At 38.4% G+C, this 60,948-nt stretch overlaps 2 protein-coding genes across 8 annotated transcripts; one reads left to right on the top strand and one right to left on the bottom strand.

Annotated features, from left to right (window-relative positions):
- Positions 1 to 6,095: 6,095 nt before the first annotated feature.
- SPART (spartin) lies at positions 6,096 to 35,622 on the bottom strand. Of its 7 annotated transcripts, none has more exons than XM_070463147.1 (10): positions 35,454 to 35,622; positions 25,505 to 26,316; positions 21,960 to 22,157; positions 19,511 to 19,666; positions 19,020 to 19,058; positions 16,844 to 16,967; positions 16,124 to 16,318; positions 14,785 to 14,943; positions 14,617 to 14,707; positions 6,096 to 7,627 (listed from the first exon to the last, which is right to left on the bottom strand). In XM_070463147.1, exons 2-10 carry the CDS (start codon positions 26,312 to 26,314, stop codon positions 7,354 to 7,356), a joined length of 2,046 nt encoding a protein of 681 aa, XP_070319248.1. In that variant the 5' UTR covers positions 26,315 to 26,316; positions 35,454 to 35,622; the 3' UTR covers positions 6,096 to 7,353. The 7 variants fall into 7 exon arrangements, with proteins under 7 accessions (XP_070319248.1, XP_070319249.1, XP_070319247.1 ...); XM_070463148.1 differs by having other exon boundaries at positions 35,482 to 35,622; XM_070463146.1 differs by lacking the exon at positions 35,454 to 35,622 and adding an exon at positions 35,130 to 35,348.
- A 17,066-nt stretch (positions 35,623 to 52,688) lies between these two features.
- Positions 52,689 to 54,289, top strand: LOC139033692 (heterogeneous nuclear ribonucleoprotein A1-like). Its single transcript, XM_070463144.1, has one exon. The coding sequence runs from the start codon at positions 52,752 to 52,754 to the stop codon at positions 53,712 to 53,714; it is 963 nt and encodes a 320-aa protein (XP_070319245.1). The 5' UTR covers positions 52,689 to 52,751; the 3' UTR covers positions 53,715 to 54,289.
- Positions 54,290 to 60,948: the final 6,659 nt, after the last annotated feature.

Raw genomic sequence — 60,948 nt, 5'->3', positions numbered from 1 at the left:
GAGAGTTGCTATTTGTTTTTTAGATAAAATAAAGTTGGCATGTCTGTGTGCTGTTACGGATGAGCCAATGGAGCAGCGAAAACAGATGGTGCAGGAAAGAGAGAAGACGATCAATTGTTGAAGTTCCATCCTGGAGGTGAGGGTAGACTGGATCTGCTGCACAGGTGGTGGGATTAACCTTAAATAAGAGGAACACAGAACATGCAGAGGAACAGAAGGGAGGTAAAACGATGTGCAAAGATGCAGGTAGGTGGGTAGCTTTCTCGGTAGAAACACTTGTAAATTCTCTTCTGATTATCTCTTTTTGAAAGAGGAAAGTAAGCTCATTCGCTGAGAGAATGGAGAGAGAGGTGACAAGATTTGAGGAGAGGGAAGTGTGAAAGAATCACCTAAACAGATGTATCATGGTCATCACTTGTGCATGTATTTCTTTTATAATGTTGAGTAATAACAAATTCATTTTGAAAAGTCCTTTAATATCATCCCATTGCCTTCAGGATAAAAGGGCTTTCCTCACTGCTCAGTTGGTAAAGAATCCACTTGCAGTGTGGGAGACCTGGGTTCAATTTCTGGGTCGGGAAGATCCGCTGGAGAAGGGATAGGCTATCCACTCCAGTATTCCGGCCTGGAGAATTCCACGGGGTCGCAAAGAGTTTGGACGCAACTTTCACTTCACTTCACTTCTTCAGGATAAATAAAAATACACCAGTATCAAATTAAAGATTATTCTTCCTCTTCTTCATAAACCTTAATCTCATCTCCTGCCACATTCTCATCACAATCTATGTTCCATCTTCATCAGTTAGAGTTCTCAAAAGACATATTTAATCCTCCCCATGGCAGACTGCATTTTCCAAAGATGACTCCAAGAATCTATCTCATCTTACATGACCTTGTGCAATGTGACCTTGACAAGTAGATTTTCTCCATCCTTTCAAATCTATGATTGTTTTGACCAATAGAATACATTGGAAATGACACTGTCAGTTTCAGGAGTAGCCCTTAACTAGCCTGGCAGTTTCTGTCCTTGTGCCTTTTAGAATGCTTGCTTTTGGGTACAGCCTCTTGAAACCCAGGTGCCATGTTATGAGAAGCAAAAGCTCTGTAGAGCCATGAGCAGGCACTTCTGATGGGCCATCCCAGCTGGGCTCCCAACCAACACCCAGGATGAGATGCCAGCCATGTGAGTGAATCTTCTGGGAATGTCCAACCCCACTGAACCTACAGATGACTGAGTGCCAGACTACATCTGACTGCAATGACACAAGAGACCCCAATTAGGAACATCCCAGATGAAGAGAGTCAATCCACAGGCTTGTGAGAGAGAGATTATTTAGGCCCCTAGATCACAGAGTGATTGGCTGTGCAACAGCAGATAACCAGAGCAGTTGAGCACTGACCAGGGAGACAGCAGTCATCATAGTAATGGCGGTAGCAGTAGATAGGTGATTTAGGATAAAGTCACGGTTATGCTGCTCTCTGGCTATGTGATCTTGGCAAGCGACTTAAATTCCTGAACTTCATTTTTCCATAAATAGTGATAATAATAGTCACCTCTGCTGACACAGTTCCTGGCCTTAGTTGATGCTGAAGAAGGCATAAATGTTTCCACCTTCCATCTTAGGCTTTAGCTCGGCCCACTGAGGAAAGAACTTTCTCGCCTGTCATTTTACCTTTTCTCTTTATATCCACAAACCAGCTCTTCCCTGTGAGAAGAGCTGTTGGTAATACAACTTGTTGGGCGTACATTTCACCAGTGGCCAAAGTTATTGCATTGTGTGTGTACCTGTGAGCATGACCTGTTTTGTCTGTAAATAGCTGGACGAGGAAATTCCAGCCAGCCTCGACAGTGCAAATACTCAGTAAGTGTACCCAACAGTCTGCACCCGTGGAGCCGGTTTCATTAAGGATATAGAAAGGGAGGCAGAGGAAGCTACTTCAGCCTTGGGATAAAGTAGTGTTCTCCAATCAAGCTCTAACAGAGCATTGGGCATTATGAAAAGTAGCATTATAGTCGTCATATGGCTGTTAATCCATTTTGTTTGCAGCTTCCCCAATAGAAGAAGAGAGCAGCATGAGCAGGTTTAAGAGCCAAAGCCCACCCCCATAACCCTAATAAGCTCCTACTGTCCTCCAGCGTTCAGTTCAAGACTTCCCCTTCCCTCATGCAGGTTGTGTTAGGCTGCCCTTACCTGAGGTGCCATTTCTCCTTATGCAAAATTTACATTGTCATGTTCATATTTTAATTTGACACTTCCTCCCAATAGTCAGTGAATCTCTTTAGAAAAGGGAAAAGAAAGGTCCTCCATTCAAAGTGTTGACATATGGTAGGATCTCAATCAAGTGTAACAAATTAACATATACATTACACATTTTAAGGACATATGGATGCCTGTGTGTTAGGTGTGCCATGTGTGTGTGCAACACTCGCCTGCCCCTCCCCCATTCTTCCAACACAAATAGTCAAAACCTAGATAAGGATTTTAAGGTTATACCTCAACTTTAGCAGTTAAGGTATAAAAGTTATTACTCAAATTATGTAGAAAACTTTGTGATAACTATTTATTTAAATAAATATTTATTATTGATATAATTAAATATTAATATATTGTAACAAATATATTAATATCAGATATTATCTATGTAACAATGTTACCAATATTTATTAATAAATATCAAATATTTCCTTGATAAATATATATTTTATATATTTATTTATATATAATTTTTTATTTATCAAGGAAATAATTAATTGATTTCACATAACAAAGGTTCTTCTAATTGAAGAATGAACATTTTGAACTCATAAGTTGATAAATAATTATAAAATAACAGGTTTGGCATTCCAAAAATCAATTTTTAAAGCCTTGATATTAAATTATTATTAATGCTGCCAAAAAGCGACACCAAAATTTGGGCACTATTATCCCAAATATGTAATGTACTACAGATATCTTAGTACAATGAACAGTAAGTATATAGGAGTCACACATAAAAATATTTACTTATATACCTTCATCATCAGTATTGAGTTTGGTTTCCAGTTCTGCAATCCTGTATCTTTTTTCAAACACTGAGAGTTGCACTATATCCCTATTACTGAACACATTTAGTTAATTATGATTCAATTAAAAATAACATGAAAAGAATAACACATGGTAACTCACTACTTCAGAAACACCATACTATGAAACATCACTCACTAATGGTCTGGTTGAGAATAAGGAATCAAGAAAAAAATGCAGGCTTCTGATAACATGGGTCCAGAAGGACACTCAAATGCACTAAAGCTCAAAGCTCTCCATATAACCACTTAACACCCTTTATTCTTAAAAGTTGACCCCATGAAGTCTGACAGTTTTTGGTTATCTGGTTTCTCAAAGCCCAACAAATGAGCTGCAAATTACTATAGAAAGGAATAGCTAGGACAACAGGTAACAACTGGCAACCTGATACAAACAGAAAAAAAGAAGCACTGAAAAAAAAAATACATAACACTACAGAGATAATCAATTTAGGACATCAATAAGCATAGTAGTTTTCAAAATACACAGAATCATTTATTCAATACATATTTTTGAATGCCTATTATGTTAGAGGCATTGTGATAAGTGCTGAAGATATACCCAGTAAGAACAGCAATATGCAGCAGCCAACTTCCACTGAATGTTTATCACAAGCCAATGCTAAGTGAGTTACAAACATTTCATTTAGTTCTGGTAACAACCACATAATGTGTAAGATAAACATTTCTACTGCAGTCTTAGATTTGAGAAAACTGCAGCTTGAGAGGTTCATTAACTTCCCCAAGATCATGTAGTTGCTGAGTGAAGAGTGCTGGGATTTGAACTTATGCAGGATTCCTCTAAAGTACTGGTACCTATACTCTAATGTTTCAGGGACTACAGAACTTGTCCTCAGAGGGCTTACAGCTTATTATCAGACCAAGAAATGACTGAGCAACTAAAAGAGTGTGGTTGGAGCTGTTAACAGAAGCAAGCAAAGGAAGCTATAAAGACCACTGCTTCCACACAGGCGAGTCTACCCTTCTGTGGCCTACTGGTGGGGACAGGGGAACCTTAAAAAACAAAACAAAACAAAAACTACTTAAAATGTTCTGAAGTTTTAGTAAGAATACTTACATGGTGTTTTTTAATAAGTATATATTTAGAAGGGGCTTCATTTTTACAAAATGTCACCAATTCTTAAGTGCTCCTAAAGGGATGAAACAGCAGTATAATAACTGAACAAAATGTCTGGCAATTGAAACAGAAAACCTGAACTTACTGGAACATCAAAAGCACACACACATTTTAGTATTAGAACATATGCACACAGTACACTCCATCTGACTTGATCCTGAAGGCAGTTCAAAACCTGCTTCTTTGTAACACCAAATGTATGAGGTCAATCAATCTATACTGTTTTCAGATGTCACCAGCTCTCCCCGGGTATCAGTGACCCTGCAGCTGTCACATCGGCCGCAGGGCCTTCGACCTTGAGCCTTGGACCACCCCCCCAGATTCTGGCCTTCGCGTTGGCGGCGAGGCTGTGACCCCCACACCCGGACGGGAGCGCGCGCCGGCCCCCAACTCACTTCAGGTGCATTTCTTCCGGTAACTCCAATTTAAGGCGGTCGCTGCTCACACCGTCGAAGTTGTCGCCTCTTTCTTCCAACACAGCGTCAGTCCAGAGGCCACCCACGCCCCTCCCTCACACAGCTGACAACACTAGGCCTGAGGGGACACTCAGAAGCCGGGTGAGGGGAGGCTCTCACAGGCTTGGTCGGGGGAAGGCCTCACGGTCGCGGCCAGGCTCCTCCCCGTGACGCCACAGGGCGGCGCCCGCCCGGCTGGGCTTCCCAGTGCTGTTCACAGGTGTTGAGAGGGCCAATGCTGGAAGTTTCCAATTGAATTGTTTAAACAGAACGTGAGGTAGTGTGGTACGTTAGACGGATAGGGTGTTTAGTGTCCAAAAGAACCGTCCTGAGTTGTGGGCCAAAGATAATTGGCAGCATTTTGAGGCATCAATTCAGTTAAATGCAACTGAGGGCTTATTTTGTACAAAGTTATGTGTAAGATACCAAGTACGTTCACTGCCTTCAAAGAATCTACAGCTTAACTGAAAAGTGCAAAAGAACTCTCCTCACAGCATGTCAGTAGTCACATGGTACGGCAAATTTTGTACTCCTAACTTCCGTGCCCAGCCTGAGGCAGGTTGTGGGGAGCAAGGTGCTGGTCGCCTCTCACTCACTCACCAGTGTCTGTTCTGTTTTGGTGGCTCCCCTTCTTCGTCCTCAGCCACTGTTCTTAGTTCTCTCATAGACTGGGAAGGTGGGGATGAGAGTGAGCTGGATGGTAGAGAGATAGTCACATATTCTCCCAAGTCTGATTCACACATAAATCATAGCTTTTGCAATGTAAAAAGCTAAGAACTGATGGATTTATTCTCTAGTTTGTCTATAGAAATTCTTGCTCCTTTGGGTCAGGAGGGTCAGGAATCCTCTCTGCCTCTAATGCTGCTTCCAGCATCACTACATGCTTCCATCTTCATGTAAAAACCCACTCCTTTGATATGCCATCTTGGGTGTGACACATCTACTTTTCCCCTTGCTTCACCCAGACTTACTAGTCACAACCTGTCTACTGACTCTGACTAAAAGGTAAGCTTTCCACTGTAAGTCTTTCTTCACCCTTCAGTTTGCAACTCTCAGCACTTTAATTTCCACCCCACTTCCATAGTTACAGACTGAATCCTGTCATCAGTGTGGCTTTAGTTCAAAAGCCTTAATTTAAAAACTGCTGTTGATCTGAAACGGCAACCCACAAACAAGTGAACAGAGTAGAATGAAGTGAACGGGACAACTAGGTTCCTGTTGACAATCCAGCTTTGCTGACCTCTGCTCTAAAGTAATTTTTTAAACTTCAGGCTCCATAATTGTCATTCCATTTCTTAAATAAGGCAGAGACTGACTGAAAGCTATTTACTAATTCAACTTTATTTCCATTTCAAATAGAACATTATCCTTGGCCCTAGGAAAAGGCTCCAATTCTGTGTTCCTGAAATACAAGCCCATGAATACATTTGAGGCCACGTAAATCAAAGACAGTTTATTCACAAAGTGCACTCTAGTTTCAAATAAAGTCTAATAAAGTAAATAGCAATTGGAGGTTCATAAATATCAGAATGGACTATAGTATGAAAACAAATGCCAATCTTTTAAAATCAAGAAACAAAAATAAAATGCCATTAGCTATTTTAATTACATGTTTGTAGCTTACAGGTCTGTGAATATCCTATCTTCTGCCAAAGTGGACACCGTTATGCCATCCATGATGGATAAATGCTTAAATCCTGAATTATCTGAACTATTAATAAAACCTTTCTAATAATTTAATTCATTGGCTTTTTAGTATATACAATTTTAATGACTGAATCCCAAAATAAAAATTATTTACCATTCATTAACTCAACTGTTTATATTTTAGTTTTCACTAAATTTTAGCCTTTGGGAAAAACTTACAATGAAGTGATTACATTTTTGTCCAATTAAGCTGATAATAATCACTTTAAATTGTTACAATACCAACCACAGTCCCAAATTTCCTAGGTTCCTAATAGATCAGTAACAGTATAAATCTAGAAGACTTAATTCTAGAAGACTTAAAAATCTGTTTGTATTCTTTTAAAATAAAAAACTGTCCCATTTTCTAACAAAGAGATAAGCTACCAAATTATTTTATAGAAACTCATTTTAATTTTCATGATTAGTCTATTCCTTGTTTTGAAAAAGTCATTTAAATGTTATGCAAGAATTCTTTTCATTTAGGATCACAGTTTTTGTTTAGCTTACATACTGACAATTCTGACAAGCACCCTAAAAAAAATCCACAATTAGTGCAAAAAGAGGAAACAACATTTTAAGTCATTCCTTCCCAGTACACATGACTTAGAACTAAGGTTACGAAGTGCCAATTTTATGTATATGTGAATATAATAATTTCCTACTTCACTTTCTGAAAGACAGCAAATACAAAAATAGATTACCATTAGGTTTAATGAAGTTTATAGCACATCTATTATCAGTCTTAACTGCAAAAATATTTTAGCCACATTTAGAAAAAAATAAATTCACAGAGAATGTTAACTATATTTCTAAAGATCAGATGCAAGAATACTGATTCTTTTCCGCAGAAGTAGAATACATGACATAAAGCTTGTGAAATAGTCACTTTCTAGGAATGAATACACTTTAAAAATCCTGGTTAACCTGTGAGGATTACCACATTAGCCTATTTAACAAAACTGCATCCGTCTGTAAGGCTTTGGTATAGGCAATGCACAGCACTTCCATCACTTATCTTTCTTCTTTGCCCCGTTCTTCTCTGGTCCCTCTTTCTGCTCATCTTTCTCCCCTTTTATGTCTGCACTTGCTCCTCCTCCTTGATTTTCCCCCTTAGAATTATCAATGATTTTATAGTCCTCAAGCAGTGTGTGTCCTGTTTGTTTTGCAGTTTTCTTCACCATTGCTTTGATGCCAATGTTGTCAATATTATAGGCAGTTACACCAACATTGATGGCAGAATCTACTGCGTTGTGCGTAGCTTCTCCCGCAGTATGCCCATATCTTTAAAAGAAAGATTAGAGAAAGCAGAACAAAATTACAAACATAAATCAAAGTCTTCTGAATTAGTGTTAAATAGGTCACGTGATTAGTATGTTATCCTTGGAAGCAAAATCAAAGATTAAGTTTCAATTTAATTAATAATGTAAAACACAGTAAAGAATAAAATCACACTGTGCCAACACTGTATTTTCTCCTTCAGTAAAAATATTATGAAAATAAACTGAGGCTGAGATTAATGCAATGAAGGCTGTTTATGCTGAAGAACAGAATGTAAATTTTAATAAAGGTTGTTGATCAGTCATCATTTCCTTTATCTCTTTCTGGAAATGTTAGAGAATTTTAACTGAAACAACTATAGGTCACTATAAATGGTTTTGAGTTCTAACTTAAGTTAGAACTTAACTCTAGTTAAGCCTTTCAAACTACTGGAATCTGAGATTGTCTCTAAACACAGATTTTACAACTTTCTCTCTCACTCCACTCTACCCCACTGCAGACTCACTGGCCTTCCTGCTGTTCTTTGAACCCACCAAGCACGCATGTAGTGGCCCTATGACCTTGGTACTAGCTGGTATCCACGCAGACTACTCTCACCCCAGGTATCCACATGGCTAACTGCCTCACCTTCTTCAAGTCAGCTATAATTCTCTTAGCATTTAACCTATTTTAATTGCCTCATCCCACAGCCAATCAATCCTCCCTTAACAGCTCTTTCTTCTTTAACTTAATGACTATTTCTACTATAGAACTGACTCACTGGAAAAGACCCTAATGCTGCGAAAGTTTGAAGGTTGGAGAAGGGGATGACAGAGAATGAAATGGCTGGATGGCATCACCGACTCGATGAACAGCAGTTTGAGCAAGCTCTGGGAGTTGGTGATGGACAGGGAAGCCTGGCGTGCTATAGTGACAGAGTCAGACATGACTGAGCGACTGAACTGACAACTACAGAACAACTTTCTAAATACCAAAACAAAAACACCCACTGTTTTTGTTTTGCTTGTTTATCTCACTAGAATATAAACCCCATTATAAAAGGATCTCTTTGCTTTGTTCATTAATGTATCTTAAGTACTTAGAACAGTGCCTAATACCTAGTATTTCTTGAATGAATAAAATAAGTAAGCCCTGCCTGAGCCTTCTAAGAGTTTCCTGGATTCTCAAGTAGAGCAAAGGACTTGGGAAATTGTAAAACATCACACAAAGCAGTTATTCCTGACCATAATCAATACAACTGATGGTGTTTAATACCATTTCCATAAGAAAATACAACTTGAGGTGTTATATACAAGGACACTAAACCTTATTCTACTTTCTGTTTTACCCTTTACCTTTTTCTAAGTACCAGGCTTTAAAATCTTTTCCTGTCCATAGGTTTCCCCAAATAGAGGACTGCTTAAACAACAAATAAGAACAAAAAGGCAAATTTTTACAGTCTTTTTTCCAGAACATACTGAAGTTTCCTAGATGCTTTATGACCAGTATCTGGACATTTTTTCTTACACAGGATCAGACCTCCAAATTAACAAGTCCTCTATTACTTTTAGCCTGGCCTTCTGTGGTTTGTGATCCTACTGGTTTATTCATGTTTTTTTGTTTTTTGTTTTCAACTTCAGTGCTAGAAATATGCAAAATCTTATAATGCTTCTGAGTGATATTTCATTCAGAATGTTAATCAGAACCAGAGCACAGCAGAGCCTACAATCTGTCAAACCTTATGTCTACACCACTCTTGATTGGGGCTTTCGCAACATTTACCCAATGGAAAAGCTCCTGACTGCTTTCTGCCAGTCCCTGCTGCTTTGCAACCCCTCAGAATTCCACAGAATTGCTGATGTTGCAAAAGACATGGGGCCTTCTCACAGTCAATTAAGCCCCAGTCACAAATGCAGTGATCACATGGCAATGGCTCAGGCTCTATGAGAAGAAAAGGGCGGAGGCAGTTTCAGCACTGGAAGGGTGCCCAAAACTCCTGGTTGAGCAGGTCCCTCTCAGGGCTCCTCTCTCCAGACCTGGGTTAACTACAGTGAAGTGATATGATGACTGAAGAATGTGGCCATAAACTGGGAGTCATAAAATTAAGATTCTAATACCAAATGGGCCAACAATTAGCCATGTGACCCAGGTGAAGTCCCCACCTCTTTGTACCTCATAAAATTTCCTCTCCTTTATCTTATGAGATGTGTTATGTGATAGCACTTTGAAAATTCCATAGGACTAAAGATATTTTTAAAGACCCTACAGAATAGTTTTTCAGAAGTTGTGTTTATTTTTTAAATATCTCCTCACTCATCACATCTGCTTCCCAACATGTCCAGGAAGCCAGGATTCCTGGCAGACATCCCTTTCTCCTCTCTTGTCTTGATAAATAACTCTTCAGTTCTTCTCTTTATTCAGACCCTACACTCCTAGAAAGACTATTTCTGGCAAAAAAAAAAAAAAAAAAAAGCTTATTTTTTATTCTTCCTTTTAAAAAAGTTAACTATAATTAGCTAATTGAATTACATCTTATATACTGAATACTACCAATTTAAGAACAATAAAAAATGAATATAAAGAATGCTCTAAATAAGTCAATGGGATTTAGATGTCAATTTGAATGAGACTTTTCAGGAATTTCTCCAGTGCATTCAGTAACGTATAGCAAAATAACACCTGGCAGTGATTCCAGATTTCACTCATAGCAAAATTTCATCACAATTTTCTAATAAATCTGCCTAAAATTCAATTTACATGCAACCTTCAAAGTTATTCTTAGAAATGTTAACCTTAAATATTTAAAACAGAAATAGCTTCTTAATAGTTTTCAAACACAGATGGGTTACAAGCAACCTTACAGGTGAAGCTAAGGAGTTTAAACTTTATCTTGAAATCAGTAGGAACGGTATGACCAAATTTTATTTCAGAAGGATCTATCACAGGTTGCATTGTGAACTGTAAGGGTTTAAGACTGAGGAACCAGTTAGGAAACAAGTTTTGAGCTGGATGAAAAATGATGAAAATCTATTCTAAGGTAATGGTAATGAGGCTGGAGCTAAAGGGATCAATTAAAAAAAAAAGACTTGTGAACTGAATAGCTGCAGTGGTATGCAGCTGGGATGTATGAGTCTGTAGATTAAAAGTTAAGAGGAAATATAGATCTAAGAGTTGCTGAGATATAGGTGATAATTGTGGCCACAGGTGTGTGTGTGTGTATATATATATACATGATATCCACAAAGGGCAGAAAAGGGAGTACAGAGTAAAACCATAGACAGAACCAATATTTAAGGAATGAGTGTGGAAGACAACCACCCTAAGAAGCATCTGTAAGACAAAACTGAAAGGTGGGAAATGACAGTACTGTTAGGAGATGTGTAGACAGCTGACCCACCAGTCTCAGTAAGTATTAAATCTTGGATAAAGATCAATCAGGAAGAAAGGCTACAGTAAGCATGTGATTTGACTTTATCTACACACACACACAAAAACCTGTGGAAAAATCTTAAGATGTAAGAAAGACATGTCTTTCAACCTACAGGTAACTCAAAATGTAAGGCTAACATGGCACACATCAAAATCTGAAGCCAAAGTGATAGAATTAATGATGGGTCAAAATCAACAAAGTGCAATTAAGCCAAAATAAATGTAAAGTTTTTATTTAGGTACAAATATCAACTGTCTAAAAATAAGGCAAAGGTTCAGATTGTAAAGCAATTATAATTCAGTTAAGAAAAACAAGTTTGATATGGGTCAATAAAGTAACAGCTACTATAAAGACATACCCTTTGTCTTCTATTCCGTATTTATTACATGCTAAATATGACCAAAACAAGGGAGACAACCCCACTGTATTCAATCTGGTTGCAATACCTCTAGAATATTAGATTCAACTCTGGGTTCCATATTTTGAGAACAACATTCACAAAGCAAAGATCTGGAAACCATACTATATATGGAATTGTTAAACTGGGAGTATTTAGTAGAAAAGAAAAAATAAGCGAAAGACATAATGATCATATTTAAATATGTCTACAGTTACCATACTGAAAAGACAAGACTGATCCCATACAACTCCTGAGTAGATGTGATATAGAGTTTTATGGATAATATGACATCTACTAAAGAGGATACCCTCAAACAGATTTGAATTTGCCCCTTCACCCAGTGAAAATTTAAGGGGAACTTTAATTAAAATTTACTAAATAAACCAGTTAAATACTATACCTTAAAAGAATTAATTTGTTACAGAAAAATATTTTTACTAAGCTTATTCTTCACACATATATGTTCTAAGATAAAATATTACTGAGGGGGAAACAAAAATGCACCTAACTTACTAAAGTTACATTATTTTCTTTTAAACAATTTAGAGTGGAAAAAGGAACTTAAAGGTGAAAGTTAGAAGCTATGAAGAAGAGTGATGAATTATTTAATAGATACTATACTGCAATTAGGTATAGTAGGTTTAAAGTTACTCAATTGCTTTTTCCTTATTCCTGTAGGTCTTCTTGCTCCTAAATCTAAATTATAATAAAAGTAGTAATATAACTGACAAAAATAAAGTCTTAACAAATCTTTCTTATACATTTACCTCAAAAAATTAGTAGGAGTGTAATTAATTATATAGGTCATTAGGTAAGTCATTCATAATGAATGAACACAGTCCTGAATCAGAATCAAAACCATAAAAGGCATGGAGAATATACTTATCTAATACAACCTGCCTTTAAATATACCTAAATTTAAAAAAAAAATTATTTGTATTTGCTTATAATACAAGAAACCAGATATGGAAATTTATGTAACATATTTTTCTCCTAAGGCATAGTGCAAATAATTAAGGCAGATTTGAAACAACTACTTGGGAGAGTAATTTCTCATAGGCAATAAGAATACACATGTTCAAAAAATAGTAAGTTTTCTTCATAATACCATCATCAGTTGGATTAGAGTAGAAAAATACAAATGTTCCATCTATCAAATAGCTTTCATAGTGGAAATAAGTTTAAATTCATAAATGTAAACAAATATAAATTTATGTCAATTATGGAGAACTAAACTAAATGGAAGAACTAGATTTTCCAATTCTTCAGTGGTAAATATCACTGAATTATTACTGGTTTAATACCTGCAGTTTCTTCTCCTAAGAGGCAATTTCTACTTCTGGTCAAGAGTATTCATAAATGAAAAAACAGTATTACTTGGACAAACCTGTTATTTCCCACTGTCCCTCCCGTCTTTCCAAGTTTCTAATTAAGTTACTGCCAACACTAAGGTATCCTGATAACTGGAAATACAAATCTAATTAACTAAATCTTCACCTGCTTCTTTTCTGAAAAAAAGAACTGAATCTTTGGAAGAAAGGATAAAACTAGCAATATACACCATAACAGAAATAAATTAGCTCCAAACCACAGTAAAAATACTCTAATATCACATTAAGTTCTCCTCACTAAGGACAATAAATACAAAATTTACACTAAAACCTTGTACTTCCTAGTTAGGTGAATTTCAAACTTTTTAAAAGACTCAACTTAATTTAAGTACTTAAGTCCTTTTTTGTTTTTTAAGAGTAGGAAATGGACAAATCCAATAAAGCACTTCCTACTTACTCATGTGACCACCTATTTAGCCATGCTAGCACATAATAATCTAAAAATCATCCACTTTTGGTCTAAAAAACACTACTTTCTCCTGCACTTGCAAAAAAAAAAGAAGCCATTTTTCTAATGATGACTAATCCATCAAAGTAACCTAAAAGTTGCATAACAAGAAGAGTATTAGATTAGAGGTCAATGCCAAGAGTAGCAAGAAGTCAGCTGGGAGACTTGGGTTTTACATTTCCATCAAAATTCAGATCTACTCTGCATCTGGTTTTCCAAGTCCTCTGGTAAAACTGATACTCCTTGATGATATGCCATGTTGCTTTTACTCAAAGGTATGTTTGCCCCAGACTGAGCAGACCAAACCAACTTAGGCTGGAAATTAAGTTAGTAATTTAGTAGTTAGCTAATTTACTATGATGGGAGGGAGTCTAAACATACCAATGTAGTGCTGGAAAAGAATTCCAGATACTAAACTCACACAGATATCCCATTAAGGAGAGCGGTGGCCTGGCACTGTTTCCTGACACTGCATGACAAAGACCTGGCTTACATCTCAGCTCTACCACTTACTAGAGTGCAATTCTTAATTAAGTATTTAATGCTCTATGCTTTTGGTTTCTTCATCTATAGAATGGAGATAACAGCATTAAAAATTAAACACGACATATGGAAAGCACTGAACACAATGTCTGATGCATAAGCATGAACTCAAATGCTGTCAGTGAGTAAATAATTAACACATATAACCAAGAGCTGAGAACATGATTAATTTTTTCTTCTAAATAAACATTAACTATTAAGATCCAAACAAACTCACAGTTAAAAAAAGCAACTCAAGTCCTTCATACTAAATTTGAGTTTAGACTTCCAGTACTTATAAAGACAGAATAAAGAGCTAAAATCCTATTTTTAAGTCTCATCTTTAATACCACTTATCAGATGAGCTTGAATAAATCATTCAGTTCTATGGTTGCCCATTTCTTAAAGGCATGTCTATACCATCTGTCTGTTCTAATACATATGCACAGTGGTACATTCAAATAAGATGTGAAAATTGAATATTCTTCATATATAGAAGGGCTAGTACTAGCAAAGTATACTACCTTAAATATAATTCAAGTTTTCCCCACCAAAATCACAGATAAACATCACTCATCAAGAACATGAAGGCATACAGAAACTCCAGGCATTAAAAATAACATGAATCTATTCTTTCCATTAACGATGGGCAAATATAACAAAATCAGTAATACGAGGCAAAGTCACAGTAATACTATTGATTTCTAGAATCTTTATTCTTCTCCCTATTTAGAAATAGCAAGTAAAAAAAAAAACTGTTTTATCAGATATTCAATAAAAAATAGCTATACAATCATTTTAATTGTCTAAAATTCAACTTACTTGTATCTGACAGTTTGTACAGTTTCTGCTGAAACATTGTTAACAATGCATTTAGCTGCACATTCCAATCCTTGCCAGACAGTTGAGAATCCTGAAAATACATTTAAAAGTAAGTAAAACCAACCCTTGGGAAACAGACCTTCCTAAGTTTTCAGAGTTTTATGTTACCTTGAACACTACTTGCTGCTACAACCATAGCACCATCCAGGGTAGACTTTCCATTTCGGTCTTTCTTAAGAGATTCTGGAACAAGTTTGCTTCCGTGCTTCTTGACGTGTGGAGCTAATTCCTTTCCAACACAGTTTGCCACAGTACAAACTCCGTCAACTAGTATAACCATTTAAAAGAAAAAAAACTTAGAAAAACATGTATTTTCCCCTTGATTTTACCATTTTCAAAAGCAAAATTCTTTCATGAGTATCTAAAGTTGTTTCATTGTATAATGTTACCATTCCTATTTAAAAAAGCATGAAAACAAGGCTGGTTATTTTTTTTAAACAAAGGCTATTGTTTGGTTTAAGGATGTGTTTGCAGAGTTTCAGTTCAGTTCAGTTCAGTCGCTCAGTCGTGTCCGACTCTTTGCGATCCCATGAATCGCAGCACGCCAGGCCTCCCTGTCCATCACCAACTCCCGGAGTTTACTCAAACTCATGCCCATCGAGTCAGTGATGCCATCCAGCCATCTCATCCTCTGTCGTCCCCTTCTCCTCCTGCCCCCAATCCCTCCCAGCATCAGGGTCTTTTCCAATGAGTCAACTCTTCACATGAGGTGGCCAAAGTATTGGAGTTTCAGCTTCAGCATCAGTCCTTCCAGTGAACACCCAGGACTGATCTCCTTTAGGATGGACTGGTTGGATCTCCTTGCAGTCCAAGGGACTCTCAAGAGTCTTCTCCAACTACTGCGTCTTAAATATAATGTTTCATCACTTTGCTTAGAAGAGAATCATTCACCTTTTCTATTTGCAATGCAAGATTGGTAGATCCAACTATCATGTTTTCCAGCTAAGCGAATTTGTACTTTTTCTCCCTATCAGCAAATACTCAACTGAAATAGTAATAAAGTATTTAAGTGTATATAAAAGTAAACACACCAAAAACATGATTCAAATGCAATGACTTGTCCTTGAAAGCATGTGTCATACTCCAGGATGGTAAATACACTTGGCAAATACATTCCCTTTCAAAGGCACAGATGTTCCCCTCTCCAACCCATCAAAATAACCTTTAACCAGTGCTTCTCAAACTTTAACAAGCAAGTGGATCACTGAGACATCTTGTGAACTGGAAGTACCCAATCAGCAGGTGTGTCAGTGCCTGACATACTTCTAAAGCTTTCAGGTCGGTGCTGCTGGTCTACAGATCCCACCACAAGTAGCAACGCAAAACTGCTTTGTCCGAATTCTTTACCCTCAAAGTTAAACCATCTAAATGAGGTTAGATTAATCTGGACTAAAAGAAGATTTTTAATTTAAGTAAGAAGTAGTAAAGGAATCTAAAGTCACTTTACCCAGAAACTGACTGACTTTGGCTGCTCCTCCAGTCGCCTGCTTTGCCATATAAAGTCCCTTGGTCACAGCTGGACTAACTTCCACAGGCTTTTCTTCTGGTTGAATCCGTTCTCGGAGTTTAGATGCTCCTTTCTGGATGGCTTTGCCAGTAAACTCAGCACCTTTGACCAAACCCCAACTCACCCAGGAAGCACCTTTTAAAGGGAAAAATAACTGGATAAAATTAGGACTGAATATCTGGGTTCGATACCTGGGTTGGGAAGATCACCTGGAGAAGGAAAATGCTACCCACTCCAGTATTCTGGCCTGGAGAATTCCATGGACTGTATAGTCCAGGGGGTCGCAAATAGTTGGACACAACTGAGTGACTTGCACTTTCATACTATACATTTAATACCTATACCAAGATTAACGGGGGATTTCCAAGGGGAAAGGAAAATAACTGATTTTACGTTCAGAGTTATTCTGAAAGCTTGGGGTTTCTTGAAGCTTTTCACTACCAATTCTCCCAAGAGTAAAAAAAGAGAAAAATAAACCAAGAAGAACTTACAACAATATGACAATGTGTAACATTCGAAGAGATCAGTTCTATTTTTAAGTATTTATAAATGGATCATTTAAAACCAGAACATAAAATAGTATCTTTCCAAGTATTCTCTAATGGGACCCACCCAAAAGCTTCACATCATAAGTGAAAAAAGTTACCATTACTCTAATACCTGACAAAATGTTGTGAGCCACTTTCTCACTCCACTCAGGTAACTCCTTTGCTCTTTCTTCTGAAACTGGCTCACAGGGTACAATGTGACTCAGATTAACTTCTTCACTTGAAGTACCTTTGGTCTAAATGGTAAAAAGATTTCAAGAAGTGAAAACAATAAAAACTAAGATGAGAGAAAACCATAAGCATTTTGTAATAAAATACTAATCCAATAAATACTAATGAATGAAAGTATTTCCAGCCAACCTAATTATTAGTACACTTTAGTACATAAAACACAATACCCATAACCACCATGAAGCTGAAAATTGTTCTGGTCTTATGTTAGGTCCCACTGGTAAGTAAGATTTAAATACCAACATACCTCCAATACAGCATTTATCAGATTATATGTAAATTGACTTTTTTCTTTCCTTGACTAGACTGAGTTCTTTCAGAGGGCTAAATACCCATACGCATACAGTCCTCGGTAAGGTTAAAAGATGTGTTAAATAACTCAATCAGTAAAGAAGAATGCATCCAAATGAACTGGTTTTGACAGACGTCAAGTAAAAGCAAATAAAAATACATAAATACAGAATCTGCCATTCCATTTTAATGGAAACAGGAAACACAGAAATACTTGCTAATTCAATGGCTAGGGCCAACACTCAAAATTTCAAAGCTAAATTTATTTTTTCATTCTAAATACTTAGCAGTAGGCTAATTCAGACCTCATAATATTATGAAACAACTTGAAACTCAAATTTAACCCAACAGAAATACAACCTGATTTAAAATATAAAACATTAAAAACAAAAATTTCTACACATGGGGAAAAGCCACTCATAAATAAAATCTAAAGACAAAATGAACAAAATACTTGCAAGTTACATAACTTTGACAATGGGCCAATGTCCCTAATATATAAAGAATTCTGAGAAATTAAGAAGGACTGGCAACCCAGTAATAAAAATGGACATGACTAGACATCACAGAGAAAGGATATGACTAGACACCAGGCAGAAAGCAAAATTCGAGTTACCCTTACACATCTGCTCAACTTTACTCACAAAAAGATCAATGCAAACTAATATATTCCAGTATATTTCTCTCATCATCGCACTGCCAAAATACAGAAAGAGCAACCATCCACTCTGCTGAGCAGGCTATGGGGAAACAGGTGTTCACGTACCCCTGGTACTGTCTGAACTGTGTAATCCTTAGGAAGGGTAATGCAGCAAGATCTATCAAAATCACAAATGCACTGATCCGTTGACACAGTAACCCCACCTCTAAGAATGTGATGAATTACCTACAGATGTATGATCAATAGCTCTACAAAGTTATTCACTGATGCACTGTTTGTAATAGCAAACAACCACACCAAATACCCCTCAATAAGAGGCTGATTAAATAAACTGTTTTCTATTCATACGATGAAATACAACATAAAAAAGACTGAGGAAATTCTAGGACACTCTATATGATGCCACCTTTTGTATAAGAAAGAGAGAAATAATAACAGATTTTGTTTGCTTTTATCTACCTCAAAAAACCCAGAAAAGAAACAGAAGACACTAATAAAATTACCTACAGTGGCAAAAGAAAAGGTGTAGATTGGGATGAAGGAGGAAATAAAGCTTTTTGAAGGTATCTACCATCTCATGTAATTTGATTTTTTTAATCAAGGAATTAAATTTTTAAAAATGAACTTCTAACTTCCATTTTGAATGCCCATGTTCTCATAAAGCTGGTTCAAGATGCTCAACATAACCCACAGTGACAGTTTGTGTGTAAAAGTACAATATTCATGTGACATTCATTAATTTCAAAGACAATTACCAAGCACTTATGAGTTACAACAATGAACAGTGCCAAATTGTTTATAATTCAATACTACACAACGGTACTTTCCTTCTTCATAGGTTTGCTTACTTCACTTCAGGACTCATCTCAGCCATAATGCCCTCTAGGAGGAGCCTCCTCAACTGCTTCCCACACCACACATCTTCTTGGAAGGTACAACGGAGCCTTCTATACAACCTATGTACTTTCATCTAACCATCACGTTGGGCAGAAATTCTCTCTTTGCTAATCTATCCTCCCCACTAGATGGTAAATATTTGAGATGAGGAATTTCAACTTTTTTCTATTATGCTCAGCTTTCTAGCACTCAATAAATACTTACTGACCTCTAATCCAAATTCACCATTTGGTACATAACACAGAATCTAAGAAATGAAAGAAGAAATTGCTAAATAAATATTTTAATAGCCCATTTTCTCTGTTCTGCTGACTACATGAAGACATAAGGAACCGAATAAAAATGGCAGTATAAGGAAAAGTATACCTAGACCCAAGATCTCGGTGTATATAGGAAGGTAGAAGATAATACAAAACAAAAAAGCATATTCATCATTAATGTGAATATAAAAATCTTTCCAATAGTTGAAAAAGATGTATCCTCCAAACACAGGCTATTGTTTAAGACAGTTTAAATAAATACTTGGAAAGGGAAACATTAACACTGATTCTAATTACCCTACCAGTGATCACTCCGTGAATCTGCAAGTTGCTCTGCTTTAGTAAATGGGGTTCTTATAAATAATTTAAACTGGTGAAAGGTACCTTTAGGCTAGAACACACCCTCATACCTTGTTGATTTTTCATTCACTTTACTTACCTTTTTCCCTCGTTTTCCCTTATGACGCACATCCTTACTGCCTGGGTCCAGCTGTCTCACATCAGTGCCACTGGCTTCCTTCAACTGGTCAGAGGCAGATCCTGATCTTCCAGGGATCTGGAATTCATTTTCTCCTTCTGCCCGGTCCCAGTTGGTCTAGGGATAAAGGACTCAGTTTAGTTCAAATTCACATTTCTTCTAAGCTATGGTATATCATGCTGCAGTAATATACTTATTCAAATGACAGTGTTTTACAACTACTTTTGCTAGTCTTTCTATTTTTATCGCATCACCAAATCTCAAACCTTTTTGAGTTCTCTGGTTCATACGATAGGGCCTAAAGTAAATTTCAAAAGACAAAAAGGTATGCGAGATAAACTTACAGCAGTTGCTGGTATAAGTGATCATAAAATCAGATGCAGGTACATTTGAATTTAGTTAAATAATAAGTAAGTTTTAGGAAACACATACAGGACTAAATGAGTTTAAAGGAAGTTAACAAACCTCATATCCAGTTTAATTACTCTGTATTGTTGGAAGGCTGCTTTTGTTTTTTTCACTTCTGCACTCAACACTGAAAGTAATCTGCTTACATACACTTTGCTGAATGAATGCTTAAGAGTAAAGACAAGTCAAAAGTACAGCGAGTAGCTAAGCTTTTTTTTACTGCTGGAGTTCTAAGATAATACAGAAAACTAAAAATAACATGCAACCGAAAAATAAAACCGAACAGAGGAAATAAACAACTAAAGGTCAGTTTAATTTCTTGCCTAGAGCTTGGTAATACAGGTCAAATGAATATAGGGGTGAAGAGAGTAACAACTCCATAAAAAGTCTGGATTACTTAAGAATGGCACTCTCTTCAGCTAGTAAACAGCAAAGCTTAGATTTGAACCCATACCCATTTGACTACATTGCTGTCTTTGTAAACTCTCCTGAGCATATTGAGGCTACACACACTTCCATATGGGGGTCATAGGTTTTGCTGGCATAGCTTAAATAACTGGCATTTTAGTTCATACTGATCATCAGGTCATTCTCATATACAGTTCTTACAATCTAACACTGAGATGACTCTCTGGCCTATCTCTTACCTGGTGATCTGCTCCCATCACCTTTGCCCTTAAATGTTTAATATAGGTATGGACTGAAGGTGTATTCTACTTTCTGAGATAAAAGAAACAAATCTTTCATAACTGAACTCAAAACTATTTTGTGAAATCCTCCCTGACCTCCTTTCACTTTTTTCCATCATCGATTACACTATACTGTTATTTAACAGACTGTTAACATGCTCAAGAATAGGAGCTGTTATATATGTATTTTTTATAGCTCCCTCTGTTCTTTCTTACCATTCCATCATTTAACACAGAACCAGGTTAAATAATGAATTCTAAATATCTGTTGATTGAAGGAGAAAAATAAAAAGTTTTCTATATATATATATATATATATATATATATATATATATATATATATATATATGTGTATAGGCACAATCAAAAATGGTTTCCTCCCTTGTCCTACATTAGGATGGGCAAGAACACCTAAAGAAAACATCTCCATTATACTCTATTTCAACTTCCTAAAACAGATCAGTATTGGGCAGAGAAAATGGGTTAAATGAGGCAAGTTCACAGGATGACCAACCACTTTCTAAATCACATTTTGCCTTTGTTAATCATAAGAACAAAGACAATTTCCTCAGACAAAACCTATTCCTCAAGACATACCGCTAAAACGTCCAACACTATCCATCTGCTAATGCTGAAATTAATTTCCCTGGTGGCGCAGACAGTAAAGCATCTGCGGGCAACACGGGAGATCCTGGTTTGTTCCCTGGGTCAGGAAGACCCCCTGGAAAAGGAAATAGTAACCCACTCTAGTACTCTTGCCTGGAAAATCCCATAGACCTTTGAGAAGCCTGGTAGGCTACAGTCCATGGCATCGCAAAGAGTTGGGACACGACTGAGCGACTTCACTTTCAATGCTGAAATTACCTTCACTTTACCACTGAGTCCCATTAGTCCACTTTTCCAACTGAGAAGTAAGACAGTGGTCATAACAAGAGCTAATACCCACACTACTTGCTAGCACTGATGTAAGTGTCTTAAGGCATTAACTTTAAATCTTCATCATAGCCCAATAAAGTGGATGTTATTATCTTCATTTTATGATAAAGAAACTAAAGTATAGGGAAGATCAACAACTTGAATTAGACAGCTATTAAGTGCAAGAGTTCAAATTCAAACCGAGACAATTTGATTTCAGAGACCACAATAATCACTATTTATAGCCAATTCCCAATGTGTATTAAATATCTGTGAACACACAAGCAAATTATATACTATTTCCTACTGATCAAACTGGAGCTTATTACAATTTCTTTGAAAGCAGGAGTGATTATGTTAAAGTAGGTTTTCATCCTGAAGGTGATCACACAAGTTACCTGGAGCCGAAGGTCAGACATTTGTCTTAACAGATCCTCGAAGAGTTCTCTGTCATCTTCTGGTAATTCAGATGACAAAACGACCCCAACAAAGCATCCTGATGCTTGTAACATCGTATCAGGAAACATGTAGGCACCTACAGTACATTTAAGAACTGGAGACCTATCAGGAACTAGAGGATACAACCAGTCACAAACCTGAAAGGATTAATTGAAAACAAATCAATTAACAAAACAAGGTTTTCACTGAGATTTTAGATATTGTTTTACTAGCAAATACACACTTTTAAGGTTTGAAATGCATTTTACAAGACTCTGTAGAGCCATCAGCATCAACAAACCCCCAATAAAAATCAGTCATTTGCTAGTCTGATCCCCCTGCACAACACAGGAACTGTACTAAAAATCTTACTGCTCCTCTAATTAAGTCTTAAAACCAGTGTCCTGAAATAGCCCACTGTTAACTGATAATGAGTCTAGCTTTAAATAAATAATGGTCAAAGTAAATTAAGCTTTTCTTTATTATTAAACATCTCTTTGTGGAAATTAAATAAAATCAAACTGTTTCCAAGTACTCCACATGTATTTACTGATTTACTCCTCAAAATAATACCATGAAATTGGTTAGTGTCACTTTAACCACAAGAAAACTGAGGCACTGAGAGGTTAATTAAGTTGCTCAGAGTCAACAACCAAAAAGTGAAGCTAGGATTTAAACACATGCTATCTGCCACCGGAGAAGCTAAACAATTATTTTAATTAGAAACATGTTTTTGTTGTTGTTGTTGTTTTTTTACTAATTCCAACCTGATCTGAATGAGCAAGAACATTAAGTTACATTTATGGATTCACTATCTATTGTCAAGTTAAACCAAAAGTAGCCCAGCAACATCATATGGGGAGGTCAGATTATCACATTAAGACTTAAACTCACCTCCTGAAGATCTAAATTCAGAAGAAATTAAGGTTAAATCAGAATATCCAAATGTATTAATTTCCATTATTCTTGGAGTGACCAGAATAAAATTTTGTCCCTCACCAAGACATTCTCTAATATTAAGGAACTTGGAAGAACAATTGATTATTATCAAATATTGTGTAATATATATGAGTCAAAGAGATGAAAGATTTCATATAAACAATGGAAAATTCTGGTGTACTATCATATCTCTGACCAACAGAATACAAATACATAGAGATCAAGCGCACAATGCTGACTCTTTCCTAGAAAAGTGGTTAACAAACATTTTCAAATTCTTATTTTAGTGGATTATCTTTGTTTTAGTCATTTCAAAAGCCACTCTCCAGCTTTAATAAAAATCAAACTTCAGACAAGTTACAATAAAATTGATGGCTGTGTTTTCCAAAGTATGATATATAACCATCTGTAGTATGTGAAATGACTTCAAGTAATATACAAACTATTTAAATTTGAGTAGCTACATATTTCAATATGTATTAGGGAAAAATATAACATCTTTCCCTCAATTTCACAGTTGTTATTGCTTAGGATAAAGTTTAAAAAAATGAGATATTTTAAAAAATATGAACAACAGGTGGTGGATTTAACAAAAAAATCGTAATGGTTACACTTAAACGACGAAAGTTAGGGAAGGTTTCTTTTACTGTGTCATGATTCTCTAAGATAAACTACATTCTGGTCACCTTGATTGAAATGGAGTATCCTCAAATCTTCTCAAATAAAATTTACAGACCTTTCTTAGGACAGAGTATTATAAATTGGTGAGCTCACCCACCACAGGCTGACTTCTCCCAGTTTCACTTTCACAGAGCAACTTCATATCCAAGTTCCATATGAACTGACTACAAATCTGACAGGTTTAAAAAGTATATTAAAACTAAATTCAAGAGAAAAATAGTTTTTAGAAGCCACAGAATTCTAGTCTGCCAACTTTAAATTAATTTCTAATTTCCTAAATAAAGCAATAGTGATTGCTAGGAACAAAAAATTCAGTAAACACAGGGCAACTCTCTTTTAGGACACAGTTATAAATACCTGAATACATGTAAACAAGAGTGCATTAAAAAGACTCAAATTTGGGGTACAATTTTACTTTTTTATTTAGGACTCAAAATAGGAGATACTAGAAAAACAAATTTTTACTAAAATACAGAACTAATTTTTACTAAAGGATAAGTCATTTTAATGGTTGAGCTCATGTAATCAATAGAATGTTTCAAGTTTTCACTCCCTGCACCTCCAATAGACCAGGACACAAAGGTTTTTTAAATTCCACTCTTACAATGCCACTTTATTACCAGGTCAGCAGAAAATGTTTTATCTTTTATCAGACCCCTCAGAATCAGTAAGCCTACTCTTTTCAACCTTAAGGCTTCTTTTTAAAAAATAACTTATGATTCACACTATTCTTCCTGTCCATTAATGAAGTCTTTCTTCCAACAACGCTCCCAGATATCTCCTTCATACACTCCTAGTAAATCTCCAACTATCTGTAAACAACCTTCAAGTGGACTTCACAAAGTAAAAGCTGCGTAAGAATTGAAAATATAATATACCAAAAAAGAAAACAAATGTAGATAACTAGTACTGTAGCTAAACCACATCACCTGGACTTTTAAAAGCACGTGCCTTGCTCAAATACTCATCTCCCTACCATGCAGATCCTTTTGTTATATCCAATGAATATGAATCCTACTTTCAGAAACCCATCTCCCCATCTCTCCAAACTAAAACAGATTGTTACTGGACCATCATCTTCAGAATACCTCGGGAATTCCGTAACAGTGTCCTAACCTCAACCTTTATTTAGCAACAGTCTATGCTCTTGGACCAAGTGTATCCTGGTAAATGTATATGTTTGGAAAGTTAGAATTGCTTCTCAGATGATTATCATTACAGTCTCTACTTGCAGACCATGGTTTCTTAACCTTGGCATGACTGACATTTTCAGTTGTTTTTTTTTAACTGATAAGAGCCATCCTGTTTAATGTTTAGCAGTATGCCTGGCCTCTACCCACTATATATGCCAGTACCAACAGCACACAGCCCAGTCCCAGCTGTGACAACCAAAAACGCCCCCACTACTGTCGAAACATCCCAGGGTGTGTGGAGACTGCAGAGGTGGTTCCTGCTAGTTGAGAACCACTATTCCAGACACCGGGGTGCATCTAGCCCAGTTTAGCCCCTCAGTGGGGGCTTGACAACATCTGTGGAAATTTACGGTTACACATTCACATATCAATTACACAAATCCCTTTTGAAATTAAAGTTATTAGGTTTCTTCTTCAGATAAAAAACTTAAAGAATGAATATTTCAATCTCCTTCAGGTACTGTCATCACAAATTTAATACTAAAACAAGACTTTATATCTAAAGAAAAATAAATGTTGTCAAATACAAACATGGATGCTGAAGGCGCATAAATTTCATGAATTTAAAAAGGAACTAGAAATTATAGTAACCTATTTGCATTCACTGTCTTGGACACATCATAAATATTATCAAATAAAAGTAGTATATTCTACACATATTTCAAATTTGTTTACCTCTTTCCTTGGCTTACCTGGAGAAATCCAGGAGGACGATTTAGAAAGGTATCAAGAGAATTATCCAAGAACCTCACGATTCGAAGGTACCCAGGATATGAAGGTGCACTAACCTCCCCTGCGGGATTTACAAAGAAAATCTGTACTCCGTTTGGTATCAAAATCAACTCATCTGCATCCAGCCCTAAGGTCTCAAGAGGTGGTGGCTGAGAGTGATTCCTGTAGAAGTTCTCCCCGACTGACGAGAACTCCCCAGACTCTGTCCCATAGGATACAGTGTAGTGGCCCTCAGCAGCCTGAGGAGTGTAAGCAGGAGGCGCTTCGGAAGGATGACTCTGACACGGCAAGGACAGAGCAGCAGGTGGACTACTTGACTCCGCGCTTGCAGCTGAAGTGCTTTCATTTACTTCACCGTGTTGAGGAAGTGAACTAAAGCACTGAGGCTCTGGTGACTTTTCAGACATGTCTTTAGGCGGAAATTCTGGATACAACTTGGGCACCTCCTGAAGATCATTCCGTAGAGAAGTGGCAAGACCCTTCTCCAGAATTTCCAACCTGGTACGTACATTCTGCAGCGTTTCTTTCATTTTCTGTTGCATCTGCCTAGCAGATTCCCACTCAGGACCTGTGTATTCAGGATCTGTTGATGAAATGCTGATTCCTCTAAGCAGGTGTCCTATTCCTTGCTTATAGTAGTTCTTTGCTTCTTCCTTTTGACCTAATTCATCTGTATTCAGTCCTTTATTAACAAATACAAAGGCTTTCTTGTATGTTTCCTTGATGATCTTAATTTCAATAGGCTCTCCATCTTGGGGTTCTTGTTCCATTTCTGCAAAACAGGAAATATATTTTTAATTACCTTATTTAGATATTTGTTTATTTATTTATTATCAATTCCTCCCACGTGAATATACTTCAGAGGACTGGAGCCTTGCTCGTCTTTGTTCACTGATGTATTTCCCAAGCCTATTTAGATATGACATACAGGAAATATTCAGTATGTATTTGTTGAATGGATAAATATTGCTCTTGCTCCTAAGTATCTTTTTAATTAAAAACATAAGAGAATAAGCCAGAATATAGCTACTGAATAATTTTCTTGTTCCAGTTTCTTGTAAGAAAGAAAAGTTTCCTATATCTTTTAGGCTGGAACAAAAGAATCTCATTCTAAAATTCATTATACTTCTGGATTACAGCAGCTAATTAAAAATGAAGTTGAATCACATATTGGAGAGGACAGAAATGAGGAGGAAAAAATGTATCTGAATGAAGCTTTAAAGTTACCTTACTTTTATTTAAAGGTGGCAGGTTTCTCACATGCAGTTATCCCCCTTCCCTCTCCAAACTCCATTAAAGTGACTCACAAAATTATTTAAAAGGCATAACCATTTCTTTCAATGAGAAAGAGGCATGAACAGATACTTCACAAATGGCCATGTGAAAAGGCATTCAACACATGACTCCTTCACGGAAATGAAACTAAAACCCAAAATATGACTACAGATGACCCTTGAACAGTATGGGTCCACCTAGACATGGATTATTTTCAATAAACACAGTACTGTATTTTCATTTTATGGCTCTTTAATTAAGTGTGGGGAAAAGTTTGTGTTTGATTAGAGATCACAACATGTGGAATCAAAAGAAAGAGGGTCTGTGTCCTGATTCAATCCAAAGTGTTTCAGTTTTCTGCCCTTGTTATTTATCAATTCCTTTATGTCTGAGGCAGAGACAGTAATACAGAGATTTTTAACTATGTGGTGACTGGCACCTCTAATCCCATTGTTCAAGGTCAATTATATATACTTATCAGGTGGCTAAAATTGAATACTGGCAAATGTTAGAGAAGATGGAAACTGGAACTCTCATATACTTTGCTGGTGTAAGTGAAAAATGGTACAGCCACTATGGAAGTCTGGCATTTCTATCTAAGGTACGTTCACTCACTCTATGATCCAGCAATTCCACTTAGAGGTATATAACCGAGAGAAATGAATGAATATACACACCAAAAATATGTACAATAATATTCATAGCAGCTTTATTCACAAAAGCCAAAATCTCGAAACAACCCAAATGCCCGCTCGCAGAAGGGATAAACAGTGGCTTGTTCATATTACGCAGTAATACACAGGATTTTTTTTTTTTAATTAATGCCTGCAATGCGGATGACTTACCAAGTCTTTGCACAAAAGAAGCTACATACAAAAGATTTCATACTGAGACTACTATACTGTATGATTTTGAGGAACAAGCGAAACTAGTCTTTGATGAGAGAAACAAAAATAATGACTACAGGTGCTGGTACAGACTTGAAAGGGACACAAGGGGACCTTAGAGCATATGGAAATGCTCTCTAGATCTGAGTGGTGACTATATAGTGTATGCATATATTAAAAATCTGTAAATTTAGGATTAATGCACTATATTGCACCTTGTTATACCCATTAATATATCCATTAATTATATATCATATATCCATAATTATATATCCATTAATAAAATTAACAAAGCCATAACTCACAAAGAGGGAGGATGGAGGGAGTCAACAGTATCTCGTTTTTCAAAGGGGCGGCAGACACGGTAACTCATAAAACAGATCTGAGAAAGCTGAAGCCTACACTGTCAATCAGGAAACCATGGAAGCAGCCCCACATATATTTCCTGGTAGAACCTCCAAAAGGCACAGGAACTGATGGGATTCAGTCCTCCTCTGGAAGAGAGTAGAGGACTGAATGTGGGATGGATTCAAAGCTAATTTGCAAACTAATACAGCCACTATGGAGAACAGTGTGGAGATTCCTTAAAAAACTGGAAATAGAACTGCCAAATGACCCAGCAATCCCACTCCTGGGCATACACACCGAGGAAACCAGATCTGAAAGAGACACGTGCACCCCAATGTTCATCGCAGCACTATTTATAATAGCCAGGACATGGAAGCAGATGTAGGACATAGATGCCCATCAGCAGATGAATGGATAAGGAAGCTGTGGTACATATACACCATGGAAATATTACTCAGCCATTAAAAAGAATTCATTTGAATCAGTTCTAATGAGATGGATGAAACTGGAGCCCATTATACAGAGTGAAGTAAGCCAGAAAGAAAAACACCAATACAGTATACTAACACATATATATGGAATTTAAAAAGATGGTAACGATAACCCTATATGCAAAACAGAAAAAGAGACACAGATGTACAGAACAGACTTTTAGACTCTGTGGGAGAAGGCGAGGGTGGGATGTTCAGAGAGAACAGCATTGAAACAAGTATACTATCAAGGGTGAAACAGATCACCAGTCCAGGTTGGATGCATGAGACAAGTGCTCAGGGCTGGTGCACTGGGAAGACCCAGAGGGATGGGATGGGGAGGGAGGTGGGAGGGGGGATCGGGATGGGGAACACATGTAAATCCATGGCTGATTCATGTCAATGTATGGCAAAAAAACACACTACAATATTGTAAAGTAATTAGCCTCCAACTAATAAAAATAAATGGGAAAAAAAAAAACAACAAAGCTAATTTACAAAGTAGACCCTCAGATCTCTCCTAACCAAGACCAAGAACACTATTTCTCTCCAGCCCTGAAAGAAGACTGGGTGCTTTAATTCAAAAGAGCATAGAAGAAAATACCTAATGTATTCTTAAGTTTTCAGACGAGATCAACTGTGGGAGGACTCAGGGTTTAATTAGCGATAAGTACACGGTAAACTAAGGAAATAAAAATCAAGACAATTATTAACTCCAAGGAAAACAAGATGCTGAACTAGAAAGAAAAGTAATCAATGTACTTCATGTTTCAATTTTGATTAATATCATAATAATATAAATAATGAATCCTGATACAAGCCAAATTATAATACAACCATCATGAGAAGATGGGAAGATGAATGGATAGAAAGTTTATGTGCCTGTGGTACATAGCATGGGAGACCTAAAATTCTATCTTTCCTACTAGGAAGTTAATGGACAGTGCCTAACACTGAAAAATAAAGTAACAATATAAGCATCCTGTTTATTACAGATTCAGACAGAAAGACCAGGCGTGGTAAGAAAATGGATACAAGCTTTGGGAGTAAGGGATGAGACTAGGATGGTGGGATCTCTGATTTTCACTGCAAGCCTTATAAAAATATTTAATTCTTTGTATGTGCAGGATAAAAACAATTACTAATTTTAAAAAAGTAAACTAAAGCTTTAGAGCAGCACTGTCCAACAGAATTATAAATGTTAACTACATATGTAATTTAAAATTTTCTAATAGCCACATTTAAAAAGTGAAAAATTTCAGTGATAGCATTTTATTTATCCAAAAACATCCAAAATATTATTTCACCATGTACCCAATATAAAAATTATTAATGAGATAGTTTTCCTTATTTTTGGCATTAAGTCTTCAAAACCTAGTGTGTATTTTACACTTGAGGCATACCTTAATTTCCACTACCTTCATCTCAAGCCCTCAATACCCACATGTGCCTACTACAGACACTGTGGTTTTATTTTCCTGCGATCTCAGTAAAAATTATAATGATAGGATAATTTAAAGGACTTAAGGCTCTTTTAGCAACCATCTGCACTATAAAGGCATCACCAAACTAGCCTAACCATACTTTCTAACCTGAAAAATAAACCACTGGTCAGTCACATACAGGGACTTCACAGTAGTTGAGTGTGTGTGTGTATACATTTATATATATTTGTCCTCAATTTAGAAAACATCACATACAATCAACCATCATCAGAGATCTTACTTGTCCCACCTTGAATCCCCTATGAAAACTGACAATCCCACCCTGGAATCCTGTCTTTAGAACAGAATGCCAGTAGAATGCTTTCTTTCCTCAGACACCACGGGATAGGAATTCTGCATTCCACCTTCCTTAGGATACAAGCAGACTCAGAGTTCAGAAAGCAAGACAGCAGAGGTTACACAGGCTATGGCGAGCTGACCCAGGAATTTAACCAGCACTCTTAAGTCTGCTCAAATGCCTTGAACAGGGTCTTGAACAACACCATGACTTGGCATTTTTTGCTCTGTGCTATAGGATATCACGTGTTCTTCCCTGATAGCTCAACTGGTAAAAAACCCACCTACAATGCAGGAGACCCCAGTTTGATTCCTGGGTAGGGAAGATCCCTTGGAGAAGGGATAGGCTACCGTTCCAGTATTCTTGGACTTCCCTTGTGGCTCAGCTGGTAAAGAATCCGCCTGCAATGCGGGAGACCTGGGTTCAATTCCTGGGTTGGGAAGATCCCCTGGAGAAGGGAAAGGCTACCCACTCCAGTATTCTGGCCTGGAGAATTCCATGGACTGTATAGTCCATGGGGTCGCAAAGAGTCAGACAGGACTGAGCGACTTTCACTTTCACAGGACATCATGACTACCAAGGACACCATTTACAAAGCTTTTAATGTGTGCTGGAGACCAAGCTACATGTTCATTTCATTCAGTCCTTACAAATAACTCTTAAGACATTGTTACTGTTACTAGTACTTTGCAGAAGGAAGAAAAATGAGGTTTGAAGGCCATAACTGCTTTAGATCACATGTTTCTAAAAGACCTTGGAGCTAAGAATTACTTTCATATTTTTAAAAGCATATAAAAACAAGGATATGCAACAGAGATTATATGTGGCCCACAAGCCTAAAACATCTTACTATCTACTTTCTGGAACTTTACAAAAAGAGTTTACTAACCCATCACCTTAGATTAGATAGTCTGATTCCAAAACTAATCCTCTAAATCAGGGTTTCTCAATCTCAGTTTGATTCACATTTTGGGCTGGAAAATTCTTTGTTATGAGGCCGTCCAGATCACTGGAGGATGTTTATCCCCACTCTGATCTCTTATCTACTAGGTGCCAGAAGCAGCGCCCCCCTCTACCAACCACGTGACGATCAAAAATGTCTCCAGGGCTTCCCTGGTGGCTCAATGGTAAAGAATCTGCCTGCCAATGCAAGAGACACAGGTTCGATCCCTGATCTGGGAAGATCCCACATGAGGCGAAGCAACTGAGCCTATGCTTTAGAGCCTGGGAACTGCAGCTACTGAAGCCCAAGTGCCCTTGAGCCCGTGTTCTGCAACAAGAGAAGTCACAACAGGAACTAGAGAAAAGCCCACGTAGCAACTAGGACCCGGCACAGCCAAACATTTAAAAAATAAGTAAATAAAATTATTTTTAAAAAAATCTCCAGGCATTGCCAAACGTACCCTGGCTGCAAAATCATCCCCTGTTGACAACCACAGCTCAAATGGTCTTTAAATGAGGGAATGTGTACCCAGGGGAATATGAAGATTTGTCGAGGAACATCTAACAACAACATATATAATTTTAAGAAAAAGGTTTTCAGATCCCTCCTCACGAAAACAGACCTATAGGCAACATGCCTGCAGTTTAGCTATCATGCTATTGCTTTTCCTCTTTCAAGCTCCTTTCATAGTCTTCCCAATTTGCAAAACTTTACCAAATATACCACACTCCCATTCCTATTTTTAGTATGGTGTACTTCCCAGCATAGAAAGGCAGAATTCATGGTAGAATCAAACAGCCCAAAAGTCACAGGTGTCAATTTCAATTTTATGCATGACTCCAACTATCCATCTCCTTAAAATATAAATTTCCACTAAAATTCCATTTTTATATTGAATTATCCTTTATCAAAATCCATCAGGTATTATGCTGTTCTGAATAACTATTACTACTTGTAATAGTTCAATCCAGAAGAAAAGTAACTCCTAGAGCAATAGTCAAAGAAAAAACTTAAAACTTAGTTTCAACTTACACAAGTATTTTTATTGAAGACATGTATGACAGAGAATAAAAAGCTTTTGAGTATAAATAAATTACATTAAGATAATACTCAGGAGTTGGTAAAAGTAGAAGTGGATAAAATCAGAGTACAATTTCAAGAAAAAGGAACAGTGTAAAATAGCATATATTTTAAAAACTGACGGTGATGGATATAAAAGTGCAATATTATACCCCATGAGATACACTTAAGAGTGATGAACCAATTTTATATTAAAATGTCAGTATCTATACTATTTGGGATACTGCATCCTTTCCAACCACCTGAGAGTATAATGCAAAACATTATAAATCAACTTAGACCTATGCAAGGGGAATTGTTTTACACAAATTATTTTGGGGGTTCACAAGTAAATTAAAAACACAGTTCTAAATCCACTCACTATATTATATTGCAAACATGAGACACACATGGTCTGTGACACTTGGAAGCACCGTAATTTACTACCTTTTATTAAGCTCTCTGGATATGCTTGGCACTGTTATATGCTCCATTTACTCCTCATATCCTTGGAGGGTTGTTCTGATTTAGAAAATGTTTAATAAATACTCAGCAGTTTGCTCAAGGACTAGTCAGTGAGCTGGTGAATGGAAGAGACAGATTCAAAGAGTCAGGTTCAATAGGTATTTGTCAAGAAAATGACATGTCTGACTCCAAAGGTAAACCTCCTGCTATATGAACAAGTGAGCAGAGTAAGGAGGTGTGAAGGGTAACTGAACTGTTTCAGTTACTTAGAAAGACTTCAGGTTTAAGTCTTAAAGGGTAGATAGCATTTGAAGACAGAATGCATGAGAAAGGAACCCTAGGTAGGAGGAGTATTACCTTGCAAACGACTTTATTTAAAAACTTATTTCACATCGTGAGCTGAAAAATTTCCTAAATAATGTGTCACTGGAGGAAAGGTGGGGGCGGGGGAGAGCTATTCACAGTGAAGGCAGGTGTGTGTCTGCACACATCCATGTTGTGTGTGGGTAGGGGGGTTCCTGGGTCAGCTGCTGCTGAAGAGCCTTCCATGCTGTCCTCTTCACTTTGAAAAGGTAAATATATATATATATATATATAGCAGAGGGAACAGCCTGGAGGTCTAGCAGATGAAATGTAGTTTGTAATCTCATCACAGAAAGAAACTTTCTACTAAAATATTACATTTTCATTTTGTGGTTGTTACAGGATTTGCTTTTTCTCAGTAGTCTCTGAGAAGATGCATTTCACAGAAAAAAGGACTATACGATGGTGACTTAAAAACAAAGAAGTCTATCCTACCCCAAACCATAGTCAAGTGCTTATCAACTGTCTTGAAAAGATAAACACTATTATTAAATGACTTCGCGCTTTAATTTTTAAAGTTGAGAACACAAAAAAAGTCCTTGAAACGTCAATCTGAAGTATCAAATAAAACAATACCTACACCACTACATTCACCTTCAATCACAAATCAAAACCTGGCTCCAGATACCAATGGCGCATTTAAATTATTTTTTAAACGTCCCAATAAAAATAAAATGCATTTACTTCATATAACAGTGTGTGTGTGTGTGCGCGCGCGCGCGCCCACGCTTGCTTTAAAAAAATACTAGGAGCAAAGAGGTTCAATTCTGAACCAAACACTTCGTCTTTATTAGTTCAATCTCATAAACACTAAAAGTAGTAACAAGCATGCTAACAATCAATATCACAACAAGTCTTTAATAATATAACCATTTATCTCCCTAGAAGGAGGAGCAGCAGAAGCTGTTCTGATGCCCACCCATCTCGCCCTTTACAAAATAAAACCAACCAAACAAACAAAAGGAGCAGGAACTTTCCCCAAATATCTATCTGTAACTGCCTTCTGTAGCAACTAGCCCTATTTTGGCTTGCTACAGGAACTATATATAGTGACATTTCATAAAGTCTCACAGGTAACAGCACACGAGAAAAGAGCTTCTTATTCCAAACACGTTTCACATAAAGTCAACAACTTAAGTCTGCTAATGTAAAAGAGAGGGAACCAAAAAGTACCTGCACTTATAATGGCAGGGGGCCCTTCTCATACTACTTTTGCTTTCGGAAATTTCAAAGAAAATTGTTGAATTCCTAAACATTTAAGGCCACGCATTTCACAGGCAGTAACAATGAAGACAAGCTCATTAAATTACAATACAATAAAGCAAATCTCGAGCATCCTCAAGTGACAGCGTAAAGCAATTCATTTACAATTAAGAGAGTGGAGAACTGGGCCAACCCTACAGTAACGCAATAATGCCGTGTCACGAAACTGCGCATTCCAAGAGCAACTTCCAGGCAGAGAAATTAAGTCGGAGGGATCTTCTGCAGTGTTCAGTGCCCCCCGCCCCCCCAAAACACGAACAACTGTTTTCGAAGGAGTAAAATCGCGAGCTACCCACCCCCATGTGGCTGACTTTCTGAAAGGTTACGGAACTTTCACTAAGCTGTAAGCGCCGGGTGAGGGTGAATAATCGGTAAACAGCGGGGGTGGGACGGCCAGAATGGTCCACAGATGCTCCGGGAGGACCGCCAGGGAGGGGGCCAGGCGGCGCCATACAACGCAACAGTAAATAGGGAGGAGACGTAGCGAGTTCCAAGGTTCCGTAGATACATGAGATGAGGGTTAACTAAGAACAACTTCTCAAACGAATCCCTCCCGAAACTGCTCCTTTCCACGAAAGTTCCATCTCTGAGACCTGGATGGGGGCCCGAGGCCTTCTCGGCCCTTCCCGCCCGGCCAGCCAGCCGCGGGCCCGGGTCGCTGACGCCACCCGCCCGCCTTGGGGGGTCCGCGCAGGGGCGACTCCTTCCCTCCCTCCGGCCGCAGCCCCACCTGTGCCTGCCAGACCGCCGGGCCCTTGGGCTGCTGCGCAGAGTCCGCTCCCTCAGACGCAGTGCCGTAACCGCCGCCGCCGCCGGCCCCCAGCGCTCCGCGCAGACCTGCCCGCGGGTCCCAGAGCCCCGCACGCGCGCGCCCGCCCGCCCGCCGGGGCTGACAAAGCCTGAGGAGGCGCGCGCTGCGGAGCGCACCACGTCACGCGGCCGCGCCGCCCCGCCCGCCAGCGCGGCTCCCGCGTGACCCGAGCGCGCGGCCCCCGCAGCTCGGCCTTCACGTGACGCCCACGCGGGCCCGCTGCCTCGCGGACTCGTTCCCCACCTTCCCAGCCTGTTTTGTCCGCTCAGACCTTCTGAATGGCCTCTGGGGCGACGTTTCTGAATGGCCTCTGGGGCGACGTCAGTCCACTTGGAACGTCTGAGTCACCGTAAAACTCTAGGGGGAGAAAAAGATAAAGGGCCTAAGGCCTGGGCAGAACCACTTGAGCCAGCGACTCAGCGCGGACTCCCCAGCTGGGGTCTCACGGCCACGTTGACGGTCCGGCGCTTGCGCAGTCTCTTACTCTCTTGCGGACCCCAGGCCGCGGAAGGGAGTGCTCCATAGCGGTGGGCGATGAGGGTTGATGGTTAGGGGGAGCTGTGTGTGCCAGAAGTTTGTAGCAACAGCATGGTTTAAAAAAAAAAAAAAGTTATTGACGCCTAAGGTTTAATAGCAAATGTGCTGATTCCATTTATGATTATGGAACGTCAAAAAGAGAAAATCAAACTAAACATACGTTCTTTAAACAAAAGTTCTTTAAAGTTAAGATAGTTTCGGTGCGTGGACAGGGAATGTTGCCTGATTTTCCAGTTCTGCAAGGATCAAGCCAGTGCAGCCACCCCTGCCCCCGCATATGAGCCCTGAGGCGAGTTTAGGATGGAGAAAAAACACAACAGCAGGTCTGTGCTTTGGTCCTAGATAGTGAAGATGCCTATCTAAAGATTAATGAACCCAGACTCTTGCATCTTCTGATATAGAGAAAGGGACTAAGAGCATGAACTTTAGATAATCTGTTCTTTGTGATTAGCAGTAATCTTTTGAAGTTCCACTTTTTTTCCCCTTAAGGGGAAAACACTCCACAAAACTACGTATTCTGGTTTCTCCCTGATTCTTCAGAGCAGTTCTTCAAAATTACCTAAGACGCTGTCTCCAGGGCAGTAGTCTTTAGTAAGAGCCTGGTATAAAACTTACTCTTGAAACTTAGATTGTATGTTTTTCTTCAGTCTGCAAATGGAAGATTTTACAGTCCTGAATAGACTTGCCTTAAAAAACTATATACATATGTATAAAGTGCCCTGAGCTCTTAAGACTAGCTAAGTGACTTGTTTGAGAATGGCAGTGACTTAATTCCAGATGAATTGTTATTCCGTTCAGTCAAAATTGGGCTTCCCTTGTGGCTCAGCCGGTAAAGAATCGCCTGCCAATGCGGGAGACCTGGGTTCGATCCCTGGGTTGGGAAGATCCCCTGGAGAAGGGAAAGGCTACCGACTCCAGTATTCTGGCCTGGAGAATTCCATGGACTATAGAGTCCATGGGATCCCAAAGAATTGGATACCACTGAGCGACTTTCACTTTCTTTCAGTCAAAATTAATGATGGGAAATACTGGATGACTATTGGGGGAGGCTTTTAAGTTTAAAATTTGGTAGTTCCATTTGGTATATTAATAGTTCTCTGAAATCTCAGAAAGATAATAGCCATCCATCCCAAAGAGAAAAACCTACTGGGGGAGGGGGTGGTATACATTAATACAGTGGTTTTAAATGATTTTTCTCATACACCTTAAAAAGAATTCTGAAAAACTGTGACTATGTACCTTCTCCTTCATTTTTGATTGAGCACCAAAAATTTTCATCTCACTTAAAGAGTTGTAAAGGATACAAATTGTTTTCTAGAGGGTTGATATTCTAAAATAAGAGATACATAACTTTTAATTGTAGCCAGTAGAGCCTAAATACCAGATAGTTTTATATCATCATCAATTTTTTTTTCATCATCAATTTTTAAAACTATATTAACAAGCATTTCTTTAATAGGGGAAAATGTTACACCATTCCTTTTCTTCTTTTTGTTTATTTATTTATTTAGCTGCACCAGGTCTTAGCTGTAGATCCTGTAGATCTCAGACAGGATCTTTTGTTGTGGCATATGGGATCTAATTACCTGACCAGAGATCAAACCCATTCCCCCTGATTTGGGAGCACACAGAGTTAGCCACTGAACCACTAGGGAAATCCCCATTCCTTTTTGCCTTAAACTCATGTTTCCATATCACTTGATGAAATTTTACCCTGATATTTATTCTGGTTATCCCCAAAATATAAGCAATAAAAAGAGAAAAAAAAAGTAAATTGTATGTCATCAAAATTAAAACAAGTTGCTCTTCAAAAGACACCATCAAGAAACTAAAAGTACAACCTACAGACTGAGAATATATTTTCAAGTCATCATATTTTACTTGTATTTCAAACACATGAAAGTTAACAACCTAAGTAATAAAATTTTAAGTGGGCAAAAGATTTGAATAGGTATTTCTCCAAAAATATACAAATGTCCATGAAAAGATTCTCAATGTCATTAGTCTTTCAGGAAGTGCAAGTCAAAAACATAATGAGATGCTGTTACTTACTCACTAAAATGGTTGTAATAAAAAGACACTAACTAGTAATAAAAAGACACTAACTAGTGATCTACAATGGAGAAGGCAATACTCTTAGGTATTAGGTACCAATGGCAATGGTGCTCCCACTCCAGTACTCTTGCCTGGAAAATCCCACGGACAGAGGAGCCTGGTAGGCTGCAATCCATGCGGTCACGAAGAGTCTGGACACGACTGAGCGACTTCACTTTCACTTTTCACTTTCATGCATTGGAGAAGGAAATGCAACCCACTCCAGTGTTCTTGCCTGGGGAATCCCAGGGACGGGGGAGCCTGATGGGCTGCCGTCTATGGGGTGGCACAGGGTCGGACACGACTGAAGTGACTTAGCAGCTTAGCAGTGTCCTACAAAAATGTGGAGAAATTCAAACCTCATGCATTACTAGTAGCAATGTAAAACGATGCATTTTTTGAAAAACAGTTTGTTTCTTAAATGGTTATACATAGACATACCATTACTATACAACCTAGAAACTCCTCTTATAAGTGAGATTCTGTAGACATGTGTTTTAATTTTACTTGGTTCAAAATATTGGGAGATGTTCATTGGAAGGACTGATGCTGAAGCTGAAACTCTAATACTTTGGCCACCTCATGCGAAGAGTTGACTCATTGAAAAGACCCTGATGCTGGGAGGGATTGGGGGCAGGAGGAGAAGGGGATGACAGAGGATGAGATGACTGGATGGCATCACCGACTCAATGGGCATGAGTTTGAGTAAACTCCAGGAGTTGGTGACAGACAGGGAGGCCTGGCGTGCTGTGATTCATGGGGTCACAAAGAGTCAGACACGACTGAGCAACTGAACAGAACTGATGTTTTCATTTTACTTGGCTCAAAATTCTGGGAGATGTTCCTGTTATAAAACTCTTTCCACACCTATATATTTATTAATAGTGTGTTTAGGTGGCTAGAGTTTCTGTTTTCATATCTATAAATATTAAAAGTGAAATAGGATGTTGAATTCTGTCTTGTTCTGGAAATAGTTTACATATAATACAAACAATAATATAAGTACTTGTACACATATACAAAGTGCACAAGAGGACTTGACAGAATTGTTCATAGCAACCTTATTTAAAACAGCCAAAAAGAGAAAACAACCCAAATGTCAATCAACCGATGAATTGATCTTTGAAAATGCAATATAGCACTACAATGAAATACTATTCTATTCCCAAAGTTACCACAAAATGGATGACCCTCAAAAACATTATGCTCAGTGAAAGAAGCCAGACATGAATATAAATTTCTTTTTCAATGATTTTTCTTTGAAAGGCAAATATAAAGAGGCAGAAAGTAGATTATTGGTTGCTGAGGGCTGGGCTTGGTAATGGAATTGACTGTAAATGGACAGGAGGTTTTTCCTTTAGGGTGATGAAGATGTTCTAAAATTAGATTGTGATGAGGGTTGTACAGCTCTGTAAGTACAATGAAATTCACTTGAATTGCATATTTAAAATGAGTGAATTTTATGATATTTAAATTATATTTGAAACAGTTTAAAAATATCTCCTGGGGAATTCCCTGGTGATCCAGTGGTTAGGACTTCACATTCTCACTGCCAAGGGCTTGGGGTCAGTCCCTGGTTGGGGAACTAAGATTCCACAAGCTGCAGAGTGCAGCCAGAAAAAAAATGACAACTCCTTGATTGACTATTATAATTATTTATATTATCTGTATTATACATTTGGATAAACATTTATTGAACAAAGAGTATATATTTATTGGAAATATACCCTGATAAGGTGATAGAGACTTCTTCAATTAATTCATATATTTGTGGATGACTATCATTTATTTTCAAAATGGGACAGGATTTAGCATCAATTCTATCCTAATTTTAATATTTAAAAATGTAAAACTTGAGAAACTTCCTGCATAAACAAAATAAAGTTAACAGAAGGAATTTTATAACAGCATTGTCATTCAGTTCTTTAAACTATCAAATCTTATGCCGCATATCACTATGATACATCATGCAAATTTGTATTTTACTCCAATGGATCCTTATTCCATTTTTTTAAATTAAAAAACTTCACTTCACAGCCAAAATATCTGTCAGCAAGTTATAATAGTTATTTGCCTCCTCAGTTCCTGGGAAGAACACCAAAAAGGCTTCATTAACATTGGCCATCTGGTACCACTGAGGTCCCAGTATCCTTAGTAATGCCACATTCAAGGGAGTGCTGAGTACCTCTAGTGGTGGCTGGGCACACTCACTCAGAACTCAGCTTCAGCAGCAGGTAACTGGGGCAGGACGAATGCTGGTGCCCCGACCCTCCTAGCAGAGAGCCCTCCCACTGCCAGGTGTGGGGAGAGGGAGCCCACACCTAGCAGTGGTGTGGGGAGCACTCCTAGGTCTGGGAAGTGGGAGCGTAGAGGGTGGGAGGGCAGAGGAAGGGACAAAGTGACTCGATTTAAATAACACAAACTCTGTTCTTGCGATTTCAGATCTTTTGGGGGAGTGGTCTGCACAGTGCTTATGCTGTTAAGGCAGAATTGACACTCTCAGTAAGGTGGGTTTTAATTGCCTTACTGAAAATCCACAAAAACTAAACTCATATTAAAGTTTTCCTCTCTGTGTTTTATCCTGTATAACTTGATTTTGTAGCCCTTTAAACATTACCACTCTATTTTAAGTGATCACCATAATGTGGGTTATTTGGTTAACTATTAAGGTCCTTTATTTGCACAGGCTATTTGCACAGCCTTCTTCCAAGGCAGCACTTGAAATGTGCTCACCTGTATGTTTTACTAAAATTTGCAGAAAGAAAAAAGATTTTAGTCACAGTCAGTTAAGACCACTGACTCTTTACACTTGACTTCCCTTCCTGCCCTTGGTATTTACATGACTGCAGCACGTTTGAGATCTAGGGCTTCCCTGGTAGCTCAGAATCTACCCACAATTCAGGAGACCTGGGTTTGATCCATGGGTGCCTGGAGAAGGGAATAGCTATCTACTCCAGTATTCTTGCCTGGAGCATTCCATGGACTGGTGGGCTACATCAATGGGGTCTCAAAGAGTCAGACACAACTGAGCAACTTTCACTTTCAAGGAGAAGTGGAGTTGGTTGCCGTTGTTGTTCAGCCACTCAGTCGTGTCCGACTCTTTGCGACCCCATGGACTGCAGCATGCCAGACTTCCCTGTCCTTCATCATCTCCCAGAGCTTGCTCAAACTCATGTCCATTGAGTCGGTGATGCCATCCAACCATCTTATCCTCTGTTGTCCCCTTCTCCTCCTGCCTTCAATCTTTCCCAGCATCAGGGTCTTTGCTAATGAGTTGGTTCTTCCCATCAGATGGCCAAAGTATTGGAGTTTCAGCTTCAGCATCAGTCCTTCCAATGAGTATTCAGGACTGATTTCCTTTAGGATGGACTGGTTTGATCTCTTTGCAGTCCAAGGGACTTTCAAGAGTCTTCTCCAACACCACAGTTCAAAAGCATCAATTCTTTGGTGCTCACTTTTTTTATGGTCTAATTCTCACATCCATACATGACTACTAGAAAAACCATAGCTTTGACTAGACGGACCTTTGTTGGCAAAGTAATGTCTTTGCTTTTTAATATGCTGTCTAGGTTGGTCATAGCTTTTCTTCCAAGGAGCAAGTGTCTTAATTTCATGGCTGCAGTCACCATCTACAGTGATTTTGGAGCCCAAGAAAATAAAGATCTCTCATTGTTTCCACTGTTTCCCCATCTATTTGCCATGAAGTGATGGGACTGGATGCCATGATCTTAGTTTTCTGAATGTTGAGTTTTAAGCCAGCTTTTTCACTCTCCTCTTTCACTTTCATCAAGAGGCTCTTTAGTTCCTCTTTGTTTTCTGCCATAAGGGTGGTGTCATCTGCATATCTGAGGTTATTGATATTTCTCCTGGCAATCTTGATTCCAGTTTGTGCTTCATCCAGCCCAGCATTTCTCATGATGTACTCTGCATATAAGTTAAATAAGCAGGGTAACAATATACAGCCTTGACATATTCCTTTCCAATTTGGAACCAGTCTGTTGTTTCATGTCCGGTTCTAACTGTTGCTTCTTGATCTGCGTACAGGTTTCACAGGAGGCAGTTAAGGTGGTCTGGTATTCCCATCTCTTTAAGAATTTTCCACACTTTGTTGTGATCCACACAATCAAAGGCTTTAGCACTGTCAATGTTGTGCATTTAATTATGAGATATGTTTATAGTTGCTTATGTGTGTGATTGTGTTATTGCTAGCCATCCTGTTGTAGCACTGACTTCCAGGAAAATTCCTATTCTGCTGGCTTATCTGTTGCCATTTAACATAAAGATGCCAGCTAAGGGTCATATTGCTCTATGAACATGTCCTACAGTACACAGCATCAAAAGACTGATGGAAGAGAAACAACGTTTGAAATATATGGGGCTAGAAGAAATCTATTTCAAATGATTCCAGTCATCAGACATGAAAGGATGCCTGCATGGGTGTGTGCTCAGTCATGTCTGACTCTGCCACATCATGGACCGTAGCCCACCAGGCTCTTCTATCCATGGAATTTTCCAGGCGAGATTACTGGAGTGGGTTGCCATTTCCTTCTCTAGAGGATCTTTAGTTGGTTTCTTTAGCAAATACATAAATATCTTTTAAAAAGAACCTATTAATTAAACTGTGGAAAACAATTCTTTTAACATTTCTTACTAACCTGATTTGGCTTTGTTCTGATCAAGTTGATACTTTCTATATTATAGAGAAGTTAATGACATGCTCAGTAAAGTACCTTATTTTCTATATATTTATATGTATAAATATATGTCTCTTAAAAAGCAGAGACATTGCTTTACCCTCAAAGGTCCATACAGTCAAAGCTATGGTTTTTCCAGTAGTCATGTATGGATGTTGAGAGTTGGACCATAAAGAATGTTGAGTGCCGAAGAATTGATATCTTGGAAAAACTCAAAGAACTGATGCCTTCGAACTGTGGTGCTGGAGAAGACTCTTGAGAGTCCCTTGGACAAGAAGGAGATCCAACCAGTCAGTCCTAAAGGAAATCAATCCTGAATATTCATTGGAAGGATTGATGCTGAAGTTGAAGCTCCGATACTTTGGCCACCTGATGCAAAGAGCTGACTCATTGGAAAAGACCCCAATTCTGGGGAAGACTGAAGGCAGGAGGAGAAGGGGACAACAGAGGATGAGACAGTTGGATGGCATCACTGACTCAGTGGACATGAGTTTGAGCAAACTCTGGGAGATGATGAAGGACAGGGAAGCCTGGTGTGCTGCAGTCCATGAGGTCACAGAGTCAGACATGACTGAATGTCAGAACAACAAAATATGCATAATAGAGTGGGGTTTAACACCAGACACTAGAGTTCTTACTGTGCATGGCTTCAGTAAGCCACTTAGAGAGGCTTCCCAAGTGGTTCAGAGGTATATTGCAGGAGATGCAAGTTCGATCCCTGGGTGGGAATATCCCATGGAGGAGGGCATGGCAACTTCCTCCAGTATTCTTGCCTGGAGAATTCCGTGGACAGAGGAGCCTGGTGGCCTACCTAGGGTCCATAGGGTCAGAAAGAGTCGGACAGGACTGAAGCTACTGAGCAAGTACACACAAGTTCCTACTAAGGACACAGGCAGATAAGAGACAAATGAATGAAAGAATACTCATAGCATTTTGTAATACTGTTACTAGATTAGAAATGAGCAGAGATTGGCAGCAAGTGGAGCGAAGAATGAGAAGCAGTGCACACTCAGGAGAGAGGAGAAGGCAAGCAACCTAGTAGACTGACGAAAATTCAAAAGAAAAAAATTCACCTCATATTGCATTTGATTCTGTTTTGATTTGTGATTAAGAAACCTAAATTTCCTGAATTTTTAGTGTAGTTTGCAAAAAAAAAAAAAAGAGAGAGAGAAAGAAAGAAAAGAAATGCATTGTGTTTTGTTTTTGTTTAATTTGAACTAAAGATTTTGGGAAATTTCTCTAAAATTTCAATATCCATCTTGCTTACATTGTCCAGAATAAGACAAATATACAATTGATGCTGAACAGAACTAAACTAGGGAAGGCATAATCTCAGAAACAGAATTGTCCTGTAGACTGTGAATGCCTTGGGAATGTCTGGACATTTGGATGAGAGCATCGGATTTTCTACAAGAGGTGGAGATGGAGGCTCTAAAGGAATGTCAGTGCCCTTCAGTCTAAGACCATCAAGGATAGATACGAAGTCTAAACTTCTGTTTAAACACTGCTTGTCTTTTTGTAGGAGAAACCTGTGAGTGGAATGTGAAAGAACCCCTTGATAAAACAGGGAAGTTGTTTCATTTTCTGCATAACGAAAATGGTGGTTATATTTAAGTATTCCATGTACATGTGTAAAGGTTTTCCAAGTTTTGTGTAATTAGGGATGACAAGCATAAAGGGAAGAGGGTGTCTTTAGTGCTGGTTGGCTAGTTATATGTTAGCTCCTCCTCCGTCTTGAGTATATCACCTATGGGGAAGCTGAGAAGAAAAATGTGTGATGACTCAAAACCGATATAGTTCCATTTATTCTGGCATCTAGTGTTACTGCTAAAAGTCTAGAAAGCTTATTATCTTAGTGATTTAAAAAAAAAATTGAATGAGGCTTAAAACTTCTAATCCAGTTCTGAGAATATACAGTTGCTAAAAAAAAAAAAAAAAAAAGAACAGAAATTAACATGTGATACAGTGTTATTAACTGAAGTACAGAGTTTTGTTTAAATTTCACAAAATGTTATGCTACTGTCCATTATTTGTTTTCATATCTTATTCAAGATTCCACATTGTATTTAGCTGCATTGAGCATCATGCAACAAATTCTGGTAAATTCTCTTTTCATTTTTATACTGTTACTATACATTTTTATACTGTTCTAATTTTCCTTATTATGGCTTTTTAGATCCACTCATCATTTAAAAGTGGACATTTAATTTCCAAATGCCTGGGGTTTTTAAATTATCTTTTATATTAATTTTCTCATTTAAATGTTTTCTTTTCTGCAATCACCCTCTCTGTGTTTTTTCAGTCTTCCAACTTTATTGAGACTTTCAATGACTAAGTCAAAGATCTCTCTTGGTAAATGTCACATTGCACTTGAGAATATGTGAGATGTTTTCAAATATATTTTGATACTGATTTCTAACATAATTCCACAGTGTTAAGAGAACAGACTCTGACTTTAGTACCTTTAGACCATGAAATTTTTGCACCTTGTTTTATGTCCCTGGATATGTTCCAGTGTCTCCTAGTTTATAGTCTATGGGAACTTGAATAGAATTTGTATCCTACTGTTGTGTGAAAATTGCATAAATCTTAATTATGTTGAATTGGTTTTAAATAAAAAAAGAAAAATGTGCAATGAGTTGCTACTAAAATCCACTGAACACCAGGAATTCATTATTGGACATCCTTGATTGTCTTGGGGGGATTCCCCTTATAGAACAGCTAAGTCTTTTCTGGCAATATTCAGGCAATTTGAATGGAAAGATCTAGATCCAGAAATTCCATCCTCAGCACTTTCATTACTTGGGGCAGCTCCATCCTAGCCTGATTGTCCTCAAAACTGATGTTACAGCAGATGACACAATACTGGACACAGATTTGAATGCATCAGTTCACACAGAGTTCAAAAGAAAAGATGCTATTCATGGAGGGAAAAAGTCTGCTATTTTATGAAATTTTGTAAAAATACACCAAGGATTACATTTTACAATTAAAAACTTCAAACAATTTTATCCAGAAATTCTTTCTTTGTTGTTCAATCATATTTATTTCCTGAACAGCCTGTGTTTCTTAGTATTTTTTACATGTTTGGATTTCTAACTGGTGATGTTGCTTTAAAGTTTCTTTTCCTAAAGTAATGCAAACTTTAAACAATATTCATCTTCCTATAAGACAGCTGCAATGACTTGGTGTCATAATTAATATGTGAAGATAAGAAATTCAATAAATTTGGATTATTTTTTTTCCCCTACAGCCCCAGTTTGTCTGGAACACTTATTACTACCAACAACAAAGTTATTGGCTTTTTAAAAATCATATTCTGGATAGAAGGTGATCTTGAGGATGCTTATTTCTTTTAAAAGAGCCAGTTCTGCCATCCAAAACATTTCTTTAGTTTAATTTGCATATAGACAAGTCCCTGTGTTGTCAGTTCACAGCATAACTAAGCATCACTGATCTTTATTTAGTCACAAGGCTTGATTGTAACAGCAGGGTGCTTCTTAGGCAGTTCTAAAGTAACAGAAATTAAAATACTAACAAAATCACATTTAAACCAGTCCATAGAAAACTGTGTATATATATATTAAGCCTACTCTCAGAGTCTATAAATTACTCCATCAGAGTAATTTAAGTAAGAGTTTTTGGAATTTGATAAACTCAGATAAAAACAGTTTCTATTAAATTTTTTGAAAAAATAAATTTGGGGCTATAGTAATAAATATCTTTTTTGTGTAGACCAACTCTATGGAAGGTCCTCTACTGGTCATTTACCTACTTCATTGATTTCACCCTCTATGAACCAGGAATAAGAAGGCAATTTTCAGATGAAGAAACGGAAGCTCAGAAGATTTATATAATATATTCTAAACCACATAGCAAATACCTGACAAAGCCAAGATTCCAAAGATTGTTTTCAGAATTATTTTGTTGAAATTGACATTTTCTACTACTATATTTCAGTATGAGTAGTTTCCTTATTATATCTTTGAATTCCCCCAAATAGTATGGAATGAGGTTTATTAACATTCGGTAATATGATCAAAATCTCAAGGCTAGTAAGTTGTAGAACTACGATTTAAACTGGAATTTTTGACTTTAAAATGTTAGCATTTCTGGGACCTTCCTGGTGGTCCAGTGGCTAAGACTCTGAGCTCCCAATGCAGGGGGCCAGGTTTGATCCCTGGTCAAGGAACTAGATCCCGCACGAAACAACTAAGAGTTCTCATGCCACAACTAAAAGATCCTGCAAGCTGCAACTAAGACCCGGAGCAGCCAAATGAGTAAACTAAAATAAATACATATTTTTTTAAAGTTAGCATTTCCTACTATAAGATAGTGTCTCGTTGGTTATCTAATTCCCAAGGGGTAACATATTTTGGAAGAATCTGAAACATCCTAGTAAAGAAAATTTTACCAAGACTAGAAATTCAGGGGTTTCTTCAATTTAGTTCCAAAAATAAACATAGAATCATGAACTATCAAATGTGCTTATGTTTGAATCCTTGCCAGTCTTAACTACTACCTACATAAACATAGGCAATTTAAGCTCAAAGCTTCAGTTCTCACCTATACATAACTGGGATAACAATAACTACTTTGGAGGACTGTCCTGGCCAATAACAAAGATAATGTATGCCACACTCTGTACCCTACAAAGAGGCAGCAGTTTGGAGTGGTTAAGAGCTCACACCCTGAAACCAGCTACCCGAGTTCAACCTCTGAGTCTCCGTGTCAGCTCTGTGATCTTAGGCAAATTTACTTTACCCATCTGCATCACCATTTTCTCACAGGTAAAACGAGGTAATGATAATAACTACTTTACGAGTTACTGTGTGTAAAGTGCTTAGGAAAAAAATTGTTCCATTAAATTAAATGTGCCTGGCATATTGTAAGCACTATTTAAGATGCTGTTAAATTTTAAAAATATTTGAACATAATAGATGCTGAATAAATGGTAGCTACTTTACTTGGCAGCTACTTGGGTGATTTTAATATTATATATATATACACACATGTAATACATATATTGTAAAAGGAAATGACAACCCAATCCAGTATTCTTGCCTAGGAAATCCCATGGACAGAGGAGCCTGGCAGGCTACTGTTCATGAGGTCATAAATGAGTTGGACATGGCCTAGTGACTAAACAACAAACAATACGTATATAATGTAAAAACTAAAATTGACATTTTTGGTCCTTGGACAAAATTATTTTATTGCCATTAAAGGAATATGTGAAACTAAATCAGCAGTCCCAGAATGATTAGTCTTATATCTACCCTAATAAGGAGATCCAACCAGTCAATCCTAAAGGAAATCAGTCCTGAATATTCATTGGAAGGACTGATGCTGAAGCTGAAGCTCCAATACTTTGGCCACCTGATGTGAAGAACTGACTCATTGGAAAAGACCCTGATGCTGGGAAAGATTGAAGGCAGGAGGAGAAGGGGATGACAGAGGATGAGAGCTGGTTGGATGGCATCACCGACTCGATGGACATGAGTTTGAGCAAGCTCTGGGAGTTGGTGATGGACAGGGAAGCCTGGCGTGCTGCAGTCCATGGGGTCACAGAGTCAGACATGACTGAGCGACTGAACTGAACTGAATAAGTCCCCTGGAGTTTGGGAGTGGAGAGGAGATATGGAGGGGAAGGGACTAAGCAGTTTTCAGATTGGGGATTAACCAACTGGCTGTGCCTCCAGGTGCTACTACTGAGATAGGAGACACTGGAGGACTGCACATAAGAAAACTAACAACTGTTTAGTGTTTCCCAGGAACCTCACACTGTGCTGGGCACTTTGTATATATATTATGCCATTTCCCTCTCAGAGCTATCCTGTGGGTACCACTTTCTCCATTTTACATATCTGTGAAAATCTTTGAAGAAATATGCTATGCCATGTAGGCAAGTGAATCAACTTGTCAAATGAAAAAGTTTTTTTTTTTTTAACATAAAGTGGCAAGAGTACAGCCCACCTCCTCCCCTTGCCCTTAAGTTCTGAAATTTCACATCTACATTTGTTTTTTTGTGTTGGAACAGTCACTACTTTCAACCCAAAGTGACCCTTTTCCTATTATTCCCTGAAGTCCTTTATTTAATACCTTCATAGACAAAGAACATTTTGAGATGTCATGCAGTCTGTAAAAGTTCACTAACAACTTGGAAATCTATAATTAGATTACTCTGCCCAGAAATGTCATGAGAGTTGCTGTATTTCTCTAATACTTTAGGCACAGACATACTAACATGGAGCTAAAATGCATGTGCGTGCGTGTGTGTTAGTTGCTCAGTCATGTCCAACTCTTTGTGACCCCATGGACTGTAGCCTGCCAGGTTCCTCTGTCCATGGGATTCTCCAGGCAAGAATACTGGAGTGGGTTGCCATGCTCTTCTCCAGGGGATCTTCCCGACCCAGGGATCCAAAAGAGGTCTCTGGCATTGCAGGCACATTCTTTACCATTTGAGCTACTTGGGAAGCAATATTGCATATTCACTTAGTAATGTTGCCTGTTATCAGCTTCAATACTAATATAACTGGTTCCAACCGAAAGCAAATAAAAGTATGTTTCTACTCCAGTCTTTTGAAAAATGCATACCATCTGCATTATCTCAAACTTCTGGAAAAAAATGCATTGCTGCTGCTGCTAAGTCGCTTCAGTCGTGTCCGACTCTGTGCGACCCCATAAACGGCAGCCAACCAGGCTCCCCAGTCCCTGGAATTCTCCAGGCAAGAACACTGGAATGGGTTGCTATTTCCTTCTCCAATGCATGAAAGTGAAAAGTGAAAGTGAAGTCGCTCAGTCGTGTCTGACTCTTAGCGATCCCATGGACTGCAGCCTACCAGGCTCTTCCGTCCATGGGATTTTCCAGGCAAGAGTACTGGAGTGGGTTGCCAGTACTAAGCATAACCTCAAATGGTCAAAAGAATTTGTCTTTTTAAGGGAGATGTTCCTTAACTTTCTGACAACAACAAAAAAATACAAGTCCTGAATCATATAACCCTTGATGTTTTTTAAAAAAGCCCCACCAGAGGAAATTTTAATTCATTTTAAAAATTTACTATAGCGCAAATATTGGGTTGTTGTTGTTGTTCAGTCACTAAGTCATGTCTGACTCTTTGTGTCCACGTGGACTGTAGCACGACAGGCTTCCCTTTCCTTCACTATCACCGAGTTTGCTGTGTAGATCCATACAAAAGCACTGATACAAGCACTTTAATATGGCTCCACCTAATAGTTCATAAAGAGCATAGTTCATACAATTTTGTTCCTAGAGAATTTAAAAATTAATTTTACTCCACTGCTTTTTTGCATATGTGAGGTTATTCTCCCATGGTGGCAGGAAGTGCCCTCTTTATTTTCTATTGATGATTATGAATGTGGGGGAAGGGCAGGATTGGCTGGACCAGGGCTTTGAATTCTTCAGCTTGCACAGCTTGAACTCTGAACTGCAAAGCCTTCCTCTGAAGGCTTTAAAAATAAACAGATTCAGATTCCATAGGTCTGAGGAGGGGCCCTGAGATTCTGCATTTCTGGCAGGTCCCCAGGGAATGCCATGTTGCTGGTCCACAGACCACGTTTTGAGAGCACAGCATTAAATCACTTCAAACAATCCCTACATCCCCAAGGATCTGTGAGAGTAGGACACATCCAAAGATGATTAAGGGCTTCCCAGATGGTGCAGTAATAAATAATCTGCCTGCCAGTGCAGGAGACACAAGAGATGAAGGTTCAATCCCTGCATCAGGAAGATCCCCTGGAAAATGGCAACCCACTTCAGTATTCTTGCCTGAAAAATTCTGTGGACAGAGGAGGCCAACAGGCTAGAGTCCATGGGTTTGCAAAGAGTTGGACACAACTGATCGACTGAGCACATACATGAAGATTATTAATGATTCTATTTTTCTGAAAGCAACAACAACCCCAAAGAAAAACTAGTTGATTTTACTTTTTCTTTGTTAATTTTTCTATGGAAGTGTTTCTGTTTCTTAATGTCTGGGAATAAACCTAGTGTTGGGTTGAACAGGTGCTTTTCTCTCTCTCTTAGATCCACTCCCTTTTAGAATTTTCCCCTCTAGTCTTCTCTGCCTCTACCAGATTCTTTTCTTTTTGTTCCTATAAAGTCTTAGGGTTATTGTTGACCTGAGACAGATTGTAGCAGGAATGTCACAGTTGTTTTAGCTTGTGCAGTTGGTTGCATTCCTTAGAACTTAGCCTGAAATGAGATCGCTGCCCAAGAAAACCATAAAATAGTGTCAGCACACAATATCTTACTCCAAATTATCCAACAACTTTGGATCAGCCTTATCTATTAATAAATGAGTATGTCCGTCCCTATCTGCAGTGAATCTGTTTCAGTAAAGGCTTTTTAAAAAAATTTTTTTTTCTAATTTTGAAATAAAAACAAAGAAGATGCAAAACTAGTGATTTCATGGACTCTTTCCCTAACTTTCCCCCCAAATAACATCTTGCATAACCATAATACATGATCAAAAATGAAATTTATGCCAGTACAGTACTATTAACTCAACTTCAGACCTTAATTGGATTTCACCAGTTTTTATATGCAATCTTTTTGTGCAGGAGGGCAGTGCACAGTATTTTGAAATTATACAGATTCGTGTAACCACCATCACAATCTGACTCATTCTTAAAGATTGGTGTCTCCCAGGATTCTGTTCTGAGCCCTCTTCAATTTTCATTTTACACATGCTCCCTGGACCTTCTCATCCATAATTGTGAGGTTAATTATTTTTTTGTATTTGGATAATTTTCAAATTGATATCCTCTCTCTTGAGCACTCTGGGTTTCCCCAGTGGCTCAGTGGTAAAGAATCTGCCTGCCAATGCAGGAGACACAGGTTTGATTCCCATAGGTTGGGTCAGGAGGATCCCTTGGAGAAGGAAATGGCAACTCACTCCTGTATTCTTGCCTGAAAAATCCCCATGGACAGAGGAGCCAGGCACGCTACAGTCCATGGAGTCACAGAGTCAGACACAACTTAGAGCCTGGACAACAACTCTTGAGCTCTCTAACCATTTCACGACCTACTTCCTTCTGTACACTCACTGAATATTTTATCTTCACTTTAAATTTCAACATATCCAAAACTAAACCAGTATTCCTTCATTTTAAAACTAAATAGTCTGTCCTATGGGAAACTAGCCTGCTGCAGCCCAAGCCAGAATACTCAGGGATCATCCTAGATACACCCACCATCCATATTGCACTTCCACATAATAGAAGCAGCTGACACTCCTATGGAAAGTACCATGTGTCACACACTCAACACAGATTAGCTCATTTCACCCTGAACGCAATGCTAAGCCTTGTCAGAAATGGCTCCAAGTTTCCCGAGGCCTGAAACTTGTCTGGTTTTAGGGGTTGTAAAGAAAAAGAACAGAAAAGTACAAGTACCAAAAAAAATCCTGCAATATAGAGCAACATGGATGAAACCTGAAGACAGACATTATAGAAGTGAAATAAGCCAGTCTCAGAAGGACAAATACTACATAATTCCACTTGTATGAGATTCCGAAATAGTCAAATTCATAGAGTCAGACAGTAGAATGATGGTTACAAGGGGGGCTGGCAGAAGGGGAAATGGGGAGTTGTTAATCAACAAGTAGTTTAAATTATGCAAGATGAGCAAATTCTAAAGATCTACTTAGGACATTGTGCCCATGATTAACAGTACTGTGTTGTACACTTAAAATTTTGCTAAGAGGATAGATCTTATGTCAAGTGCTCTTATCACAGGAAAATAAAATTAAAAAAAAAAGAAAAAAGGAAATCACAATTATCAAAATTAGTACATAAAACAGTGAAGAGTCCTGAAAACTGACCTTCATTAGTTTCATGATGTATCCCCCTGTAAGGCAGCTGCTATTCTTATTTCCATTGTACAGGAGGCACAGGAAGGTTAAACATTTAACTTGACCAGAGTCCTCCTGCCATGGGAGGTCCTGTGATCTCCCAAACACTAACCAGCCCCCCTTCAGTTCATTCTCCATGCTGACTCTAAATGGATCTGTGCATGGGACCAGGTCTTTCTCCTGATTAGGAGCTGTACCTAGTTCCCTACTACCCTTTTTTTAAACCTATTTCTTTTGACTTTTTATTTATTCATTAAGATTTTTAAAAATCTTTATTGCTTTCTGCCCGTGGACGCCACCGAGAAAGCATCGTTGAAGACTTCCCCGCCTCCACTGCCGTCATGTCTAAATCAGAGTCTCCCAAAGAGCCCGAACAGCTGCGGAAGCTCTTCATCGGAGGATTGAGCTTTGAAACAACTGATGAGAGTCTGAGGAGCCATTTTGAGCAATGGGGAACGCTCACAGACTGTGTGGTAATGAGGGATCCAAACACCAAGCGCTCCAGAGGCTTCGGGTTTGTCACATACGCCGCGGTGGAGGAGGTGGATGCGGCCATGAATGCAAGGCCACACAAGGTGGACGGAAGGGTTGTGGAACCAAAGAGGGCCGTGTCAAGAGAAGATTCTCAAAGACCTGGTGCCCACTTAACTGTGAAAAAGATTTTTGTTGGTGGCATTAAAGAAGACACTGAAGAACATCACCTGAGAGATTATTTTGAACAGTATGGAAAAATTGAAGTAATTGAAATCATGACTGACCGAGGCAGTGGCAAAAAGAGAGGCTTCGCTTTTGTAACCTTTGATGACCATGACTCTGTAGACAAGATTGTCATTCAGAAATACCACACTGTGAATGGCCACAACTGTGAAGTGAGAAAAGCCCTGTCTAAGCAAGAGATGGCTAGTGCTTCATCCAGCCAGAGAGGTCGAAGTGGTTCTGGAAACTTTGGTGGCGGTCGTGGAGGTGGTTTTGGTGGGAATGACAACTTTGGTCGTGGAGGAAACTTCAGTGGTCGAGGTGGCTTTGGTGGCAGCCGTGGTGGTGGCGGATATGGTGGCAGTGGGGATGGATATAATGGATTTGGTAATGACGGAAGCAATTTTGGAGGTGGCGGAAGCTACAATGATTTTGGCAATTACAACAATCAATCTTCAAATTTTGGACCCATGAAAGGAGGAAACTTCGGAGGCAGAAGTTCTGGCCCCTATGGTGGTGGAGGCCAATACTTTGCCAAACCACGAAACCAAGGTGGCTATGGTGGTTCCAGCAGCAGCAGTAGCTATGGCAGTGGCAGAAGGTTTTAATTACTGCCAGGAAACAAAGCTTAGCAGGAGAGGAGAGCCAGAGAAGTGACAGGGAAGCTACAGGTTACAACAGATTTGTGAACTCAGCCAAGCACAGTGGTGGCAGGGCCTAGCTGCTACAAAGAAGACATGTTTTAGACAATACTCATGGTATGGGCAAAAAACTCGAGGACTGTACTTGTGACTAATTGTATAACAGGTTATTTTAGTTTCTGTTCTGTGGAAAGTGTAAAGCATTCCAACAAAGGGTTTTAATGTAGATTTTTTTTTTTTTTTGCACCCATGCTGTTGATTGCTAAATGTAATAGTCTGATCATGACGCTGAATAAATGTCTTTTTTTTTTTTTTTTTTAATGTGCTGTGTAAAGTTAGTCTACTCTGAAGCCATTTTGGTAAACTACCCCAACAGTTTGAAGTTAGAATTGCTTCAGGGTGATGCCAGGTTCCATTTGAAATTTATTTACAACCTGCTTGGTGGAGAAGCTGTTGTCTTCAGAACCTTGGTGTAGTTGAACTGACAGTTACTGTGTTGTGACCTGGAGTTCACCATTAAAAGGGTCACCCATGCAAAGTCATGGAGGTTTTTTTTTTTGGTTATTAATGATTGTTGGCACATCCTATGCAATATATCTAAATTGAATTATGGTACCAGATAAAAGTTATAGATGGGAATGAAGCTTGTGTATCATCCATTATCATGTGTAATCAATAAAAGATTTAATACCCTCAAAAAAAAATCTTTATTGAATTTATTACACTGCAGCTCCTGCTTTATGTTTTGGTTTTTTTGGCCCCAAGGCATGTGGGATCTTAGCTTCCCGACCAGGGATAGAACCCACACCCCCTGCATTAGAAGGTGAAGCCAACACTGGACTACCAGGGAAGTCCCTCCCTCTTACCTTTTGCAGGCACGATGCCGGGCCATCTCTTGCAGGTGATGCTGAACTGCTAGTGACTCTCTCCACTCTCCATGCTTTCAAACCCCTTTCCACTCACCTTTCCTGCTCCCAGGACTGTTCTCTTACTATCCTCTTAACCATCTATCAATGCTCTTGATAATTTTTTCCAAAGTGGAAATAGCATTATTAGTTATTTTTAGCTTATAGGAGTAATACATAGTTAAATTAAAAATATATACAGATAAATGCAAAAAAAAAAAAAAGCATAAGAAATTAAATAGGAGCCACCAGACCACAACCTCATTATCTGAGAAGAATCATTATAAATAATTCAGTGTATATACTTTCCATTTTTCCTGCACATTAGTGTTTGTGTGTGTGTGTGTGTGTATGTGTGAGTACACTATTCTATAAAACTCGGATATGTTACTGTGATATTATTATTCTTTTCCATCTTTATCTTTCCACCAGTTCTCCCCCCAAATGTTTTTTGTTGTTGTCTTAATGGACAACATTGATCACAAAGAAAGCCAAGCATCTCTTCATGTGTTTCTTCTCCCAAGAACTGCCTATCAATATCTACCCACTTTTTACCTCTTCAGCACCAGAATCTAGCACAAGCCTGCAATAGACTAGGTGGTTGATGAATATTTGTGGAACGAGTGGACTAAAGATGCATCACCTCACTTTACAGTGCCCAGTGTTTTGGAGGTGAAGTCTCATCCTCTGCTTTCTTTACTCCTTGCACAGGATCAACAGCCAAATCTTGTGAATTCTACTTTTGAAATGTCTTTAAACCTCCCACAACCATCACCCTAGTTCAGACTACTGTCATTTCTTACCAGGATTTTTGCAATAGCCTCCTCTGTCTAGTCTCTCTAACCCAATTCTTTCTCCAACTATGACCAGAGTTTTCTAAAACGTAATTTGTTCATTTCATTCTTTCACTTAAAAGCTTTAATATTGCCTGGAGAATAAATCTAAACTCTTTACAAAGGCTTCCAAGACCTTCCATAAAATCTGGTCAGACTTTCCATCTCCGCCCCAGCCCTCTTCCCTCCCTCTCTTTACATCTGTGTTCCAGCCACATCACACTTTCAGCTGTTCTAGGATAGACTTTGCATTCCACAATTCTTTGCTTTTCAGATATATTTCAAATGTCAGAAATGCCATGGAAGCTCATCCTATCCCTCCTCCAGAATTATCGCAGTACAATCACACCACCGTCAGCACCATTACCACCACAAGAAAGCCCTTGTCTTGCATACCTCTATACTTCCTTATTGTTTTATCCCTCTCTCTCCTTATTCTAACTTCCTGCCTGCATAGGAATTCTGGATCAGCAATTTTAAAGCATCAGTCAAATATCTGAGTAGCTAGTATGTGTAAAGCACTGATCCCATTTATGATACTCAACTTAATTTCCAGCTAAAATTTGGAATGCAGCTGAATTCCAAAAATAAATTAGCTCTAAAAGGCTGAAAACTTACATGTACCTTGGAAGGCTCCACAGGGCCCTGCTTTATTCAATCTCCCCCCAACACACTTTTTTTTTTTTGAATACTTCAATCCTGAGGGGACCAGGGGTGGGACAAGAAAAAGAAAGCAGTCTTGGATAAAGAGGCTAAACTCTGTAAGGGAACTCATAAACTCTGTAAGGGAACTTGGTTTTAGGAGGACTCAGTTTCAAAAATATTACCTCCCCACAATCTCTATGATTCTCATCCAAGATATTTTACTTGTCTTTATTTTTAATAATTTGCCCATAGGAAGTTATTTCTAATATGTCATTTAAATGCCTTGCATAATGATACAGGATGCTCGGGGCTGGTACACTGGGATGACCCAGAGGGATGGGATGGGGAGGGAGTTGGGAGGGGGGTTCAGGATGAGGGAACACATGTACACCCATGGTGGATTCAAGTCAGTGTATGGCAAAACCAATACAATGTTGTAAAGTAAAATAAATAAAAAATTTAAATAAAAATAAAATAAAATAATGGACTAATTTGTAATTTTTAAAATGAACCTTTTCTTTATGTAGTTTAGGGGCTAAAAAAAAATAAATAAATGCCTTGCCTAAAAGATTTGCAAATCAAAGTGTTAGAACCTAAAACATCTTGTCAAGATAATCCATTGGTTACTATGTGTCAAATTTAATACTTAGAGATATTTAATATTTAGACAAGTCCAAGTTATTAATATATTAACGATATTTGTTTTAATTTTCCAATCAGTTACTTAGTTCAGTTCAGTCACTCAGTCGTGTCTGACTCTTTGTGACCCCATGGACTGCAACACCCCAGGCTTCCCTATCTTTCACCAACTCCCAAATCTTGCTCAAACTCATGTCCATCAAGTCTGGGATGCATATTACTGATGCTAAAATATAAAATCTTAATATGTTGCATGTAAGTTTTTTGAGCACAAATAAGATGATTAAGAAAAAAGAAATTGCAGACTTTGTTCTTGAAATACTCTATTATTTTCTAAGTTAAAGCAGCTATTGATTTGCTTCCAAAGTCATTTGCCTCCCATTTTTTTTTCTTCCAATGGTCCACATATTTTTCACTTCACTGTTTATTAAGACTTTAAATAGCAAGAGGCCCAGGCAAAATGAAAAAAGAAAATTTTATTAATTCATTTAGTCACTTAAAAGCTATCATAGAAGTGGTAGTAGGAAAAATAATAGAGTTATTAGGAGTATTGCAAGGGAAAGTTTATCTGACACTTGAGTCTTATCCTCCTCAGAGTAATAGGTATTGGGCTCTCATAGTTTTGATATTAGCAGATGCCTTCTATGTTATGTGATGGAATATAACATAATTTGTCTCAAAATCTTATTGTTATCTCACCGTTCCTTTTTGTTAGCTCCGAGTTTTCATTTTCAACTGGAACCAAAGTCATCCCAGTTTTGAAGATTGTCTGGACTCTGACTTGGAACATTTCCAAACCCAAGGTACCTTCCTTCATGAGAATACAGAAGATCTCTTTGCCCAGACTCAGAGACACAGATGGATCTCTTTGCTGTGCTTTATTCCAGGGTGATCCTAACATGACTCTATGTACTCTTAGAATCTTTACTCCTAAAGATACAAAAAAAGGATTCATCTCTTAGGAACTTATCCTCATCTGACAAATGGGAACATTTCCCTATGCTCTCCACTGCCAGTTTCCCTCGTTCCTGTTTCACATCCATTCAGTAATTCACTGAATATTCATGGACCTCCTAATGTGTTCAAGGCACTGAACTCAGCACTGTAAGAATGACTGAGACACAGGTCCAGGTCTGACTCTCCAACCCGTTGCTGTGTAAAGGTGTTGAGGTCTGGAGAGGATGAGACAGATACCCACCCCTTAAAAAGAAAGTCTCCCCTTACATACCTTCTGAAGGAAGGAGGGATATTGAGCATAAATAAAATAATAGTGGTTAATAATTATATTAATGTTTATTCTTTCACTCACTCAAGAGCAATTCTCCCTGGGCAAGTTGCTTAGGATTTCCTTCCAGAATTGAGGAATGCATTCACAGAAGGATGGTGGGGGCTATAGCTGGTGCCATGCCTGGCATGGGGGAGGGAAGAACTAGAAAGTGAAAAGGCTCTTTCATTTCCTTGGCAGAGGGAGCCTTGCAGCTGGGGCCACAGTCTGCTCTGCTGATCCATGGCCTCCAGAGAGAGCATGTGTTCCTCTAAGGATCTGAGTCTTAGCCACCAGCCTCTGGAAGCAGCCAGGAGATGGGGAAGACAGTTAATTAAGCCATTTAATTTCATAGAATGTGGTTAAATATTTTATTTTTCTTTCAAAGCAAGAATATCTACTCAATTTGAATCCACTCAATTTTACCTGGGGTCCCTCTTTCTCAGAACATGGATTGTGAATTTCTGTTTCACAGGTGTGTCAGTAACTCCTTACCTATCAGGTTGCTCATCTGTAAAATAAGAAGGTACCAGATGTTCCCAAGGTTCTTTCCAAATGAAAATAAATATGATTTTTACATCAACAGATTTTCCAGGGCCTCCCACTTGATAAGAAAAAGAATATATAAAACAATTTGCATATTTTCCTACTGGCCTTTTTCTATCATTTTAAGATTGTTCTTGTTCCCTTGCTAAGTTGTGTCTAACTGTTTGCATCCCCATGGACTGCAGCACGTCAGTCTTCCCTGTTCTTCACTGTCTCTAGGAGTTTGCTCAAATTCATGTCCATTGAGTTGGTGATGCTATCTAACCATCTCATCCTCTGCCACCCTCTTCTTCTTTTGCCTTCAGTCTTTCCCAGCATCAGGGTCTTTTCCAGTGAGTCAGCTCTTTGCATCAGATGGCCAAAGTATCATTTTAAGATCACTGGTTGTTATTTACTGATGCCACTTTCATTTTTATTATTCCCCCCCATTTATGGATCAAAACAAGCAAACAATTAAAGGTTATTATCTTCTAAGATTTCAAACACACTACGGGTGGTACAACATGGAAATGAAAGCCCCACCAAGATTTAACTCCAGTGTTCTCAAACTTTAGCAAGTATAGGAATCATCTACCTAGGTAGGTAAAGAAGAGTCCCAGAATGAATGTCTCTAAAAAGTCCCAGGTGATACTGATCGAGGTACCAGTCCAGCTGATCCAGGACCACACAGTTAGAACCATTGTTACTGAGCACAGTTACCTTGGAGACACAGTCCCTGTGTCTGTTCTCTTCAAATCCCTTAAAGTCATGATATGTGTCAGGCAATCTTCTATTTCTCAGTTGTCAGAAAGTCCTGAGGATGGTAGTGTTTTCCTTCATGTCAAAGCACTTTCCACCTATTTATAATCCATCACCTACTAATTTCTCTGTTTCCTTGAAAGGATTTCAAGCCACTATAAAGCCTGCATTTTAACATCTAGCATGAAACTTTTATGAAATATCATAAAAGCATGAAATATCAATAACCTCAGACATTCAGATGACACCACACTTATGGCAGAAAGCAAAGAAGAACTAAAGAGCCTCTTGATGAAAGTGAAAGAGAAGAGTGAAAAAGTTGGTTTAAAACTCAACATTCAGAAAACTAAGATCATGGCATCTGGTCCATCACTTTATGGCAAATAGATGGGGAAACAGTGGAAACAGTGACAGATTTATTTTGGGGGGCTCCAAAATCACTGCAGATGGTGACTGCAGCCATGAAATTAAAAGATGCTTGCTCCTTTGAAGAAAAGTTATGACCAACCTAGACAGCATATTAAAAAGCAGAGACATTACTTTGCCAACAAAGGTCCATCTAGTCAAAGCTGTGGTTTTTCCAGTAGTCATGTACAGATGTGAGAGTTGGACTATAAAGAAAGCTGAACACCAAAGAATTGATGCTTTTGAACTGTGGTGTTGGAGAAGACTCTTGAGAGTCCCTTGGACTGCAAGGAGATCAAACCAGTCCATCCTAAAGGAAGTCAGTCCTGAATATTCATTGAAAGGACTGATGCTGAAGCTGAAACTCCAATACTTGGGCCACCTGATGCAAAGAACTGACTCATTGGAAAAGACCCTGATGCTGGGAAAGATTAAAGGTGGGAGGAGACAGGGACAACAGAGGATGATATGGTTGGATGGCATCAGCAACTCAATGGACATGAGTTTGACTAAACTCCAGGAGTTGGTAATGGACAAGGAGGCCTGGCGTGCTGCAGTCCATGGGGTCGCAAAGAGTCGGACACGACAGAGCGACTGGACTGAACTGAACTGATGAAACTTTTCCTTTGTTTTGCTTTATTTTTTGCAGCAGATCAAGAACTACCACTAGTACATATCCCTTTTTAATCCCTCAGCCACTGTGGTCTGAAACTCTTTGCAAGAACTTTTGTGTTGCCCAGAACAGGAAATGAATGGGAGGACAAGAGGACACTCAAGTCAGGGCAGTAAGGCAGGGTGTGTGCAGTGATTTAGTGTGTGCTCCTAGAGGTACAGGGTCTGTACCAAGTCTCCATCTTTGCTTTAAGCAGGATAGGAGCCCAAGATTGTAGAAGGAAAGAGTCTCTCTAAAAAATTTATTTTGTGGTATTTGGGTAGACAGTCTTTATTTAAAAGGAAGCTTTTTCGGTCTACAGGACTAACTACAGGAAATATCCTTCAGTTAATGCTTCTTCTTTTTTTTATTTTTTGGCTGCACCAGGAGGCATGTGGGATCTTAGTTCCCCAACCAGGGATCAAAACCATGCCCCTGCAGTGGAAGTGCAGAGTCTTAACTGCTGGACCACCAGGGAAGTCCTGATATTTCTGAATCAATGTGATCTCAGATCTCTGTCTTTTAAGAGGGATCTAGAGAATAAATTACCCTGGCAAGTTTGTGGTATAGCACA

This window comes from Odocoileus virginianus, unplaced genomic scaffold, assembly GCF_023699985.2.
Source record: "Odocoileus virginianus isolate 20LAN1187 ecotype Illinois unplaced genomic scaffold, Ovbor_1.2 Unplaced_Scaffold_35, whole genome shotgun sequence".
Taxonomy (NCBI): Eukaryota; Metazoa; Chordata; class Mammalia; order Artiodactyla; family Cervidae; genus Odocoileus; species Odocoileus virginianus.
The sequence above is the reverse complement of the archived record's forward strand: the minus strand, read 5'-3'. Positions and strand labels throughout refer to the sequence as shown.

Excerpts from the sequence above, each read along its gene's own strand:
- LOC139033692 (XM_070463144.1), top strand. The coding sequence starts at position 52,752 with ATGTCTAAATCAGAGTCTCCCAAAGAGCCCGAACAGCTGCGGAAGCTC.
- SPART (XM_070463147.1), bottom strand. The coding sequence starts at position 26,314 with ATGGAACAAGAACCCCAAGATGGAGAGCCTATTGAAATTAAGATCATC. Across the intron at positions 22,158-25,504 it reads GTCCTCCTGGATTTCTCCAG|GTTTGTGACTGGTTGTATCC; the intron begins GTAAGCCAAGGA and ends TAATCCTTTCAG. Across the intron at positions 14,944-16,123 it reads CAAAGTCAGTCAGTTTCTGG|TTGACGGAGTTTGTACTGTG; the intron begins GTAAAGTGACTT and ends TGGTTATACTAG.